The sequence below is a fragment of the Vicia villosa genome, linkage group LG7, assembly GCF_029867415.1.
Source record: "Vicia villosa cultivar HV-30 ecotype Madison, WI linkage group LG7, Vvil1.0, whole genome shotgun sequence".
NCBI classification, from domain to species: domain Eukaryota; kingdom Viridiplantae; phylum Streptophyta; class Magnoliopsida; order Fabales; family Fabaceae; genus Vicia; species Vicia villosa.
Window position 1 is genome coordinate 86339531 of NC_081186.1, and position 72089 is coordinate 86411619.

At 33.9% G+C, this 72089-nt stretch overlaps 7 protein-coding genes across 7 annotated transcripts; 4 read left to right on the forward strand and 3 right to left on the reverse strand.

Moving 5' to 3' along the window:
- Window positions 1–6133: 6133 nt before the first annotated feature.
- On the reverse strand, window positions 6134–7243 carry LOC131619583 (uncharacterized). Its single transcript, XM_058890668.1, has one exon. The coding sequence runs from the start codon at window positions 7241–7243 to the stop codon at window positions 6134–6136; it is 1110 nt and encodes a 369-aa protein (XP_058746651.1).
- A 16502-nt stretch (window positions 7244–23745) lies between these two features.
- LOC131621077 (abscisic acid and environmental stress-inducible protein-like) lies at window positions 23746–24573 on the forward strand. Its single transcript, XM_058892288.1, has 2 exons — window positions 23746–23876; window positions 24049–24573. Exons 1-2 carry the CDS (start codon window positions 23765–23767, stop codon window positions 24366–24368), a joined length of 432 nt encoding a protein of 143 aa, XP_058748271.1. The 5' UTR covers window positions 23746–23764; the 3' UTR covers window positions 24369–24573.
- Window positions 24574–39411: 14838 nt separating this feature from the next.
- Window positions 39412–40297, forward strand: LOC131617697 (abscisic acid and environmental stress-inducible protein-like). The gene is made up of 2 exons (XM_058888961.1): window positions 39412–39567; window positions 39766–40297. Exons 1-2 carry the CDS (start codon window positions 39456–39458, stop codon window positions 40131–40133), a joined length of 480 nt encoding a protein of 159 aa, XP_058744944.1. The 5' UTR covers window positions 39412–39455; the 3' UTR covers window positions 40134–40297.
- A 6695-nt stretch (window positions 40298–46992) lies between these two features.
- LOC131617698 (abscisic acid and environmental stress-inducible protein-like) lies at window positions 46993–49137 on the forward strand. Its single transcript, XM_058888962.1, has 2 exons — window positions 46993–47171; window positions 47345–49137. Exons 1-2 carry the CDS (start codon window positions 47060–47062, stop codon window positions 47656–47658), a joined length of 426 nt encoding a protein of 141 aa, XP_058744945.1. The 5' UTR covers window positions 46993–47059; the 3' UTR covers window positions 47659–49137.
- A 6484-nt stretch (window positions 49138–55621) lies between these two features.
- On the forward strand, window positions 55622–56994 carry LOC131619584 (disease resistance protein RGA5-like). The gene is made up of 4 exons (XM_058890669.1): window positions 55622–55627; window positions 55710–55785; window positions 55873–56234; window positions 56821–56994. The coding sequence occupies exons 1-4, from the start codon at window positions 55622–55624 to the stop codon at window positions 56992–56994; spliced, it is 618 nt and encodes a 205-aa protein (XP_058746652.1).
- Window positions 56995–57441: 447 nt separating this feature from the next.
- Window positions 57442–58614, reverse strand: LOC131619585 (uncharacterized). Its single transcript, XM_058890670.1, has 4 exons — window positions 58374–58614; window positions 58144–58331; window positions 57711–57978; window positions 57442–57614 (listed from the first exon to the last, which is right to left on the reverse strand). Exons 1-4 carry the CDS (start codon window positions 58612–58614, stop codon window positions 57442–57444), a joined length of 870 nt encoding a protein of 289 aa, XP_058746653.1.
- A 308-nt stretch (window positions 58615–58922) lies between these two features.
- Window positions 58923–59987, reverse strand: LOC131619586 (uncharacterized). The gene has a single exon (XM_058890671.1). It carries the CDS (start codon window positions 59985–59987, stop codon window positions 58923–58925), a length of 1065 nt encoding a protein of 354 aa, XP_058746654.1.
- Window positions 59988–72089: the final 12102 nt, after the last annotated feature.

Consider the following 72089-nt stretch of genomic DNA (forward strand, 5'->3'; position numbering starts at 1 on the left):
CTAAGCAAGCAATTAGTAAAGTTTGTATCATAATGCCAAAACATTTTATGAGTGAAAACGAATGGATTTCTTCAAGACAAACATAAACAATGTATTATGATTTTCATTCAGAAATTAACAAGTTTTTACATGCTAGCAATGCTTAAACAAACAATGAAATGTTACAAATGAGAATGCAATAAAGAGCTAAATGAATGCCATTGTTGAGGAGACTTGACTCCGTCTGGACTTATTGATCTCGAATACTTTTTGCAGTTCTTTCCAAACACTTCAAATTACTTCAAAAGAGAACTCCAACGAAGTCACCCATGAGTCGTAAAATTTTGCCTTGCTTTAAGGATTCGAGCAATGCGAGTATTGCAATGCTCAACATAAGAGTACGTCTTGCTTATCCCTCGTGCGGGAGCCCCAAGCATTGTTGCTAGAGTAGTAATCGCCATCATAAATGGAAAGAATCTTATATGGTCATCAAACTCAAGAGAGCTACTTGTGATGAAGAGGACCCAATACTCGAATCTTAACCAATTGAAGTTCCAAAAAACGGGGAAGCACATTGAGAATGAGAAGCATCGTGTAGAACACTCTTGATTACCACATGGAAAAAGAATCTGACGAAGTCACTCCAAAATTGGTAATGCTTTAAGGGATTCGAGCAATGCGAATGATGCAATGCTCAAGATAAGAGTACGTCTTGCTTATCCCTCGATCGGGAGCCCCAAGCAACTTCCTCACATGTACAGGAGATGATTACCTTTTTAGCTTCAATATCCATCATTAGGAGTGAGAGTGGATGATCCTTACACTTCTTGATATCAGGAATTAGGCACAAACCAACAACATCTGAATCAGTGGCGTCACGACTTTTTATGGCTTTCGATCTTTTCTCCAAGAGGTTGAACCTTTTGTCAACTTCAATAATCGGGAATTTGAAGACTTCAGTGAAGTGAATTCTCCTTACCAAGAACAAGAATCTCAACATCATTTCAAACATTCTGATTCATAAGACCTTCTCATGGGTGAGATTAACATTTGCATTTGGCCTATGAGGAATCTGTCTCAATTCTTCTTGTAAAAAAGAAAACACTTGAATAACCTCCATACACTGATTCATGCCAGTCTCCATTTCTGTTCTCATCTCATTTAAAACCCCACAGAGTTGTTCCAATGTCAGCTTTCAAGCGCATAGCGGTGAGAAGTCAACTTCGTCGCTAAAGTCAGAACTTGAGTAGAAAGGGCCTCATAAGCTTATGAGAGAACCATGAAATGCATGATAGTATGAATGCAATGTGTTATTTATGAGAGATCCTAAAGTATTTTCATACACTTTTTATTCTCTTTTGGAATCAAGGCTTTTTTTTTTGTATAGAAAATCTTTTCTTTTCTTTTTGTTTTTCTATTTCCTTTTTCTTTTTCTTCTTTTTTTTTTTTTGAAATAGACTTTAGGATCCCTCATAAATGAAGTGGATAAAGCGATGATGCTATGCAATGCAAAGGCATGGGATCAAGGTCCATATCATCTTAGTAGCCTCTGTGCAATCTCTGAATGACTGATATAAAACCTCCTTGCAGGCCAAATGTCACAGGATCAAAGGTTCGACGCCCTTTTGAATACCAGAAGATCAAGCACCATGAGAACAGACCAGATAAAGGTCCGACCTCAAATATGAAGAGCCAAAGGTATGTAGGAGTCAAGGTTTCCTGTCCCACCCCAATCTCACGGGTATGAAGTCTAGACACGGACAAGTGGTCCCTAATGGTCACTAGGGTCTACAGTTCCCATGGGGTACAAAGTGTTTGAGGCAACAAGCGTGCCAGACACAGTGTTCCATGAAAGAACCTCACCCAGTTGTGGTACCCCATGTCAATCTCAGCCATAGCAAGCGCTACAGGAGTCAACATGAGCATCCACGCTAATCCTATGTGTCACTTGGCCTGGGTAGTGGGCCTTTTACCTCATACAAACCCCCCACCTGCAAAACAGAACAGAAGACCCCAAGGAACACAGAATATAATCCATATGCATGATGTGCAAACAGAAATAAACATGATATGCAGGCAAAGAATAAGCATGCAAACATATATACAAGGTATAGACATAAAACATGTAAACACCCAGTAAATAAACAAACAAACGCAGGCTAGGATCGAATCGCTAAGAATGGACCCGCAATAGGTCTAGCAACATCCCCAGCAGAGTCGCCAGCTGTCGCACGCTCGCGAAAAAATGAACAGAGTCGCCACCAATATATTTATCCCATAAGGGAAAGGAATACCAGGAAACTTAACAAAGGAAGGAACAAGGTCTTGCGACCAGAGAATCAAGGTACGGGAGTCGGTTACGCAAGGGGAAGGTATTAGCACCCCTCGCGCCCATCGTACTCGATGGTATCCACCTATGTTTGTTTCTATCTAAAGGGTGTATCTATGTCTATGTCTACATGCGAATGAATGCAAAAGAAATACGGGGAAAAGAAGGAAATATTTACAAATGTGCTCGTTCAAGCCCCGCGACTTGATGCCTACGTATCCTTTTCAGGAATCAGAGCGCCGTAGTTCGGCTCCATATTTTCTGTTTGTTTTTGTGTTTTTTAGTTGGGCGACGTTAACGCTCGCGCTCTTGCATAAGGGATCGCCTAGGATGTAATGGAGCGGAGATAACAATGCCCTTAAGAAAGGAGAGAAAGAGAGAGAGTTTGAGTGTTTCGAGGAAATCCCTTAAGCAAGGGAAACTCGAGTTACTCTTTGGTTTGTATTTTTTAGAGGTTGGGAACTTACGCCTGAATGGAACCCTTAAGCAAGGGAGCTCCAAGCACTCGAACATCCCTTAAGCAAGAGAAGTTACAAGCTTCCATTCCCTTTTTATTAGTCAAATTATTTATTAGTCATTTTTTATGAGTTTTCTTGGTATTTTTTATGGGAGTTTATTCAAGTATTTTTAAATGGATTAAAGTTGAAAAGAAAAAGAACTAGCCTAAGAAAACTAGCCTAATATGAATGAGGAATTCTACTTATTATTATCAGGGTTTCTACCTAAGGTTAGGATTTAAAAGAAGCATAAAAAAATAAAGCGCTAAGTAGAATATTGAGAATAGCATAAGAACAAGTCAAAATATAGCACAAAAGTGAATTAAGAGTACTATTATTTTTTATTGATTTTATGAAAGAAATGAGTTCAAAAGATTAATGTCAACAATAACTAAAAATCTAACAAAATGTTAAAAAGTTTTATTGATTTTATTGTCTTTTAGAACCTAAAAGGTATAAAAAAACTAAGTGAAAAATCTAAATCTACATGAGAACAGGGAGGTGTTAATCAGAAAACATGGTGTAGATAGGGAAAGGGCGCAGCAGCCCAATGGGATAAGCCCAACGGAGTTTTGTTTACAGCATTTTTCACATGGCGAAAAAAACGAGACAACGGGCCAGGGGGTGCAACTAACAACTATGGCCCAATGGCGTTTTTGGAGTTGCTGAGTTTTGTCTGCCAAAAAGAAGCATGGGCCAGGGGGTGTATGCAAGCAATTCATGGCGTAGCCCAAGCTTATTCAGATTTTATGTTATTTCTATTATTCAATGAATTAAAAAAAATAATAAATAAAAAGAGACAAAAGGGAAATTAGGGTTACCTTGGCCGCGGCGTTCCCAATCCCTTCATCTCAGACTTTCTCGTTCTTGCCTCTCCTTCGTGAAAACGGCGATGGGCGGCGACTTCATCACCTCTTCCGGTCGAGCTCTAACAATCCCCGTCGCACAGTCAACACGTATCCACCGTCTCTCCTCTTCCTCTCTGTGTTTTTAGTTTCCTCCCAAACGTTTTTCCCGTTTCGAATCTCCTAAGACAAGTCTGGTTCGAGATTGACGAAGACGAAGAATGAACGGAGCAATTCGATATCCAGGTAAGGCGTCTTTCTTTTTTCTGATTACAACTTCATCTCTTCTCTTCTCACATTCCTTCGCGTTTCTAAATTCGTTGACGTTTTTGAATCGCAGATGCGCGAAGCTTCTGAAAATGATGCGTGTTATTGATTGAAGGAGATAACGATTGAAGATGCGGAAGCGTGATAGGAAGATGATGTCGTTGCGTATCACGGATGAAGATGTATGGTGATGCGCGGTGTTTATTGACGCAGATTGAAGATGATGATGCACAGGTGTTGCGGATTGAAGCAAGATTGGTGATTGATGATGCTGACCGTGGTGGAGTATGGAGATAGGGAAGATCCACTTCTGGTTTTTGAGGTGAGTTTTCAATTATGTTATGAGTTTGTTACTCCCTTCTCCTCTTCTCATTTTCTTGTTTAATTTCTGTTGATGATGATGATGAGATTGAAGGAGGTGGAAGATGAGTGTGAGAGAGTGATGATGAAGGTGGTGATGAATGGCGTGGAGAAGATGAAGATGGATGAGAGAAGAATGTGAGAGTGATGGTGGAGAATTGTGGTGAAGTGTTGGTGAATGAGCGTAGATGGAGAATGAATGGCGTGGGTGGTTATATAGGCTGAGGGGATGAAATGTGAGCCTTAGGATTAGCTCGGTTCTGTTATGAAATGAACGGTGAGGATTGAACGGTTTTGAAGTTAGTTGAGGGAGTGGAAGTGTTAGTTCTGTTAGTGTTGCTAGGAATAGTTAGTTATGAACTGAATGTTAGTCGGTTAGAGATTGTTAATAGGTTTTCTGTTAAGAATCAGAGGGAACTGCTAGGGATTTATGATGGTTAAAAAAGTTAGTTACCAATTGTTTTGGTGGTTACAAAGTGGTTAGGAAGCAGTTAGGTTGTTATTTAATAGGTGATTTTTGTAACTGTTTTTTTTGGAAGTTAGTTAAGTCTACTAGGTTAGTTATAGGTTGGTTAGAAGTGTAACTAATTCTGTTATGGACAGTTGAGAGTTGGTTAAGTTAGTAGTGAGGTTAGAAGCAATTAGGTATATTTCTGTTGTGTTATGGTCTTATATAGAGAAATTGGTTAGGGATTCTTCTGTTAGTGAACTAGTAGTTAGGCATCAATAGGAAAATTGCCTTTTTTGAAGGGACTCAGTGAGGTTTGGTTGTGCTAAGGGGTTGGTTATATTCGGTTCAGAGCTGATTGTAAAGTGAACTTGTATTGATTGCTGAATGGTTTTGATTTTATGTTGCAAACTGATGCAGAGCTGGTTGAGTAGTTTGATATGATGCTGTGACTGAACTTTGGCTTGAATAATTTTGTGTATGATCAACTGTGCTGAACTGAATGCTTTCACCCTTTTTCCTTTTCTTTATGCAGAATGGATGCATGTTTGTAGCAGGTTTGGCATGTATAGTTTGGACTGTTTGAATGTGCAGCTTCAATATTTGAGTTCTATTGCAGGGAGTTTCATACTGAATTTTGGCTTGAGCTTAGATGGTATTGTATGGAGTTATGTCATCTTCTTTGGCAATGCATGGAGCAACATGAATGTGAAGTGGAAGGAGATGAGATTAGAATAAATGAAGGGAAATAGATCCCTTAGGAAGTCAACAGCTGCTATTTTGTACATTTTCTTATAAATCTTCCATTTCCATGTAATGACCTTGTATTGAGATGGATCCGGTATTGATTTTGAAGTAACATATGGCATGCTTTGACTTTGAATTCTAAAGTACCTTTCCCTCCAAAATATTCATATATTTCTTTCAACTCGCAACTTGAATATACATCATAAGACAAAAGCCTAATACAGTCCATTATGGACTTTGGTCAAAAGCTGAAATTTTGCCACATGTCTTCAAAAATTGAAAGTGACCCGATATTGTCTTCAAATGAATGAATCCACAAATGAATGGCTTGTATTCCAGGTAACCGGATGAGCCAAACCTTGAATTGGAAAATAAACCAGATGAAACTCGAACATTGTGATGATCCACATAATAATCATAGGTACAACCTTGAAAATCCACTAGTTGACACAAGCACAGTGAAATGAACCTCAATCCATGACCAGTTAAAAGCCTCAATAGAAACAAGCATGTACGGGGTATGAACTGCAAACCATGTGAAAAATCAGCTCCCTCTATGACCATGATCCCCTACCATGTTTATTGATTAACGATGCATGTTATGTTAAATGAATTAATGGAAGTATGCAGATGAATGCGATGCTTAAGTCAGTTAAAAAAATTAAGGGTAGGACAAATTTAGGGTATGACAACCTTCATTTAGCCATTTAAGCCTAGACTTTTGAACGAGCATGTTCTCCTTTATTCTTAAATTTAACCAAAATCTCTTGTTTGCCCCTCTCCTTTTCAAATTAGCCTCTCCAAAGAGTTCTTCCGAAGCAAATTCCAACACCTCATCACCCAAATTTAACTCTCTCACACTATCTTCAACTTCCAAATCAAATCTCCCGAACACATTTTTATTCCACCAAACCAACCTATCTTTCAATCTTCTCAACTTTTCTTTAAGGACAAAATCACCCCTACCCTCCACAACCATATCATTCCACTCTTTCTCGACAAAAGGAAGAAAAGAATACAAAGAAAACCATTCGTTGTTAAACTTGAACGGTTTTGGTCCCCAATTAACATCATCCATCACTAACCACACCGGGCTATGATCCGAAATATCTCTCTTACCAATAAGTTGCCCCACCACACCCCACTTGTTTACAATGCTATTTGAAATCAAGAAGCGATCGATTCTACTCATAGCTCTCCCATCACCACTAAACCACGAAAATCTCTTTCCTTTACAAGGAACATCCACCAAACCACTCTCCCCAATAAAGCCTCCAAACAAATCGGAGCCAATGTCACCTTCGTAATTCCTCCTACCCTTTCTTTCACTAGAACTTTTAGTAGCATTGAAATCCCCTCCAATAATCCAATCCCCATCACACAACCTACGTTTCAAATCTAACAAATTTCTCCACAAAACTTTTTTCTTCTCCAAGTTACAAGACGAATAAACGTTTACCACATAATACACCCCTTCCTTCCACACCACTTTGTTCCCCAAAAAACCTTCGCCTCTAAAACTATAAATAACCTCCACCCTATCCGTCCTCCAAAGAGAGATAATTCCTCCCGACAAACCTTCTGAATTAGAAAAAGAAAAGCCAATTTCCGAATTACTCCATAAGCTTTTGACGACAAACTCCTCCGTATTTGATAACTTTGATTCTTGAATAAAAAACATATCCGCATTACCCTTTTTTATTATGTCGGTAATCCTCCTTCTTTTAAGAGCATTACCACACCCACGAACATTTAAGGAGCCTATAATCATTTGATACCGTTTGTGAACGCCGACTCCGATTCCCTTCTCTCAAGAGCCACCGAGGATTCACCAACAACACACTTATTATAACACTGCCTTTTTATATTTGAGACCCCCAGTGCTTCAACCGCACCCTTTAGTCTAACCTCATCGCCAATATCAACTTGTTTCCACTGAGCAGCATTATTTCTACTAATAATAACATTCTCAGCAGAAGAAACACTCTGGGGCAGCTCCATTATATTAGATGTTACACCGTTCACAGCCCCTGGGATTGATTTTACTTCCTCCAGACAAAGAACACCCTTCTTCTTAGAACCCACCGACTTCCTCTTCCTCCCACTCGACTTCAAACTCCTAAACTGCATCCTGCTTAGACCACCCCCAACTCCAACATCTTTTTAAATTTAACTTTCCTATTAACCGCCCCCCTAACAGGACCCGATTCACACACCCCCACCTCTAATTCCTTGCCCACAGAAGAAGAGAAATCCACCGAATCGGAATCAACAACAGATGCCGCCACAATAGAGTCAACCTTCGCCGCTGAAATCGCGTTGTCGAAAACCCCTTCCAACCTATCAACTGCAGTAGGCTCTGCCCCTCCCAAACCCTTGACCATAGCTCCATCGCCACTGAAACTGCCGCCACCTCTTGCATCCTGAACCGCCACTTCTAACACCCTCCCCACCTCACCAACTTTTCTAGACACCACCGCTTCATCGCCCTGACCCCTAACAACCTCCGCCTTACCGAAATCATGATCCTGCCTCGCCGAAGAATCCATACTCTTCTCCGAATCCAACAACAAATCATCAGACCACAAATCCTCTGACCCAACCGATTCAGACGAATCTGAATCCACACACCCAAGAGATGGAGCTCCTGCATGGTGCCCGTGCAACACACGATGTTCCTGAAAGATAACCAAACCAAACCTCTTGCCACCAATTACAGCAACAACATTAACAGGGATAACCTTTGTCAAGCAAACTTTCACCTGGATTCTCGCCATGTCCAAACGACTCCCATTCGCTGTACTGTCATCAACTGAAATAAAATCGCCGAACAACATAGCCAGAGCCTCAAAGAATTCAGAGTTCCATGCTGACAATGGAATTCCAAACACATTCAACCACACCGCTCGGAACGGATCTAGCTCCTCTTCCTTCCACTTATACACCTCTGAAAACCAGTCACACCACCATTTCTCTCCGTCCGCCAAAAACTCCTTCAGAATGCCCTCCTCTTCTTCCTCCAACAAGCACTTAGTTGCTCCCATCGGCGAGACGCGAATGGCAAAGAAACCCGCCCTCTCAATCAGCGTTTGTATCTTGTGAGCAGAACCAGGGCATCTGAGAACACCTACTAATGCTTTAGAAAACCTCAATCTCGTCTCCTCCTTCGGAATGAAATTGATAGTCAAAGCATCCTGATGAAACTCTCGCACCGGATTGTTGGCCACAACATCAGTAAAAGACTTGTAACCCCTGCTGCCATCAAAACTATTCCACGCACCACGACCCCCAAACACTTGCCTACGCACCTCCTTCCCCTCGAGAACCTCCGGCTTCCCCATATCTTTCTTCCCCAAAACAATCGGTTTTCTCTCAAACCTCGGCACATTGGCATGGATTTTCCTCCCTTCGATAATCACATTATCAAGCTTCACCGCTAACAGACGTGCGTCCTGAACCTCCACAAACCTTGCAAAGCCAAATCTCTTCCCAACACTGTTCCTTCTAGGAGAAACGACGACCTCCACGACCTCACCTATACACCCAAACAAGCCACACAGATCCCGCGCTTTGCATCCATTTGGAAACTCCGACACAAAGATCGAACACAACTTTTCTTCTGCTTGAGTCTTCCGCGCCCTAAAAATGTCCCATTGCGGAACCCAATTCCTAAACGCCCGTTTATGAACAAATTGCCACTCCCCACTGCTTGGAAATCGACCACCACTCATGGTGGCTGCGACCGGAAACCCCACACCCAAAAACCCTGACAAAACTCTCTCCCCCCTCTCTCTACTTTCTCTCTCTTTTTTTGAATGATATGGATTTTCTAAATAATATTTATATTACTTTCAAATGGAACATTCATTTCAAAAATATTTCAGACAAAATTTAAATAATTTTTATTTTGATTTTCAAATATACAATTCAAAAAATATATAATATTTAACATATAAAATATAAATAAAACTTATTTTCTATTTTTCACCCATGTTTTAAGTAATACATATTTCATAATGTTTTTAATCAAAATAATATTAGACTAATTTAAATATATTTTTAAAAATTGTTATAGTATTGTAAATAAAATTAAAATTAATAATAAATTTTTTTTATTTTTATAAATGAAATAGGAAATATTTATTTAGTTATTGTTCAGTTGTCTTGCAATATCCTACATCCTTATATAAATATAAGTTTGCACAACAAGTCCAAACTAAATCCCGCACAAAGATGAATCTACTTGCCACTTTCAAGTTGATCATGTCACCTCCATAAGTGGGATAATATCATGAAAATATGTTTTTAATAAATAAATAAAAAAGTTAGGTGTAATGCATCTTTTGATCTTTTAATTTAATTTAAGACTTCATTTTGATTTTTATTTAATAAACGTTGTGTTTTAGTCCTTCAAAAAACTATTCGATCTGTTAGTCAAGTTAGTCTATTATATTAACTTTTAACCTTAAATATCATAGGTGAAATAATATTATTGAGTATCCACCATACACATTATTATTTTTAAATTTTAACCATTTCATCTTTTAAAAAAATATCATACGGTTGGAAATTTATAATTTAATGAATGTAATGACTTATCAACACATAATATTTTTTATATAACTTCATATTCCTCCCTTGTCTCCTTCATCATCACATTCATCAAAATTTATCTAATACCTAAAAAAATTAAAATTAAATTAAGAAAAATTTAACTTATATTTTATCCAATAATTAAATCTCTAATATTTTTAAAAACGCTGCTGGAACACCTACTAAATTTTTCCTATATATTTCAGAAGATATCCTACTTTGGATTTTACCCAATTAAAACCTTTTCAACATTATTCACAAACATCTCCATTATGCGACAAAGTGACAAAGTTGGAAGATACACTTACTTAGTTTACGCCCGGGTGTATGGACAGCCACAAAAACGCTGAAGCTTCCATTAAAAACCTTGAAGTAAAGTTGGGCCAACTAGTCAAACAGTTCTGAAATCTTCCAAGTAACACATTTCGTGCAAATACAAAGAATAATCCAAAGGAAAACAACAATATTGTTGTCAAGGTTGATAAGAATGTTAAATCTAAGCAAGTATGAGCAGAAGATTCTAAAAAAAAGAAGTGCAGGATGAAGCCTTCCAGCAAAATTTGAAGGACCTACCCAAGAAGGAAGCTGACCCTAGAATAGTAGTATTGCATGTCTCTATATGTAACATGGAAATTGGCAATGTACTTGTTGATTTAGGAGCAAGTGACAATATTATGCCACTTTCTGTGGTAGCTAGAATTGGGTATATGCAAGTAAAGCCATATGCAAGAGATCTGGAAATGGTAGATAAAACATGCAGGAAACTGGTGGGAGCAATTAAAGATGTACTGATATTGGTTGATACCTACTCATTTTATGTAGACTTTGTGATACGTGATGTCAAGGAAGACCCAAAAATTAATGTCATCTTGGAAAAACCTTTCATGAAAACTATGAGAATGCTCGTGGATATGGACAAAGAAGAATTCAAGGTCAGATTAAACATTGTGAGATAAATTACAAGCTAATTAGTGTCACGTGACACCAATCACTGTAAAGCTACTGACGTTAAGCAAGCACTTGTTGGAAGACAACCCAATTTTAGTGGCCTCTTAAAATTGGCTCATGAATATCAAATTTTGAGCAAAGTATGGCTAGGTGGCAACATCAAGCGCAAGTGCTTCATAGTGAAGTCAGGGTTAGCATGCTAGTCAAATGGGTAGTGCGAGATATGAGAAAAGACATTCAATGACACAAGGAAGACATGAATGGTTAGAGTGTCACAATAAGATAGGCGCGTTGGACGCAAGAACAATGACCCCAACGAGAGCCTCCGAATTTTACTTATAAATTAAAGTTTTTAGTTCAGTGCAAAAAGAGTTTTGGTGGATCAGAGGAGTACTATAGAATTGGAGTAAGTCCACTCTAGTCTATTACAAGAGGATACAAATGGAAGTCATAAGGCAGAACCGCTGCTTAGGTAATATGGCAGATCCCAGTTTCAAAGTCAACTTCTCTAAAAAGGCTAGTTGTTACGACAACCACGTGTAACCGTAGCTAAAATTTCTATTATTATGGTTATATGTAGTCATTATATTTATGTACTAAATAGGTTATGACATTCTATGTAAATCTACTCATGCTGTAATATTGGTGACTCTTTAATCTTAATACTTATTTTAATTTTGCAACCTAAAACTTATTTTCATGGTGTGACGTGACACCGAGAGGTCCTTTCCATTACTAGATCCAAGATAATCACCTATTGAAGTTGGTTTGTCTAAGAGCTGTAATAAGTTGTTTTGTACTTCTCTGAGATTAAAGTGTTATGTATCTGTTTATGAGTTGCTTATATGAAGTAAATGTGATATCCCAAATGCTTGTTGATAGTTTTTAAAATACTCTGATTTCTCGCATGATATTTTCAGGTAAAATTTGGGGTGTTACAATGACAACCACTTGTAAGTGTAGCTAAAATTCCATTGTAATGGTTTCATGTAGTCATTATATTTATGTACTAAATAGGTTATGTCATTCAATGTAAATCAACTCATGCTCTAATATTGGTGACTCTTTAATCTTAATGTTTATTTTAATTTTGAAATCTACAACCTATTTTCATGGTGTGACCTGACATCGAAAGATGCTTTCCATTTCTAGATCCAAGATAATCACCTACTGAGTACTAATCTTACACATATGTATTGACACAATGTCCACACGTATTGTAGCAGGATCATTGTAGAGTCTCGCTACTTTATGACTATTAAAATTTAATGGTCTATTCGTTAATAGTAATTATATCGTTCTATTGAGAAATACGCTGATCTCACGGCGTGGAGATCGAAATGAGATACGAATAAGGGTAACATGTGGTAGTATTATACGCTAAGTAGAGGAACATATAATTGACCTATAGATTTCCATGAGAGATACGTAATGTTGAAATCTACCCCCAACAAGCATTCTCACTATTAACATCGAAATCTTCAACATGACTCTTTGTCATTTATTTTCCATTATTTACTTTTTCGCTTCACATTAAACATAAAGCCTTTTTCTCACTTAGAATAATATTCACTATTATTTTGTCTTTAAAATTACCTGTGTCTATAGATACGATAATTGCAAATCTTACTTTTGTTGCACATGCAACAATTATGGACATGCAAAGAAACACAACTATTTTAAAATTACATGACTAGTATTCAAATTCATGGGATTGTTTTGAGAGACTGTAAGGATGCAATGATGAGGATGTTAAGATGAATATGTTTGAATAGGGGTGGCCAAAAGGCATGCCCTCCCTATTTAGGTCAGGCCTATAACAACCCGTCAAAATAGGCATGGCGGAGCGGGCTTTGTTGAGGGTCCAGGCCTAAAATCTTGCCATGCCTCGAAAAAAATGATTGCGGGGCAGAGGGGACCTACGGGCATTGTAGCTTTTAAGCCTTAAAATTGAAAAAATTTATGTTAATGTCTGCTAATAACCTGCAATAAAGAAAAAAGTGCGAAACGGGCATATATATTAGAGCGTGAGGGCCTAAAATCTTGGCTCGTCCAAAAAAAAAAGGCAAAATGGGCATACCCGGCGGACTGAGACCGTTTTGTCACTACAAATTTTGAGATGGTGTCATGATAGAAGGAATTCAATATTGGTACTTACGTTGGAAGTGGTTATGGGCAAGTTGGTTATAAGTTTTAGCATTATATCTGCATGAGTTAACTTTTATGAAAAAAAAATCATTTTGGAGGTTTCGATGAAGTTTTATAATTGGTTTGTTCTTTTCAAAACTCAACAGAAATGTAAAAACTAGAAAGTCACATTTTTTCTAAAGAGTTGTTTGTTTACTTTTTCATTTTTTCATTTATCTTTGATAAGTTGCATTTTAATCGTTCTTCGGATTTGATTTTATTATTTATTCTAGTACTTTCATTCCATTTTTGTTCTATTTAAATTTTGTTTCCTTTTTTTCTTTGTGTTTTAAGAGTTTTGAAGGTGCAAATTCATGATCAAGTGGATAGATGTTGAAGTAGAAAAGATACAAGAAGATGTTTGAAAACTATAGAAGAGAGCAGAGGAAGCTGCTCAAAACAAGGGGGCATTATGGTTTGACCGTAATGGCTATTACGACTGTAATTGCTACAACGACCTTTGGATTTTCAATGTCTTGTTGTTTCATTTATGGCCCTTCCACTTTTCAGACGTTTACACTCTGATTTTAACATCTTTAATTGTGAATTATGGCTATTTTATTTGGTTCAAGGATATAAAACACCATATGACCTCAGATTATACTCCTTGACATTTTAATTCTCTACACACTTTAACTTACTGCAATTTTACTTTCATGCATTTTACGTTCTTGCACATAATCTCATAATAGAAAGGTAAATGAGAGTTTACATGTCATAGGCGAAAATCTTAGTCTTAAATCTATTTTTATTATATTAAAATAAATCAAAATTATTTCAAACCAAATTAATAATTGTTTTAGTTAATTATATAATAAAATAGAAAAATTTGGTACTCCAAATAATACTTAACGAAACAAGAGGAATTCTTGCATGGACACGACCATAAATCTATTTCTTAGGCACAACCAATAAGAAGAGAGCAATTTTTTAATTTATTTTTATTTTAATTTTGTTTTTAATTGGATTCATGGGGTAGTTGAGATTATGAAGGAGAGAGAAAACTCTTAATTTATTTTTTAATTAATTAAAAATTTGTAATTGGCTGTGTGTAAAACAATTTCTTATATCCGTGTCTACCTAAAAATTTTCCACGAAATAATGCGTTATTACTTCTCTTGTATGACTAAACGTTTTAGACCAATTAATCTTGTGTATCTTTGCGATATCAGTCACAATTAATTAATTTGTTGCCGAATCTTTTGTTCTCGTATTATTCGTAAAATTATTTTTCGTAAGAGTTGGAGTATCTCTTATTTTTCACTTATTAATTATGATAATCTCTTCAATTATAAAAAAGAAATAATCAAGATATCGGAATAAACAACTTTTAAGACTTAAAAACAGCACCCAACGACTATTAAGCAACACACTTGCAAACTCATCAAAAAGATTTACCTAAACTCTCTAAATAACTAAAAGGATGAGTCTGTCGTTGATTAATGTCATAAATAAAGTTTTCTTTTTGTGTTTAAGTCTTAATCCCATGAATTTTTTAGCAAAAGATCAACAAGAAGATTTGTTTGTTCACCAATAAAAGACATTATTCATTTAAGGTCGCAATTGGTAAAGGAGATATCAACATCTAAATATTTGTGGCCCTCTCTGATTCCACATGTTAGAATTCATATAAGAGTATCTTTTGGTTACATTTATATAAGACTATTTGGCAAAAGAATTAATGAAAAATATATAAATTATCTGACAGCAAATCAATATATAAAGATAATGTATAAGTTAGTTTTTTTACGAGGATATTGCATAACTTAGATGATGGCAAATAAAATCACAAGTAAATATTGCACCGTTTGATAAAATATAAAAAACCACTAATTTTAACATATGAGTTAATAAGCTATAGAACTAATAATCTTGTCGGCAACAATGTTCACAAATCGCAAGTAATTTGTCTAAATCTTTGTTAACTTTAAATGATGATCGCTCCAAAATTGTATCCATAGAAAAAACCAATATACACTAAATGCATACATATCGTTAAATTTGCAAATAATTAGAAAAATTCAAATAAGTGGTTGACTCTCGCTGTCGTAGCTTCCAAATTCAACGTCAATAGTTTTCAAAGATAAATTGAATAGACTCCCTACTAAGTAAAAGCCATTTTAGAAAGTTGAAAAAAAATACCACCACATTTGACCAATCATTATGAGGTAGGGGTGATTGCAAATATGATGTTTTTCACTATGGTCGTGTAGTTGTAATTATATACTAAATGTGCTACATTTCATAACGGTTATTTTAAACAGCCGTTGTGATATTCTCAACGCATAACTTTTCACAAAGTTGTTCTAAACAACTGTTGTGATATACACACTGAGTTTATTATAAATTATGTGAAATGTTTATTTCGTCAATGCTCACTAAACATATAGCCTTTCTATATGAGTAGAAGATTATAATATGACAAATTAAGTTATACTAGAAGAACAAGAATTCTTCATCCCATTATCCGCATTTTTCTCTTAAGTAGTTAGTTTTTGTTGCAATGCTCCTAGTTCTTCAACCTCCTCTTCCTTCACCTCTAGTTCATTTTGCAAAATATTTTTTTATTTGGAAACAAAATTAAAAGTGGAGAAAGAAGGCGGTTGAAGAACTAGAAGCAATAAACTAAGTTCTAACCGTTAAGGAGCGAAATACAGACAAAGTATTGAAAATTTCTTTTCTAGCATTGAACAGTGTAACTTGTTTTTTAATATATCTTTATATACACTATACTCCCTCTGGTCTCATTTATAAGAAAAGATTCCATTTTTAGATACATTGAATAAATAATGTATTTAGACAACATATTGTCCAAATACATTATTTATTCAATGTATCTAAAAAGGGAATCTTTTCTTATAAATGGGACCGGAGGTAGTAACAAATAACGCTTTTCATGACGAAGTTTTAACGTCGTCTATTATTTATATATATATATATATATATATATATATATATATATATATATATATATAAACAATTTGTTACCTCGATTTTTATAAACACCAACGTGATATACTATTCAGGACATGTTTTGAATCCCAGTTAATACACTTTATGTTTTTATTTGTTAATAACTATAAAGTAAATGAACTAATCCTTCGATTTCATTGATAAACCGAGGGATAAAATAATCAGATTTTACTATAAAACACTCGCTGAACAAATTTTATCATATACTATCTTTTTTGTAGCCGTCTCACCGTCAAATGTATCATTTTTTTAGGATGGATTATAAAATTGAAAAAAATTATTATTCTACCTTGAACAAAATATTTTTTTCCAGCTTTTACAATGATGTTGATGTTGTTGTTTAAGGTTTTGAACAACTATGATTTATTTCTAAAAGCTTTTACTGATGGATTGCAAGTGCAGAAAACATATCTTCTATTTTATGATACACACTTGATTAGAAGTTGGATGCATTCCAATCATGCAAATTCTATATGCTAGCGAAAGCAGTGATAATCATAACATCAACAATCAATCTTGGTGAAGACATGTCTGACATTCAAGACATCTTTACCACCTTGTATGAGACCTGGATATGCTGCATTTTTTATATTCTAGGTAAACAATCTTGATATTCTGCAAAGATTTGTTGCATAAAATGTATTGTTGATATTATGGGTAAACAATGTAACCATTTAAAAAAAAACCTGACAAACCGAGGGGTTACAGTAAAATAGTTATTTTTCAAAAATGGTTACATTGTTTACCCAGAATATTAAAAATACATTGTATGCAACAAATTTTGTATGCGACCTGCTCGTGCTGTAATTTTAATATTTTGGATAAACAATCTGATATTCTGCGAATATTTGTTTCATACAATGTTTTTTTAATATTCTGGGTTAACAATTTAACAATTTTTGGAAAAAAAATTATTTTACTCTAACCCCTCGGTTATATATTAAAAATCGAGATGATAGTTAAGTGTTTCTTTCACTATTTTCATTCAACATCCTTAAACAAATATTTGTCGTCCGTATAAAGATTATCAACGCTCAAGAATCCATCATTAATGATCTGTGTAAAACTTAAGGGACGTCCATTATTTAAGTTCTCTTACGATATTGGAAATCTAAATGAAACATAAGGAAACTTGGAAGAGTTCTCTTCGATGGATTGCAAGAGCAAAATATCAACTGGGTTCAAGGCTTGTTCTATTAAATTTTTATATCGAAAATATTTTTGATTATTTATATTAATTATTTTATCCATTTTTTGAACAGAAACAAATTCATGCAAGATGATCCGTAGAGAATATCCTTTAACAAACCCTTATGTTTGTTTTTGAGAAAAGAGATTCCTAGTATTACATGTTGCCCAGAATATCAAGGAATTGAAGATCCAACATATGATCTTCATGGACAATTTTTTTTTAATAAGCAATTGAATATAAGATATCGCACTAGGGGTGCAACCCTTACAACAAAAAAACACTAGTGAGTTTTGTTACAAAGTAAAGGTAATTTATACCAATCATAAAAAGAAATCCTACTATGAGGTTCCCTATTACAACTCCACCTCCAAGAAAAAAACATGATGTTTGATATCACCTCATCAAAACTAAACAAACCGTTGTCAAAAATAATTGTGTTTCTTATCTTCCAAGTACACCAAATTAGAGCTATCCATATAGTGTTTAGGGTAGCTTTAATGTTGATGTTTATCTCCTTTTCTTGAATGCTTCCGAAGCTCTTGAATTCCTCTAAAGAGATCTTAACTTCATCGCCAACCACGTGTAGATTCTTTTCCAAGCTGCCTTAGTAACATGACACTGATAAAAAAGATGTTCCAAGGATTCTGGATGGGTAGAGCAAAAAATACAATCTATGGAAGTGAGATTAGACACACCTCTATTGGCAAGTTGAACTTTTAGCGGAAGTCTATTGATGAAGTATCTCCAAGTGAAAATATTGATCTTTGCCTGAATGGTAATCTTCCAAATAATATCCAACATGTTAATGATGGGAAGAGACCAAGCTAGCTCCTTTGCATTAGACACCAAAATTGAAACACTAGACACCTTAAAGTCTCTGTTAGAGGTGAGGTTCCACCGAAACTCATCCTTTGCCAAATTGTCTGGCACTACACCTTGTAATAGCGCTTTTAAATCCCTTAATTCTTCAACAACAACCGTGCCCATGACGGATGGAAATTGGTTAAAAGCGTTCGGTGTCGGAGAGAGGGAGACATCCGTCCCGAAGATGGATTCCAAGTTCCATATAATTACGCCATTGTTCCAAGAAATGATGTCACTCACCACACAAAGTTTGTTAATTGTACGATCAAACAAATGCGGAAAAGAAACACGGAGCGTTTGATCAATCAACCAACAACTATGCCAAAAAAGAATTTTATAACCGTTCTTGAACTCACAACTAACCCAATCGATGAACCCTTCACCCAAATCCTCCTCTTTGAAATCATTAAGAACAATGTCTCTCCACCATCTAGAGTCATCCCGATTTAGAAGATCCTTGCTAGAGGCAAGGACTTTTATCTTCGGGTTATGATACCTCACAAGTAAAAATCTACTCCATATTGCTTTGTCCTCCTTTAAAATTCTCCACTTCCATTAAAGAAGAAGAGATTTATTCATTTCTCCCACATCTCTAATGCCTAAACCTCCTTTTTCTTTCGCTTTGCAAACGTTCTCCCACTTGACCCAATGAATGCATCTTGATTTCACATTCCCACTCCACAAGAAGTTGCTTAGAAGGCTTCTTATCTCTTGAATTATTAAGTTCGGAGCTTTATAGAAGGAAAGTGTGAAAATAGGGATAGCATTAAGAACGGAACCAATAAGAGTCACTCTCCCTCCTATGGAAATGCTTCTTCCCTTCCACTTGGTTAGCCTTGATTTCAAGTTGTCAATCACTTCTTTCCACACTTTTTTATTGTATGCGCCTTCACCCACCCAAATACCAAGGAATTTAAACGGGAAACAACCTTTTTTGCAAGCTAAGAAGGTTGTTGCCGACTTGAAGTACCAATCTCCTACGTGGGTTCCAAAAATATTGCTTTTGTTAAAGTTGATCTTCAATCCGGAAACCAATTCAAATCCTCTCAACAACACTTTTAGACTCCAAAGGTTGTCATAAGTAGGTTCTCCTAGAATAATAATATCATCCGCAAATTGGAGAATATCCACAAAGTCCTCATCACCATACTTGAACGGTTTAAAGTCTCCCACCGTCACCGAATTCTTGGTTAAAGCGGTTAATCCTTCCATAGCAAGAACAAACAAGAAAGGTGAAATGGGGTCACCTTGACGTAATCCTCTTTGAACCTTGAAATCTTTTGTTGCACTTCCATTAACCAACACGGACATGTAGTTAGTAAAAATGCTATATTCCATCCATTTCATCCATCTTCTACCAAATCCCATATTCTCCAATATCCATCTTAGGTAATTCCAAGAGATAGAATCATAAGCCTTTTCGAAATCTACTTTAAGAAATAAGCACCCTTTCTTCTTCTTTTTAGCCCAATCAAGAATTTCATTGACCATAAGAACCCCACCCATCATGCTTCTTCCCGGAACAAAAGCGGTTTGGTTGGGAGAAACCAATTTATCCACCACACCCCTCATTCTTGCCGCTAACAACTTTGCAATGATCTTATAAATACTCCCCACTAAACAAATGGGCTGATATTCAAACAAGTCTTGTGGGTTCTTCTTTTTAGGAATAAGGGCTAGAAAAGAGGAAGTTATGGATTTGACAAGAGTGCCTTTGTGATAAAAGTCATTGCAATATTTCATAACATCTTCCTTTAGGAGACACCAATATCTTTTGTAAAACTCCAAAGAGAATCCACCCGGCCCCGGAATTTTGCTTCCATCACACGACCAAATTGCTTCCTTCACTTCGTTTTCCTCAAAAGGTTTCTCTAAATCCAAAGATTCTTCCGTAGATAAAGAGTTAAAGTTGACCCCCCTAAGCTCCGGCCTTATTCGAATGTCTTCTTTGAAGAAGTTTTTGAAATGCTTTCCTATAAACTCTTTAACATCATCTACCTCTTCCAATCTACCCCCCGAAGTTTCAATGGAGTAAATATAATTTCTTCTTCTTCTTTCTTTTAAAGAGTTGTGAAAGTAGCGTGTGTTATCATCTCCTTCGGAAAGCCAAAGTTATCTCGACTTTAGTCTAAGGATACCTTCTCTTTTATTCAAGTTGTCCCAAAAGTCCTCCGCCACTTTTATCCTTTTCAAAACCACCTCTTCCGGAGCGTTACCTGCAAAATAAACAAACAAGTTATCTAAAGAATGCAATTCTTTCCCATCTTTGTTGATTTTGAGATCTATCCACCCATAGATGTTCTTGTTCCACCAAGCTAACCAGTTTTTGAGAGTTTTCAACTTTTCCGTCAAACAATAATCACCTCTTCCTTTACACACAATCTTCTTCCATTCCTCCTCCACAAAGACATCGAAATCCTCATGTTTGAACCACATATTATTGAATTTAAAAGGTTTAGGACCCCAATCCTTTCTATTGTCCTTCAACCAAATAGGAGCATGGTCGGAGACCTCCCTCTCGCCAATATATTGACCCTCCACCTTCCAATCTTCAACAAAAAAATTCGATAAAAGAAATCTATCAATCCTACTCATAGTCTTGCCATTACTTTTAATCCAAGTAAACTTGCCTCCTATTGTAGGGAGATCCACCAACTCCATATCCTCTATGAATTCTTTAAAAAACATTATCTCCCTCCTATAGCTATGGGTAGACTTACCAATTCTTTCATCCAAAGAAGTGATAGAGTTAAAATCTCCTCCAATACACCAAGAACCCTTCAAATTTTTGTTTTTGAGCTCACATAATTTAACCCAAGTCCTTTTTCTTGTGATAATATCGCAAGAAGCGTAAACATTGACAATATAAATAAGTTTACCTTCCTTTTCCACACAAAGGCCTAAGAAGCCGTTGCCTCTAAAGCTAAAGTTTAAGGTGAAGAAATCCTTTTTCCACATTGTTAGAATTCCTCCTGACGCCCCAATAGCATCCGAATGCAACCACTCCACAAGATTACCTCCCCACATTTCTTTAACTACACTAGACTCTATTCCATTTAACTTTGTCTCTTGAATAAAACAAACATCTACTTCTCCTTTTTGAATGTGATAGCCGACTCTCTTCCTCTTAGCCCTACTTCCACCTCCTCTCAAGTTTAAGGAAAAAATAATCATGGAGATGCTTGATTATTGGTCCCCTTTGTCATTTCTTCCTCTTCGTGGTCTCTGTGTTCCATTTCCTTTATTTTTGTGATTGGGTCGAATTTGTCGGAAATGTTCTTAATGCCCAACCTAACCATTGAGTTCCACAGCCCTTCCGCCGCCTTGTTCAGCACTCCATTAGCTATTCTTTTGTTACAATTATTGATATCATCACTAGAAATTAAGTCACAGGTTAAAGGTAAACCTCCTGACAAATAATTTGACTTTAGGAAAAGCTTGTTCTTGTTGAGTTGAGGATTGGCTCCCAACAAAATAGGTTCTTTCCCTTCAATAAAACGATTCTCCACTGGATAAATGAAATTTTCCACTTGATCCCCTAGGTCCAAAATCTTTCTAATTTTCTTCCTCTCTTTTTTGCAATTTTTCACCCTTTGACAATGTTCATCAAAGCAAAGAACTTGTTTTCCTTCTTTTTGAAATTTTTAGTCACCTTCTTGATTGGCACTACAAAGTTTTTCGAAGTTTTGGGTTTGTTTTTGTTATATGAAGTCCGCCCCTGCATGCATGCACTATCCTCTTCTAAAACTTTCTGTCCATCACACTCCTCTTGGCCCACTAGCTTGGAAACGTGGCCCACTTCTTCTAATAAGACTTTTTCTTCCTTTTTTGTCGTTTTCCTATCTGCCAATACTTCCATGCCTTTTTCTTTCTCCAAGTTGGTTCCATCTTCTCTCACCGCCAACTCATTAATTCTGGGAATTGTATTAATGAATTGTTTGTTTTTATATTCTTTGTAAATACTGTAACGAGTTTAATTAAAAATAACAACTAATGACCCATCAGTTTTTTTTTTTTATAAACGAGATAAAAAAGACGCTAGTTTTTGTAAATAATAAAAGTTTAGAAATTTTGGTTCGAACCCATACCATAATAAACCTTTACCTCAGTGTTTCAAAAACCGATGTGTTAACTCAATACTTTTCATGACGCCTTTCGTTATCTCAATTCTTTTGCCGAGGTAAAATGAATAACGCGTCCGACCTTAGAAGCGCTTTTTGTAGTAGTGATACCATATTATAATTTTCTAATGCAATTCGAAAAGTTAGATATTTGTTAAGGGGATTGGAAAAGCACTCAAACTAGATAAGATATAATAAACTCATCTTCTAAACAAACCTTAACAACAACGTCCATTAACAACAAACCTTAAACAACATACAAGATACAACAAATATTAAACAACATACAAGATACAACAAAGTACTCTTATTAACAACAACAAAATCATCAACAACATAACATAAACTATATAAAACATACAACTTTTATTACTAACAACAACAACAAATCAACTCATAAAAATTTTCAGAAACATTCATGTCCTAGACGAACTTGAAAAGTAGTCATTTCCTAAGATTTGAAACATAAATTATTATTAAGACGAACCTGGAAGGTAATGATTTTCTTAGATTTGATGCAACAAAAGTATACCTTCAAAGAAGACGAGTTTGTTGAATGACTTTGGGGTTTTCATTTTTCATGTTTGTGAAGAAAGGATATATGATAGAGACGTGTGAGAGATGTTAGGATTTTATTTTGAGAAGGACGTGTGTTGTGTACTGATGGGAGATATAATTTTGCATATTATATATATATATATATATATATATATATATATATATATATATATATATATATATATATATATATATATATATATATATATATATATAACACCTTTCACCATGATTGAAAAAAATGAACCGTTATGAAAAGATAACACCTTACACCTAAGGATGACAAAAAAATTCAAACTCGCAGGTAAAATCTATCACAGATATTGAACGAGTATCTTATCTACTTATAAAATAAATAAATATTTAAATATTCGTATTTTAATGGATATGGACAAATTTAATGATATATGTGTCCACGGATATCCGTATTCGTTAATAAATTATAAAATTAATAAAATATCATAGTAGTTTAAAATCATTTAAGCCTTCTTTAAAGTTCAATTAAACTCTAATCATCCATGCTTAGAGGCTCTAGACAAATCAATCTTTTGAAACTTGGCTACATTTCTTTTTTTTATGGATATAAACAACATTAATTATAAATGTATGGTGATTATTTGGAATGCAGCTCCACGAGGCAGCACGACATATCTAGTGTTGACTAGAAGTACTATGATTTCAAAACTGTCTCTTTCAGCTAATAGCAAGTAGACAAGATTGAATTAATACATATTAGCTCCATCCCAACTACCAAGTAAAACTTCCGTATTGATTCTTCCTTCCTTCCATTATAAATAGACCACACTTTCTTACTATTATTTTCATCCTTCACTAACAAATATCACATTTGAATACAATGGATTCCAAAAATGCAATCCTCATCCTTGGCCTTTTGGCCATGTTTCTTTTTATTTCTTCAGAAGTGTCAGCTAGGGACTTATCCGAGACTTCAACTAATACCAAAGATGGTAAATTATGTCTTTTATTTTAGTCTCCAAAATAGGAGTTAATGATTTTATTTAACTAATTAAAAGTAGTAGGGATCATTTTTAATGTTAAAGATTTCTTTCTTAATTTTGAAAACAAATAGATATCTAAAATTAATTTAATAATTATACTCACACAATATTGTATATGCAGAGGTTGTTGAAAAGTCAGATGAATTAAATGATGCCAAATATTACGGTGGAGGTTACAACCATGGCGGCGGCGGTTACAATGGTGGCGGAGGAGGCTACAACCACGGTGGTGGTGGTGGAGGAGGTTACAACCATGGTGGTGGTGGATACAATGGTGGTGGAGGAGGATACAACCATGGTGGTGGTGGATACAATGGTGGCGGAGGAGGATACAACCATGGAGGTGGTGGTTACAATGGTGGCGGAGGAGGATACAACCATGGCGGTGGTGGTGGTGGTTATGGAGGTGGACATGGTGGTAGTTCCGACAATGGTAACTGATTATATAATCATGCATGGACGTAGTAATAAAAGAGGTATAGAGAATCATGAATCTTTTGAGGTTATGTATTATCTATCTTCTCACTATATAGTATAGATAAGTCACTATGTTAATGTGAAGATGAGTTTGATTTCGAGCCAAAGTGCTGAATGTGTAATCAATCATGTGTAATAATAAATCAAATATCATCCTTGTTAGTGCTTACTATTATCGCCACCTTCTAAGTTTATATATCCATTTTGCAAATTTTAAACTAAATTCAATTAATATTTAGATTACTTTCAAATAGAACATTCATTTCACAAATATTTCAGACAAAATTTACCTAATTTATATTTTGATTTTCAAATATACAATTCAAAAAATAAATAATATTTAATTTATAAAATTTAAATAAAACTTATTTTGTATTTTTCACCCATGTTTTAAGTAATGTATATTTCATAATGTTTTTAAGCAAAATAATATTAAACTAATTTAAATATATTTTTAAAATTTTGTTAATGTTTTGTAAATAAAATTAAAACTAATTATTAATTTTTTTATTTTTATAAATGTAATAGGAAATATTTATTAAATTATTGTTTACTTGTCTTGTAATATCCTACATCCTTATATAAAGAGAATATCTCAATTCATCCTTTGATACTCTTAGCCATCCGGCGAAATTGCAATTATGCCACATGTTTCCGTAGATACACATTCAAAAGCACCTTTTAATTTAAAGTTTTGATTTTTTTCCGTAAATACATTATCTACGGAAGCGTTAAAAACCATAGTGAACATTGGAAAAATTCAAAATATTTGAGTTCAGTGAATCTTCCGTAGATGTATCAATAGAACGTGTTAAAAATATAATGTTTTGTAAATGTACCTGCGAAACCTTCTCATATATTATAAATCAGTGTTATTTCACTCCAAAACACCAATATTTTTAACAAAAATATCAAATTATAGTACATCAAAGTACTGCAATTTAAAGGCAGTGAAATATGTACAACAAAAAAGTACATCGTATAAATCATCTAAATATCGTCAAATACATAATCAAAATAGACTGCAAAAATGTAATCAAAATACAAACATCAATAAAACCATAGGCATCACTACTGTGTGTGCCGGACAACATCCTCCTCCTCCTCCCTGCCTCTGGCCCCGCCTCTGGGTCCACCACGTCTTTTGGTAACTACTCGGCCTCTTCTGTCAAGTGCCTCACAGGTCCTGACATCAGGGCGGTCCCAACTTTCTAGAGGTCCAGGGCAAAAAAAATGGTCCCTTAATAAAAAACTGACTTTTACTCACCTCTAAAACGAAAATAAATTTCGTAGACAAGATCTAAATATGAAATTTTAGTTGTTTCTAACAACAAAAAGAATTTCAATGCAGATAAGAGTTTCTAACAAAAATTTGATAGTAAATGAATTAATTGTATGATGAACTTTTAAATATTTAATTATAACATATAAATAATCTCTAAAATTTATACTAAAATAAATTGAAATAAAATTATAAGAATTATAAATTAAAATTTCTACTAATATAAATTTAACATGATAATATTGTTTACCGAAAATTCATTTAGAAGCATTTCTTTTTTCTTTAAATTAAATATCCCATTTGCCTGTAGACGGTACAAAAATAGCACATTTGTCTGGTTATCTCTGAGCGGGATGTAGGCACTAGCATGCGGCATGGCCTTGGTGTAAATCTAAAGGACCCTTAGGTAGTCCACAGGCTCCTCGTATCTTACCCTTTTAAGTATAAATTACTTACACCGACAATATTTATGTCATATTATCTCAAAGTTATGAGAGTTCGTCTAGATACAATAATGAATTTTTTTAAACTGTCAACGAAAATAAACTGATATTAACACAATTTGAAAGTGTAAATCATACTATTAATTATATGTGATATTTCCTTTTTGAAACATATTGCCCAAACAAAAAATAATTTAAAAGATGTATTAGAATTACTACTAGAAAATTCACTTTTAGTGACCGAATTAGAGACAGAAAAAATTTAAAAATCGGTCCCTAAAATGTTTAGCGACCGATTTAGCGACCATTACTTTTTGGTTGAAAAAGTGCTAGTCGTTAAGCTTTTGCGACGAATTTAGTGACTGAAATATAGATACTGTATTTGTGACCGGATTTAGAAAATGATTTTAATGTTCTTTTTCATAAAATAAAATTAATAATTATGTTACCTAGAAATCGAACTTGTGACCTCCGTGTATTTTAATAAGAACTTGTCACAACACCACTTAACATCTATTGTTATATTTTATATTTAAACATATATACATATAGCTTTATATAAATATATTATATGTTAAAACAATAAAAACTATGAAAATTTTAGTGAAAATTAAAAATTGAAAGAATATTAAAATCTTTAAAAAAATTGGAAAGGAACTAGTAACATAATAAAGAGGATTAAAAATAGAAAAAGAAAATAAAAAATATTAGTGACCGAAATTTCAGTCTCTAATTTTTATATTAAATTAAATTGTATATAAAACTATTTTTCGTGACCGATGTAGTGGCCTCTTAAAATTGGCTCATGAATATCAAATTTTGAGTAAAGTAAGGCTAGGTGGCAACATCAAGCGCAAGTACTTCAAGGTGAAATCAGGGTTAGCACGCTAGTCATAGGGGGTAGTGCGCGACATGAGAAAAGGCATTCACTGACACAAGGAAGACATGAATGGTCAGAGTGTCACAATAAGATAGGCGCGTTGGACGCAAGAACAATGCGCCCAGCGAGAGCCTCCGAATTTTACCTATAAATTAAGGTTTTTAGTTCAGTGCAAAAAGAGTTTTGGTGGATCAGAGGAGTATAGAATTGGAGTGGGTCCACTCTAGTCTATAACAAGAGGATATGAATGGAAGTCTTAAGGCAGAACCGCTGATTAGGTAATATGGCAGATCCCAATTTCGAAGTCAACTTCTCTAAAAAGGCCAGTTGTTACGACAACCACGTGTAAGCGTAGCTAAAATTTCTATTGTTATGGTTATATGTAGTCATTATATTTATGTACTAAATAGGTTATGACATTCTATGTAAATCTACTCATGCTGAAATATTGACGACTCTTTAATCTTAATACTTATTTTAATTTTGCAACCTAAAACCTATTTTCATGGTGTGACCTGACACCGAGAGGTGCTTTCCATTACTAAATCAAAGATAATCACCTATTGAGTACTAAGCCTACACATATGTATAAACTCAATGTCCACATGTATTGTAGCATGATCAGTGTAGAGTATATCTACTATATGACTATTAAGATTTAATTCTCTATTGGTTAATATAAACATATATCGTTCTATTGAGTAATACACTGATCTCACGGCGTGGAGATCGAAAGGAGATATGAATAAAGGTAACATGTGGTAGTATTATACGTTCAGTAGAGGAACATATTATTGACCTATGGGTGTGCATGATAGATACATAACGATGACATCTACCCCCAACAAATATTCTTACTGTTAACATCGAAATCTCCAACATTACTCTTTGTCATTTATTTTCCGTTATTTACTTTTTTGTTTCACATTAAACATAAAACCTTTTTCTTACTTAGAATAAGATATCACTATTATTTTGTCTTTAAAATTACATGTCTCTATGGATATGATAATTGTAAAACTTACTTTTCTTGCACATGCAACAATTATGGACATGCAAAGAAAAACAACTATTTTAAAATTACATGACTAGTATTCAAATTCATGGGATTTTTTTGAAAGACTGTGAGGATGCTATGATGAGGATGTTGAGATGAATATGTGGGAATAGGGGTGGCAAACGGGCATGCCCTCCCCGTTTAGGCCAGCCCAGCAACAGACTGCATAAAATAGGCAGGGCGGAGCAGGCTTTGTTGAGGGTGCAGGCCTAAAACCTTGCAAAAAAAAATGATTATGGGGCATAGGGGGCCTACGGGCATTATAAATTTTAAGCCTTAAAATTACAAAAATTCATGTTAATGCCTGCACTCGTAAAAGACTGCATTAAAGAGGACATGGAGAAACAGGCATATTAGAACATGAGGGCCTAAAATTTTGGCTCGCCCCACAAAAAATGAGGGAAAATGGACATGCCCGACGGGCTAGGCCCATTTTGTCACTACTATGTGTGAGATGGTGTCATGATAGAAGGAATTCAATATTGGTACTTACGTTGGTGTTGCACCCCAATTTTTGACCACTGAGATCCCATTTGCTAACAAAAATACAAAAAAACTACTGTTTGTTGCTTGTGTCCTAAGGCAGGAGACTGATCAAGGAGAAGTTGAGCATATTAGGGTTTTGAGGCCCACAAAGAAATTCATCATTCCTCTATGATTAAAAAGGTTCTCCAATCAAAATCAAAGCCCAAATATGGTTCAATACAAGATCAATCACCTTCAAGTTCATCAGAAGCTCCAATTAGGGTTTTTGACCTAATTCCACTAGAGGGTTGACTTTTAATCAGGAGATGGTTCCAAGACTCAAAATATGATTCAAGGGAATCCAAATCAACATTATAGTCCATTCACATCATTCATTTGAAGAGGAGAGCTTGATTCATTTGAAAATCACAAGACAGTCATTCATCTGGAAAAAGTCAACTGTGCAAGTCAACCTTTAACTTTTGAGAAAAATAGTCAACCATGGACTTTTAAGGATCCAAATCATCATCATATGGATATTGAAGACATTTGACCAAAGAAAATTCAAAGAATTCATCAAGAATCAAAAAGTCAACAAAAAGTCAAACTAGGGTTTTTAAGTGTATTTTAACCTAGTTCATGGATCTCAAAATTTCACCTGCACAACTCAAAAAACTTCCAACATGAAAGTTTTAGGATCTCCTCAAATAAAAATCATTTTGTCAGCATCACCTTTAGGCAAAAAGTGATTATTTATAAGTGATTTTGAGCAAACAAGGTTTATGTTCAAAAAACTTAGAAAATTTTCCAAGTGTTTTACCTAGTTTTTCCTCCACTTTATGGCCATTTTTCTCAATGATCCAAGAAGAGTTTGAGGAAACTTTCAACTACTCATTTGAATTATGTAGCAAGGGCTTTCCAAAGAGATAAGTAGCATGAAATTCCATGGTTCCATACATGAGATATGATTTTGTCAATATGGCACCATGAACACTTGAAATGAAGGAATTTTATGAAGAAAGTGAAGAACAAAGACCAAAAATCTTGCAAATCTGAAAGAATCTCTCAAGTACAACCATTTTAACTCTTTCAAATGGACAAACTCAGAAGATTACACATGCTTTTGAGCTATGGACCAAGTGTTCTAAGCATTGTCCAAGTTTCATGCCATTTTTGGAACTAAAGTTCACACTTCCATTCTTGTAAAGAGGCTTTATGCACAAAGTCCACTCTCCTTGAGCCTCTCCCATGTCTCCTCTACAAAAAATCAATACAAATCCAACAATCAAGCCTCTAAGATCATATCAAGCATGCTTAAAGTATTGTACAAACCATGGGAACCATAACTTCTTCATTTCTTCACAAACAAGCAAGATGGTACACAAGTCACATGTGAACTTAAAACTCTGAACTTTTGCCATCCACAAACCCTAATTCTTGCCTATAAATAGAGGGCATCACTCCCTTGATCACTCACACCAGAATTCTCCAAGTCAGTACCTCACTTGAGATTCTCTTTTCTTACCTCTTGCATTTTCATAGTGATTTTGAGTTCCACAAGTTCTGGATGTCAAACAAGAGTTTGAACAACTTCTAAATACCATTTAAAAGCTGTCCATACCTTCCTTAACCTCTCTAAGGGTCCACAACCAAAAATCACCATTTTTGGTCCATTTTCAAAGCTTTTAAGCACATAACTTGACCAAACTCAAACCAAACACTTTCAAACTCAAATAACCATTCAAATAGCTTCTATATCACATATAGAAACTATCCATAACACCCAAACACCTACCAAAGGCCTTGAACCAGAAATCACCATTTCAAAACTCCATTAAAGGATCTTTGAACTCAAACTTGCCAAAACAAAATCTACTCGTGCATTTTTCAAGCCTTTTGTGTTTGTTAGCTTCTAAACATCATATAGAGGCTAACCAAACATCTGTTTTGCATCTGGAACACCATTTTCATAGCACACTAACCATAACTTTTTCTCTTTCAAGTGGAAATCGAATTTTGAGTTGCAGTTACTTTCAAGACTTTTTGAGCATCCTAAAAGCTTCCCTGAGGTTTGTAGAAGCTGTTTGGATCATTGAGGCATTCCCAGGTCCCTTGAATAGCTCCCCACGAAGCCATTTTTAGAGGTAGGGACCTTGAATTCGTGCATACTTGTTCAAGTATCATTTTGATTAAAATTTGTTCCTATTCTGTTTAGAATTATGTAGGCATTGAAAGCCCTAAGGTTTTAGGGCTTGATCATGTGTTTACATCATTTAATTTAAAATTTGAATTTTAGGGTTCTTCACTTTAATCTAGAAATTCACATGTTAGAGCATGAGTAAATAATTTTTGATGGCATGGTTGAATTCGTGTTGTTTTTCTGACCAATTGAGAGTCTTATTTTGTCAAAAATGATGAAGAATTAGAGAAGTTAGAAATTCATCCATGGTGGTTGTTGTTGTTTGTGTTCTGAGGAAGAAGATGAAGGCCTTGGCGCCATTCATCATCTTTTAAATTGTTTAAAATAAAAACAATTGGGGTTGATTCAGTAACGACTACATTGTTACAGCTCACTTGGTTACCACTCTCCCCCCTAAAGCGCTCATGACCCCTTAGGTCTGGGGTTCGAATCCCCCTCGCCCCAGACCTTTTGGATTTTATTTTTTATGTTGTACATTCACTTGTTTTAATATATTTTGAACTGTTTGTACTCCTTAGTCAATACATGCGCGCTGGTCCAGTGGTGTATGTTTTGAGTGGTGAGCCTGAGGTCTTGAGTTCAAACCTTGTTGAAGACAAAAGTCTTATTTTTTTATCACTTGTTCATTTAGGTTTTATATAACTTTGAAAAATCACCAAAAATAGGAAAATTAATATTTTTAATCCCTTCTTTTTTTGTGTCATTTAATTAGTGTATTTTAATACCATGTTATAAAATCCCCAAAAAAAATTATTTTATCATCATTTAAAAATTAATCAAAAACAAGTCTTTTTAATATTGAAAAATCAACAAAAATATGTTTCTTTTTGAATATTTCTCTAAAGTAAGTTAGTATATTTTTGTCAATACTTGTTTAGGTTTAGGTTAGAATGTCATTAGCTTTCTTATGTACCCTTAGGCCATTTCTCTTAAAGAAATTGGTATTTAACAATTAAAATTAATTAGGCTTAGGTATGTGATTAAAACCCTAATTTAAAAACCTTAGGTTTAAAACCCTAACCAAAAAATTTGCAACATGTTGATCATTGTCTATCCATGTTTATCTTTGTACATACTTGTTGATTTTAATCCATGTCTCGTACTTAATTGTTAATCTTTGTCTTGTACATACTTGTTGATTTTATATCCATGTGATTTGTACTTGCTATTATCTTTGTTTATCTAACCCCGTGCTTGATCATCATATTAATCATTCATCATTTATACATGATTTAAATCCAAGGGCTTAGATACATCCCTCTCTTGCTTGTTAACACTCACTTGTTTATTTTTGTACATACATGAGGTATTTTTTGTTAATTGTTTAAGCTTGATGTTTTATCCAAAGGATGGGAATGATATTGACTAAATCGTCAAGGTACTTAAATTCTTTTCCAATATCTTTTATTTTTATGTAAAGTATTGTTAAAGCTTTTCACTTGTTTATGGTTTAGTATTGTTAAAGCTTAGCCAAATCCTATTGTTTTGAAACCTTGATATTAAGAATAGAATTATTCCCAGTGAAACTATTTTTGATCCATTGATCTTATTTTTTAAACCTTGGTGTTAAGAGATGAATTATTCCCGATGAAACTTCTCTTAACCCATTGATCTTGTATTTTAAAGCTTGATCCTTCTTTGATTTGTTTTAAATTTTGTTAAGTATTTTAAAGCTTAACCTTTTAAAACCTATTAGGTATCTTAAAGCCTAATTCCTTTTTCAAATTTGTTAAGTATTTTAAAGCTTAACCTTTTAAAACTTATTAGGTATTTTAAAGCCTAATCCCTATTTTATTTGTTAAGTATTTTAAAGCTTAACCCTTTAAACTTATTAGGTATTTTAAAGCCTAATCTTCTTTTAAACTTGTTAAGTATTTTAAAGCTTAACCCTCTTTTAAAAACTTGTGAGTATTTTAAAGCTCACACCCAAAAAGATTTTGGCCACTTTGGCCCCTTTTTTTTTCCTTTTAAAAAAAAAAAGAGGAACTACAAAAGCTCTGACTTCCCTATTGCACTTAAGGGGTATGTAGGCCTAAGATGCGATATCTTATCGAGCTCACTTTCAAAAAAATCTCTTCCCATCCCCACCCTCTTTTTAAACAAGTTTTTCAGATAGGATTTTTCACAAAAAAAGGTTATTTATAAACAAAAGATAATAGCACAAAAATAAAGAGGTTCTCATGGAGTACCATGGATATGAGGGGTGCTTAAAACCTTCCCCTTGTATAACAAACCTTCCGTAGCCAGAACTCTGATAAGTTTATTAGTTTCGATTTTAAAAACTTCTGTGGGTTTTATTCGCTCTTTCACTCATTTCTTTTGGTAACAATAAAGCGTTGTGGCGACTCTGTTTAAAATGAGCTAAGTCTTTCCATGACTCTAGTCTCACCAAATTTACTGCTACAGTTGGAAGTGGTTACAGAGCACCTTCGCAACTTTAAAGTCTATTATAAGTTTTAGCATTATATTTGCATAGGTTAACTTTTATGAAAACCAACCGAATCTTTTATTTTGAAGGTTTGGATTTATAAATTTTGATTCAATTTCTTCATGAAGTTTTATAATTGGTTTGTTGTTTCCAAAACCTAACTGAAGTGTATAAATTAGAAAGTCACATTTTTTCTAAAGAGTTGATTGTTTACTTTTTCATTTTTTTATGTATCTTTGATAAGTTGCATTTTAATCGTTCTTAGAAATTCATTTTATTGTTTATTCTAGTACTTTCGTTCCATCTTTGTTCTATTTAAATTTTGTTTCTTTGTTTTCTTTGTGTTTTAGGAGTTTTGAAGGTGCAAATTCATGATAAGTGTATAGATGTTGAAGTAGAAAAGATACAAGAAGTTGTTTGAAAACTGGAGAAGAAAGCAGAGGAAGTTGCACAAAACAAGGGGGCATTATGGTATGACCGTAATGGCTATAATTGCCACAACGACCTTTGGATTTTCAATGTCTTGTTGTTTCATTTCTGGCCCTTCCACTCCCTTCTACTTTTCAGCCATTTACACTTTGGTTTTAAGCATCTCTAATTGCGAATTATGGCTATTTTATTTGGTTCAGGGATATAAAACACCATATGACTTCAGATTATACACTCTCTAACATTTTAATTCACTACACACTTTAACTTACTACTACCTCCGTTCTTTTATATAAGAGACAATTTATTTTTCTAGATTCAATGAATAATTAATGTATATAGTCAATATACATATCAGATACATTGATTATTCAATGAACCTAAAAAGACGAATTGTCTCTTATATAAAGGAACTTAGGTAGTACAATTTTACTTTCAAACATTTTACATTCTTGAACATAATCTCGTAAAAGAAAGGTAATTAAATGAGAGTGTACATGAGTGAGTCATAGGCGAAAATCATAATCTTTAATATATTTTTATTAAATTAAAATAAATCAAAATTACTTCAAAACCAAATTCAATGAACCTAAAAAGTAAATGTGACACTTATTTTGGGACGGAGGGAGTATATTATTACTACTCTTGTAAAACGAAACGTTTAAGACCAATTAATCTTCTTGTATATCTTTGCTATGTCATTTGGAATTAACTAATTTATTGCCGAATCTTTTGTTCTCTTATTATAAGCAAAAATTCTCTTTTTAAGTTCATTGAATAATGAATGTATCTAGTCTACATAAAAGACAAGATACATTCATTATTCAATAAACCTAAAAAAAAGAATCGTTGCTTATAAATAAGGCCGGAGGGAGTATTTCATAAGAGTTGGAGTATCTCTTATTTTTCACTTTCAATTAAAAAAAAAACATAAAGATATCGGGATAAACAAACATAAAAGACTTTAAAGACTTAAAAACAGCACCCAACGACTACTAAGCAACACACTTGCAAACTCATCAAAAAGATTTACCTAAACTCTCTAAATAACTAAAAGGATGAGTCTGTCGTTGATTAATGTCATAAATAAAGTTTTCTTTTTGTGGTTAAGTCATAATCATGAAGTTAACTTCATATATCTTTTTTAGCAAAAGATCAACAAGAAGATTTGTTTGTTCACCAATAATAGAATTATTCATTTAAGGTCGCAATTGGTAAAGGAGATATCAACATCTAAATATTTGTTGCCCTCTCTGATTCCACATGTTTGAATTCTATTACCAATAGTTTCTTACAATTATTGAAGGAGTTGTTTTAGGCGGTGTTGAAACTTTCATATAAGACTATATTTTGGTTACATTTGTATAAGATTATTTGGTAAAAGATTGATTGAAAAACATATAAATTAGTTGACAGCAAATCAATTTATAAAAATAATGTATAAGTTAGTTTTTTTACGAGAATATTGCATAACTTAGATATGGCAAATAAAATCACTAGTAAATATTGCACCATTTAATAAAATATAAAACAACACTAATTTAAACATACGCAGCGCCGGCCTAGAGGCCTAAAACAAATTTTAAAATTAGACCTTTAAAATGTATTTTTAAATAATAATTTTGTGGTTGCTAAGAGTAGAACTTAAGACAAAAAAAAATAGACCTAAATTTTAGCAACTCAAGTACAATTATGTATATAACTAATACATCATTATATAATTTTATAACTAAATAATAAATGGATGCTTTTTTTAAGCCTAAATTTTTAAGGCCTAAGGCCCTAACCTTAGTAGCTTGACCCTTGGGCCGGCCCTGAACATATGAGTTGATAAGCTATAGAACTAATAATCTCGTCGGCAACAATATTCACAAATTGCAAGTAATTTGTCTAAATCTTTGTTAACATTAAATGCTGATCGCTACAAATTTGTATCCATAGAAAAAACCAAGAAACACTAAATCCATACATATTATTAAATTTGCGAAAAATAGAAAAATTCAAATAAGTGGATGACTATCATCATCATGGGCTTGCAATTTCAACATCAGTAGTTTTTAAGATATTGAATACACAAAATAATTTCAAGTATTACGTAAAAGTCATTTATAACGGTTGAAAAACGTTATTATTACGCTTGACCAACCGTTGTTGTAGAATAGGGGTGATTGTAAATATAATGTATTGTACCGCGGTCGTGTGACTAATTATAATTAAAAAATGTGTTATCTTTCATAACAGTTGTTTTGAACAACCGTTGTGATATTCTCAACGCATAATATTTAACAACAGTTGACCGTTATGATATATACACTGAGTTTATTATAAATTATGTTGAATGCTTATTTCGTCAATATTTACTAAACATATAACCTTTCAATTTGATCTAGAAAATTATAATACGACAACTTAAATTATATTAGAAGAACAAGTTACACCGTTCAATGCTTGACAAGAATTATTCAACTCATTATCCGCATTTTGTTCTTTAAAGTTTGATTTTGTTTCAATACTCCTAGTTCTTCAACATCCTCTTCCTTTACCTATAGTTTATTTTGAAAAACTAGAAGTAGAGAAATGGGAGGTTGAAGAATTAGAAGCATTAAACCAAATTCTAACCGTTAAAGAGCAAAATACAAACAATAGATAGAAAAATTCTTGTCTAGTATTGAACGATATGACTTGTTTTCTAATAAAACTTTATATATATATATATATATATATATATATATATATATATATATATATATATATATATATATATATATATATATATATATATATATATATATATATATATATATATATATATCATTATTATAATTTTCTAATGCAATTCGAAAAGTTATATATTCGATAAGGAGTTCAAAAAACACTCAAACCACATAAGATATAATAAACTCATGTTCTAAACAAACATTAACAACAACATTCATCAACAACAAACCTTAAACGACATACAAGATACAACAAACAACTTTTAATAACAACAATAAATCACCAACAACATAACATAAACTACATACAACATACAACTTTTATTATTAACAACAACAACATATTAACTCATAAAATGTTTCAGCAATGTACATGTCTCAAACGAACTTGAAAAGTAGGCATTTTTTAAGATTTGAAACATAAATTATTATGAAGACGAACATGAAATATAGAGATTTTCTAATATTTGATGCCATAAATATAAACTTTCGAAGAAGATGAGTTTGTTGATTGACTTTGGGATTTCCATTTTGCGTGTTTGTGAAGAAAGGTTGTCGAAATGTTAATGGAGATAATGATATATGAGAGAGACGAGTGAGAGATGTTAGGATTTTATTTTGAGAATGAAAACTGTTATGTACTGAAGCGAGAGATAATTTTGTTTGTATATAAAAATGCAACACCTTTCACCACAGTTGATAAAAAGAACCATGGTAAAAAAAATAGACTGTTACACCACGGTTGATTATATGAAAAAATAGAAAATTGTTGGCGTTAAGATTCGAACCCTAGCATTTCAGATATATTTCACCATGGCTTTTGACTACGACCATAGTAAAATTTATTTTATTAAATATAAAAAAAAGTCATCTAAAAAAAAGTTATTACCACATTTATCAAATTGACCGTTGTAAATATATTGTTAGAAAAGGGATGTGTTGATGTGCATAAGGTATATCCTTATGCACGGTGCATAAGGTATATCATTGACCGTTGTAAATATATTGTTAGAAAAGGGATGTGTTGATGTGCATAAGGTATATCCTTATGCACGGTGCATAAATACTTAAATATTGTTTATATTACTCAAAGTATTATATTTATTACTCAAAATAATATACATATTACTCAAAATAGTATAAATATTACTCAGAACAATGAATATATTACTCAAAATAGTTAAAATTCGATATTATTCAGAATGGTGTAAATATTACTCAGAATAGTGTACTCATTACTCACAATTAATAATTACTCATAATTAATAGATGTGTACAAATAATGCATATATTATTCATGGATTATGATATTATTACTCGTTTCTAACTAAAATGTTACTCGGAACAATTTAAATATTACTCGTACGAGACTTATGCACCATGCATAAGGATATACTTTGACCCATTAGAAAATATCTATTTTATAATAGTAATTGTCTTTTGAAAAAATATAGTAATTTTTTATTACCAATAAAAGTTAAGAAAATATGCTCCTTAGTTTTCAAATAAATATCTTTTTAAAGATTACGCGTCGATTAAAATCTAATATGTTTATTAAATTAAACTTATAAGTTATTGCTATGAACTTAATCAACACATACTTAGATATGGTACTAGTAAGCATTGTATTCACGACGAAATATCAAATAATAGCTCGAAAAAAACATCTATTTGGTGGCGTGACATTAGAGCTGTTTGTAGAAGTAAAAGAAATGATCAATATTGGTTTTTAGATGTTGTGTCTCGTAATGCTGGTGGATTAGTTGAGTGGCGCAGCGGCAGTGAGGATTTCTCTGTCAAAGACGCTTATAACATATTGTATGCAACGCTGAGAGGGGTTAATAGATTGGGGGAGTTCAAGGTTCATGCTATCCATAATGTGTGGAGGGCAAAGGTTCCTGAGAATATCAAGTGATTTGGATGGCGTTTTATTCTTAATAGCATTCCTACTAGAGATGAGTTACGGCAAAGAGGTGTTCTCCATGGATCGGATCAGGTGGTGTGTCCTTTATGTAACATTGATACTGAATCTAAAGAACATCTGTTTTTTCTTTGTGTTGAATCCGGCAAGGTTTGGAAGGTGGTTCTAGGATGGCTGCTAGGAGAAGACATGGATATTGGAATCGGAAACCTGGAGCTTGACGTCTTAGAGCGTATTGCTGATTGTTTGGAGGTGTGTGTTTGTGCGCCTTTTGTCGATTTTTTCTGGTTGCTCGTTTCTTGGAATATTTGGAGAGCTAGAAATGAATTGATTTTTTCCAATAAGGCGTGGGATGTGTCGGGGTGGTGAATTGTATTAAATCAATGGGGTGGGACTGGTTTTCTTTTATTGCTAACAAAGGACTTGAGTGCGATCGGGGCATTTGGTTGGCTAACCCGTCTAGCTTGGTGGACTTTTAGTTGTTCCGTCCTTTTTGTATTGGGATATTTTTTGTCTTTCTTTTGTATTGGGTAGGCACCCCTTGTGCTATTTAATACAAAGTTGTTTATAAAAAAAAAACACATACTTCAAAAATGACTAACTAAACATAGTAATAAATCTTTCTCAAAATCTACTTTAAACATTAATCACTCACGTTTAGAACTCTAGCCAAATCAATTTTTGAAGCTGAAGTTTTTTTTTAATAACCAAATTATAAAAAAAAATACAAAACAAACTAGTATTTCAAAAACATTAATCATCTAACATGTTTGGTAACTGAAAAAATTTTAAAAATTTTAAAACTAGTATTACAAAACAAACTAGTATTTCAAAACAAACTAGTATTACAAAACAAACTAGTATTTTAAATACATAATTTTTTTGAAATATTAAATTGTTTTGTATTTTTTTTTTAAATTTGGTTATTATGAATGAAGTGTATGCATTTTTTAATTATTTAAAGTATATTATAAATGAGTTGTAGATTATTTGGAATGCAGCTCCACGAGGCAGCACGAGATATCTAGTGTTGACTAGTAGTACTATGATTTCAAAAGTGTCACTTTCAACTAATAGCAACTAGACAAGATTGAATTAATACATATTAGCTCCATCCCAACTACCAAGTAAAACTTCCGTATTGATTCTTCCTTCCTTCCATTATAAATAGACCACACTTTCTTACTATTATTTTCATCCTTCACTAACAAATATCACATTTGAATACAATGGATTCCAAAAATGCAATCCTCATCCTTGGCCTTTTGGCCATGTTTCTTTTTATTTCTTCAGAAGTGTCAGCTAGGGACTTATCCGAGACTTCAACTAATACCAAAGATGGTAAATTATGTCTTTTATTTATTTATTTTAGTCTCCAAAATATGAGTACATATGCTATTTTATTAAAACTTATTAAAAGTAGCAGGGATCATTTATAATGTTAAAGATTTCTTTCTTATTTATGAAAACAAGTAGATATCTACAACGATAATTTAAAACTAATTTAATAATTAAGTTCACACAATATTGTATATGCAGAGGTTGTTGAAAAGTCAGATGAATTAAATGATGCTAAATATTACGGTGGAGGCTACAACCATGGTGGAGGCGGCGGTTACAACGGTGGTGGAGGAGGCTACAACCATGGTGGAGGCGGCGGTTACAATGGTGGTGGAGGAGGCTACAACCACGGTGGTGGTGGAGGATACAATGGTGGCGGAGGAGGATACAACCATGGTGGTGGTGGTGGTGGATACAATGGTGGCGGAGGAGGATACAACCATGGAGGTGGTGGTTACAACGGTGGTGGAGGAGGATACAACCATGGAGGTGGTGGTGGTTACAATGGTGGTGGTGGTTATCGTGGTGGAGGTGGACATGGTGGTAGTTCCGACAATGGTAACTGATTGTATCATCATGCATGCATGTATTAAGTGTAATAAATAATGTTGAGTGTTCAACAAAAGAGTAAAGATAAATCACTATGTATATGTGAAGATGAGTTTGAAATCGAGTCAAAGTGGTGTATGTCTTTTCATGTGTACTTAATCAAATATCATCCTTGTTAGTACTTGTCCTCATTTGATATTTATATTTTCATACTACTGATTTGTCTAATAAAATTCGTCAATGAATTGACAGAATAATTAAATGTTAATTAACATAAGGTGAGAGACTAAGAGAAATGGCTTCATGCATATAGATTTTAGTAATGAAAAGCATTGTATAAATCATAAAGATAAAAGGTAAAAGGTGTAACCTTTTTACAACTCATATTCCATAATCCACATGCACAAACAATATAATTTTAATAATATTGCAACTCTTTTCTTTCAACATTGCACCCATTGACATATTATTTCATTATTGCATGGCAAGGAAAAAATTTAACTAAAATAAAAAAATGTATTAGTGATAAAAACATTATTCACTAACCATAAATATTACTTGCTAGATATTTTCATCACAGTTTTTTCCATTCAATTTTTGCAAATGTTTTACCTCAAAATATCTTCAGAAAACTCTCCCTTAAGAGGGAATGAGAAAGTGCTGTCGATTTTACTTCTCTCTGAATGGCTTGATACACGAGTTGCCTAAAAACAATTATCAAGAGTGACATGATTATTGATGACAATTTGAAAATGTATTAAACGTGTCAAAGTAATAAAAAAGATAAGTTTGCATCCATATAAATTGTTTTATTTTAACAATGCAATCGAAAAGTATTATAATTGTTTAAATTAAGGGTTTTTCATAAAGTTTGTTTTTTTTTTTAAACAAGGATTATATACAAGGGAGAACTAAGGGTTCTCCAACCTTTTTACACAAGGAATCGGACAAAGCCGATCAAAAAGAAATTACAAACCAATTCGGTCTACGATAAATAACCCAACGTGTCTTTGCGAAAATCGTAAAAACAACAGCTGGAGTAAGTAATTTCCCCACAAAAAGACCACCTTCAAACCAACATTTTTATAAAGTTTGGTTTTAAATAGAAAAGAAATTAAAAATATGAAAGTTATTAGAATTTACAATGACCAAGCCTTTCTCAAATCCTTTATTCGTCATTGTTTAGTAATTGCGTCTATTCACTTAAATTGGTCCTCTAGTATTATAATGAATTAACAAATTAGTTATTCTCAATTTTTTGGTGTATAACCCTCTTTTTAAATAACAACCCACCTAATCCCTTAGGTGAATTCGAAATCAAAACAGGTTTCATCGCACGTTAATTCCTTTATCACAATATTATAATTCTCTATTCTTAAAATAATTACTAGTTTTGAACAGTTAAATTATTTCAGATTTCAAAAGTTAGAGTCATCTCAAAAGGCCTAATTTTAAAAAAATTAATTAGCTACTCATAATTGGTCTTCAATGGAGTGAAACTTTCAATCCCCACTCCTTGAACTCTTACAATCGTCAACTGCTCTCTAAAATCATATATCAATTCTCTTAAACCTTCTCTTATTTCTCTTTAAATAGAAGTTGATATTGGACTTTTAGAATTGAGAGATAAAATCCAATGCAAAAATCAACATTGTAACAGTGTTAGTTTTTTACTTGCTATTTTTCGTCCATTTATTTTTCATTTGCAAAATGTCTCATCTCAATCAGAATAACGAAACTCTAGATATGATCAAATTAGTTGACTGACGTCATGCTGTAAATTATACTGAAAAACGCCCTTTTCTTAATAATTTCTCAACTTTTTCATTTGTTTGCTTTGTTCCCCACTAATTCACTTTTTTCCAATTTCTTCATAAGACTTAAACATAATTAACCGAAAACTTATAAAAACAACTGCAAAGGCTTGATAAAATTATATAACAATAGAGTGTCATCAATCATCATATATTCTCATACTTCATAAACATCATAACCACTATGACTATTGAACAAAACCATCAATACTACCGAGCAATAACTTTATTAATCTTTATCGAGATCATCAAACACAACTAAACACCATCTTTCACTTTATATACTCAGATTTTACATATGTTTTTCATAACTTTATTAAATTTTCATTTAGCTCCTTTAAAACTGCAAAGGAATCTTACAAAACAAATTAATTTTTTACCTTTAGTACCAAAACTTTTTTTTGGGTCTTGTGCGTTAGTGATTTAAGAGGTCTAGAGTAATTTCTCTTGGACCATATTAAATTATTTAACTTGGCATAATAATATGGCTCCAAATGGTCAAATTTATTATAAAAATTGCGCTTAAAAGTCAGGCGATTGGATTTCTTCCTTTCATGGCACATATTTCCAAATGATCTATTAGGTTTATAACCTAAGCCATTGTATGATGCTCTTTGATTAGTCCAAATTAGATATATCTTATCTTTAACCTTAGTTAATTTTTCTAAGGTTTCATGCAAGCTTATTACTTCAATTTTAAGAGATTCTCATGTTTCACATTTTTCTAATTTTAAAGATTCATTTCTTATGCTAGTGATTTCTCCACCTTGCATTTATTGCTATTTTGTAAAAATTAAATATACTCTTTTAAATTGGCAATGCTATTTTTTTGTATTTATCATTATCTTTACTAGGCTTAAAACTTAGCTTAAGCATTTGTTCATAAGATATATAAGTTATCTCAGTGTTATCATCTTCTCTTGAAGTTTTGAAGCACACATGATCTTCTTTGACATTTTTTATTTTCAGAAAATACTTCATGGGAATCTTTTAAAATATTGTTGTGGATGTTGTAAAAGAGATCTCTACAAGAGTTTATTGAGTTTGTATCATCTTCATGTGATGAATCTCTAAAAGTTCTTTATGAACTTTTAAAATTTCTATTTGATAAAGCTTCTTTATCTTTTTCTACCAGAACAATCTTTTCAAATCATCTCTAAACCAAACAAAGATTTTAACAAACAATCTCATAAGCCAAATAAGAGATTTTACAACAAGGTAAACTCATGAACCAATGGAGATTTTAACAAACAACAAATCAAACAACAACTTTGCACAACGGATATTCCACAAGAGATAGAAAATATTTGGAAGAAATTACGATGTTACCCCTACACCAAATTACACAATAAAATTCTCACTGATACTTTTCACTCATAAAACACTAAGATATTTTCAGTGAAATGAAGTAAATGAGAAGAAAAAGAGTAGAGAATGATAAAGTATGTCAAAACAAGTTTTACGCTGCAGTATGAAAGTAAAATGAGACCTCTATTAATTTGTGAGAAATCTCACAAAAAGAAAAACTATTCAGGAGCTTTTTAATGCCCATAATCAATTAGGTGTTAGGTCTAATTGATTATTTGCTTCATAAAAATGGCAACACTAACTCGCAAAAAGAAAACCTACAATGACTCGTGTCCTAATCGATTATGAGTGTACTTAATCGAGTAGGGAGTTGTAAACCTTACTTTAATCGAATGACCAAGAGTCTTAATCAATTATGAAAAGTATATAAGCCTCCTAAATATTTAGGAACACCCTTTATCAATTCCGCAAAAAATTTAATGGTTCCTCTAAGGACTTAAAGGAGTTTTATCAACTATAGAGGTTAAAAACACTTTTAGGTGAATGTTTTCATTGCCTTAATAGTTCAAGATCTACTCTAATATCTTTTACAAAACTATAATTACTCAGATACATACTAAGAGAGCTTTTTACATTTCATCTCTTTCATTAACTCTGAACTTTCAAGATCCATTGCTTGATACATAAATGATTTAGCATTTTATCTAGGACTTGACTTCTTCTATTCTTAAGAGACTTGATAATGTTTTTTGATAGACATTATCATTAGAGAGATTGCTTGTCTGATATCACCAGAGATTCAAAGAACGCCGATTGACATTGAGTGTTGTCTTTAAGATATTGACTTTGACATCTTGATCACTCAAACATAACAATTTGATTAAAACTTCAGATGAAGACTTCCTCTCTTAGTGTTGTCATAGTCAATACCATATAGGTCAGTTGATTATTGCATACATTATACCTACTAGAACATAGATCCACAAGTGTTGCCTCTATTATGCTGAACTTTAATTGTAGGTTGTTTGTTAGGGAACATGTCGATGACATTGACATTATATTTCTAATGTAGCTGCTATTAATGAAACATGTTTATGAATTGATGACGATATGTAAGATGTGGTTCCTTTCTCTAGACCTGTGAGTAGTCATAATCTCAAGGTGGTAATTCATGAACCAAAGGCTCTGAAGGAGATTATTCCTATGTCCACTTCCAGGAATATTGTTTGTGAATAAATTATTATGATGTTTAATCCTCAAATTTCTAGAGCTTCCTCACCTTAACATGTTGTTCCTGATTTTGAAAAAGATGATGCACATGTGTATCAGACTAAAGGTATGTCTAGTAGTGAAAAAAATGATGGTGATGGTGATGGCGACATGGATGAAACTATCTCTAGTAGTGACTCTATTACTGAGTCTCTGTGATTTTCTTTGAAGTTTTGTTGATTTTTTATTGATATTCTGGATTGATTTGGTTTGGCTTGATTTTCTTTGTTGGTAGTGACTATACTATCTTAGAGAAAGTTTCATATTTCAAAGAGATAGAGTACTTGGTTCGTAATTGTGACTTATGTCACGCCACAAATAATTGATTCTTGTAAACACTTTAGAAAGTGTTTGAGTAAAAGTGAGGGGATCTCAAATTTAAAGGGAGTCTGAGGTAAAACTCATAGAAAATATCACGAAAATGGAATTGAACTAGGAGAATTCATATGAGATCGTCATTATAAATTAACTACTTGGATTTATTTATTAATTTTTTTGAACTACAACCTGTTGGAATACTTTGTATTTAAATATTATTTAATTAATTATATTCAGATAATTATTAGGTGGACATATATATATATATATTTTAATTATACTAACTTTTTATCAAATTAAGAGCCTTTATTAATTAAGTAGTCAAACAAATTTAAAATGCTAATTATATTTTTATTTAGTAAATAATTAATTAATCAATTGGATATGAACTCAAATATTAGTGGATGTTAGGATGATTCAATTTAGAACAGTGAGAGTTCTAATTGGTCACCACTCTATAAATAGACTATGATTTTCAATATACTGTACACAAGCAAATAATTTCTTATCTCTAATTTGAAGAATATTTAAGACATTAAAAATATCAGTTGAGGAAGAATCATATAGACTTCCGTACTTTATTAGACATGTATATTCGATTGACCGTTACTGATATAATTCTAACTCAACCCCCTAAAGAGAAAAACTTGCATGGATACGAACATAAATCATGAGTGTTAGGAACAACCAATAAGAAAAGAGAAAAATTTAAATTTATTTAAAATTTAATTTCTTTTTTAATTGGATTCATGGGGTGGTTTTGATTGAGTAGGAGAGAGAAACAAATATTTTTTATTTTTTAATTAATAAAAAATTGTGATTGCTTGTTTGTATAGCCACCTGTTATGTTTGTGCTCATGCAAGTATTTTTCCCCTCTAAAACATAATTATCGTTGCCAAAACTGATTTACAAATTTTTTATTCATTATTTATTATTTGTTTTAAATGGTAAATTGTTTAATTTAGATTATCTTATCTCTCATATTGTTACAACAACAACATTATGTGGAAATCATGTTTCCCACCCGACAGAATTTCAAAATAGATTCAACTACAGCTAAGCAACTAAAAGGATGAGTCTGCACATCGATTAATATCATAAATAAATTTTTTATCATTGTATTTAAGTCATAACGATGTTGTTAACTTAATATATTTTTTAGCAAAAGTTCAACAAGAGATTTGTCTGTTCACCTATAAAATCTTATGAAGACATTATTCATGCTAATGTCGCAGTTGGCAAAGGCAATATCAACATCAAATATTTGTGGCTTTCTCTAGTTCCACATGTCTGAAATATATTACCACAAATTCCTTACCGTTATTGAAGGAATTGTTTTAGTGAATTTCATATAAGCCTATTTTCTGGTTACATTCATATAAGACTATTCGGTAAATTAACAATGCTACCTTTGTTATGAGTGGATGATAGTTCTTGAATTGTTATATATTTGTATTCATAGAAAAAACCGAGAAACACTAAATGGATACATATTGTTGAATTTGTAAAAATAGAAAAATTCAAATAAGTGGATGGCTATCATTATCGTTGCTGCAATTTCAACATCAGTAGTTTTTTAGATAAATTGAAGATGATACACAGAATAAATTGTTTTTCGAAATATTATAGTAATTTTCTTAATGTCAATGAAAATTAGGAAAATATGATCTGTTTTAATATAAATTTGTTTTAAAAGATTTTCATGCAGATTAAAATGTATAATAAAGTGGTTATCAGGGTTTTAAAAAACTGTCCGCGACAGTGAAAACGGTCGCAACAAAACAGTTTTAGAAAATACCGAAACCGATACCGTTATCACCGTTTTTTATCTTGAAGAATAAATTGTAGTTAATTCACACCGCGGCGACTATAATATACTTGTGCCGACCGAAATCGCAAAAACCTTTACGCAACCGGACGTGATCGTGACTGTTTTCTAAAACCATGGTTGTTATATTACGAATGATGTGTAGATTATTTGGAATGCAGGTCCACGAGGCAGCACGAGATATCAAGTGTTGACTAGAAGTACTATGATTTCAAAAGTGTCACTTTCAACTAATGGCAAGTAGACAAAATCGAATTAATACATATTAGCCTCATCTCAACTACCAAGTAAAGGTTCCGTGTTGATTTCTACTACTTTCCAATATATATAGACTACACTTTCTTACTATTTTTCTCATCCTTCACTACCAAATATCACATTTCAATCGATCTTGAGTTGAGTACAATGGATTCCAAATTCGCATTCCTCATCCTTGGCCTATTGGCCATGGTTCTTGTTATTTCCTCACAAGTGTCAGCTAAGGACTTAACCGAGACTTCAACTAATACCAAAGATGGTAAATTATGTTTATCTATTTTAGTCTCCATAATATTTTATAACGACTATGATATGGTTCTTCTTATAATGTTAAAGATTTCTTTCTCATTTATGAAAACAAATAAATATCTATAAGTAACCATAATGTAAAATTAATTTAATAATTAAACTTACACAATATTGTATATGCAGAGGTTGTTGAAAAATCAGATGAATTAAATGATGCCAAATACTCTGGTGGAAGCTCAAGCTACAACCATCATATCGGCGGCGGTTACAATGGTGGTGGAGGAGGCTACAACCATGGTGGCGGCGGCGGTTACAATGGTGGCGAAGGAGGCTACAGCCATGGTGATGGTGGCGGTTACAATGGTGGTGGAGGAGGCTACAACCATGGTGGTGGTGGAGGAGGATACAACCACGGTGGTGACGGAGGAGGTTACAATGGTGGTGGTGGTTATCATGGTGGAGGTGGACATGGTGGTAGTTCCGACAATGGTAACTGATCATTATAGCATCATGCATGCACATGTTAAGTGTAATAAATAATAGAGTGAAGACCCATTTTGGTCCCTCACAAATATTACACAATATTACACGAGTCAAATTAGTCCTTCACAATAAAATAGACTCAATTTAATCCCTTATAAAATTTAACCGGATCATATAAGTCCTTCTGTTAATATTTTTTTCAAACCGGTTTTTTCCTAGTTTTAAACCGTGACTGGATTGTCACGTTGGATTTTATTTTATTTTCATTTTTTAAATTTTTATTTTTAATTTCATTTTTAAACAATTATAAATTAATAATATAAAAAAACCAAAATTATTTCTTATAAAGAGTTGAACTCAGACCCATGTGGTTAATCTTAAACAATTCTAAATTTAAAATAAAAAATACAAAATTTGTATCAATATGGTCTCGAACCTAAGTCTCCTCAAATTAAATAACAGTCAATTTAATAAAATAGAAATTGATTTGTCTATTTGTAAATGATAGTCACTTTACTAACAATAGAAATTGATTTGTCTACTTGTTATTGATAGTCACTTTACTAACCGTAGAAATTGATTTGTCTAGTTGTAAATAATAATCACTTTATTAACAATAGAAATTGATTTATCTAGTTGTAAATCATAGTCACTTTACTAATAATAGAAATTGATTTGTCTTGTTGTAAATAATAGTCACTTTACTAACAATAGAAATTGATTTTTCTAGTTGTAAATGATAGTCACTTTATTAACGATAGAAATTGATTTGTCTAGTTGTAAAGTGAAAATCATTTAACTTGAAGGGACTTGGATTTGAGATCTCATGGATAAAAATTTATGTATAAAATTTGTTAATATTAGTAGAAATCATGAAAATTACTTATTTAAAAATTACTTTATAAGAAATAATTTTGACTTTTTTGATATTATTCATTGATAACTGTTTAAAATGAAATTAATAAAAATTAATTTAGTATTTAAAAAATACAAAATAAAAAAATCCAACGTGTCAGTCCTGTCACGGTTTAAAAGTATGAAAAGAACCGGTTTAGAAGTAGGAAAAAACGATTTGAGAAAAATATTAGCAGAAGGACTAATATGATCCGGTTAAATTTCGTAAGGGATTAAGTTGGGTCAATTTTTTTGTGAGGGACTAGTTTGACTCGTGTAATATTTGTGAGGGACCAAAATGGGTCTTCACTCTAAATAATATTGAGTGATCAACAAAAGAGTAAAGATAAATCACTATGTATATGTGAAGATGAGTTTGATTTCAAGTTAAATCATGTGTAATAAATCAAACATCATCCTTGTTAGTACTAGTAGTACTTTGCCTCCTTTTAAATTTATATATCCATTATGCTGACTTGTCTAAGTAAATTCGTCCATTAATTTAATTAAGAGAACAAGTAAATGTTAACATAAGGTGAGGCTAAGAGAAAATCATGTAAACAAACATAATCAAGAAAATGAGCTTCACTCTTTAGAGTGCATATTCTTTATAACATGGAGATAGCCTGGACAGAAATACATGTCACCATTTCATAAACAGATCCAAAAACAATCAAAGGTTAAAAGTGGTACATTGAACTGATTTTTACATATTAATAAATTCTCATTTTTGAACTGATTTTAAGGCAAATTCAGACGAAATTCAAATAATATTTAGATTACTCGCAAATGGAACATTCATTTCACAAACATCTCAAACCGATACAGACAAAATTTAAATAATTTATATTTTGATTTTCAAACCTTCTATTCAAAAATTAAATAAATTTTGATTTAAAAAAATAACTGATTTTGTATTTTGTTCACTTATGTTTTAGGTAACAAATATTTAATTATATTTTTAAATAAATTAATCATAAACTAACTTAATTGTTATTCTTTTATTAAGAATTAATTATTATTGTCAATAAAATAAAAATTATCAATTTTTTTCATAAATAAAATATTAAATATTTATTTAATTATTGTTCAACATATGTCCAATAATATCTAGGAGTTGTAAAACAGGTCCACCACGTCAAACATGACCGTTTTGTCAGCACTTTTTTTGAGATTTGGCCAAAATTTCAAGCCTGCATTTTTAATGTGTTTGTCCTGTCATGTCCCTTTTTTTGGCTTTTGTGGCCATGGGCATTAACAAAAATATTTGCATGTTTAGGCTCAAAAAGTATAGTGTGTGTGGACTGCCCCACCCTCACTTTTTGTAGGGCGTCTCAAGGTCTAAGAATCACTCCCTTAACCATGTTTACTCTGTTCTGCCTCGTCCCATTTTTTACGGGCTATTGCCGAGCGGATCTAAACGGGACGGACATATCTTTTTGCCACTTCTAATATCTCATATTCTTATAGAAATATAGGTCACACAATAAATCCAAACTACGTCCAATACAAGAAGCATAAAGTTCAACTCAATCAATCAATGGCTTAGGGTCCCGCACTAGGGGAGAAACGTTTCTCTTCTTGGTTTTTGAAGTTAGACGAGTGGCCAAATTGGTTTGCCTCCTCTTTTAGTTAAGTGGTACGGGATGGTATGTTGACTAGGTTGTGGCATGATGCTTGGTTAGGGACGATTTTGTTGTTGCTACACTATGAGAGGCTTTTTCTTGCTTCTGAGCAAAAGTTTCATGTGGTGTGTGCTAAGGGTTTATGTATGGAGGGTGTTTGAGTTTGATGTTTTAGTTGGAGGCATCCTCTCTTTGTTTGGGAGGAAAAACTACTGGAGGAGATATCTATAAGGCTTATAGGGGTGGTTAGGAAGGGTGGGTTATATGTCTGGGTTTGGAACCCAAAATCGTGTTGGGAGATACTCTATAAAATCACCTTACCAACGTCTTTTTACTTTGTCTAGGGGTGGTGAAAGTTGTTCGATCAGAGTGATTCAAGGGTTGAGTAGGGTCGGGAAGGGTGTAGCTCTCCCTAAAGCGAATATGTTCTTTTGGAATTTTCTCCAAAATATGTTGTCGAGTAGGCACATCTTTGTAGATGGCTTGTTCCGCTCTATGTTAGTAAGATTGAGTGTGCTATCTATTTCAGGTCTTTAGAGCACCCACATTGGTGGATGCTACACAAAGTTCAATAAATTTGTGTCAGGAAAATCAAAATTTTTACTGTGCTATCGTTGCAATATTTTCAATGGGTGTTTTGTATGGCACCGTAGTAAAACAAGTCAGCTACATAATTTTGAAACAATACATATAATAAATAATATTAATAGTAAATTATTTATATTGTAATTCAACAGTAACATTTGAAATAAAATGTATAACAGCTCTTTTATAACGGTAACTTTCCCTTCTATATATACTTTTTTTTAACTTACATACTTCAAAATTTATTTCAAAAATTTTATCTACACTTTGTTTTTTGCAATGAAACCCAACCACCATAATTTTTGGTTCAACTTTATACAAAATGGTGGCGATCCTCCTTGTATCCCAAATCTACAAAACACCTCATACATTGAAAATGCATCTCATAATCCAAATCCACAAAATAACTCATACTTTAGAAATTATTCATATCATACATCACATTATCCATATCATTATCAACAATTTTCATCTCAGACAACTAATCCCAGTATGCCTCGTGAAGTTGATATTGGTACTAGTGGTATGCAATCAAGTGATCAAGATTCTGAAATACCACAATTTTGCACTCAAGATGGTTTAAAAATTATCAACCTTGATGAAGATGTTAGAACCACATTGGTTGGAATATGCCGAAAACAAGATTTCAACCAAAGGAGGACGGGTTCCTCATTTAGTCATGGCTCAACATTTCAAAGGGTCCAATTGTTGGGGTTGAACAAAAAGGTGACAGTTTTTAGAAGAGAATTGGTGAAGCTTATAATAAACATCGAGACAGTTTTTATATATGTTGTTTCCTTTTTATTACATTTTGATATAGTTGAATTAATTTGCTTAAATTATATATTCATATATTAATGTAATATATAAATTTGGAATATATTGTAAGTTTAGTGGAACCTATTTTAGAATTTTAGATGAGTATGGATGTGAATATTCTTAGAGTCAGCATACCGCTAGTTCATTATTTGTGATGCCTCGTCCAATATTTTATATTAGGTGCTTAGGTGGGTGTGTAGACTATCGCCTCTTCTAAAGTTGGTTCTAGAGTTATTTGATTTATACCTAGGTATTGGTCAGGGTAAACAAGAGGTCTCTTGTCTGATTTCTATTTGACATTTGATGGCTTGGACTATCTGGAAGATGCAAAATAAATCTTATCTTTTCTCGAGAAAGGTTTTTAGTGAATCTTTGGATGAGCTCGATTTTTTATTGTCTTAGAAGTGGGTTCATTTGGTTTATTTAGGAACTGGTCTTTCTTTGGTAGATTGGGTGCAAAACCCATTGTTATTCTTAGGTTTATATATGTGAGTTGGATGGCCATCTGCTCTTCTCCCGAGGATTGGAATCCTCACTTGCCTTCACTCAATTGTCTCTCTTGGAAGGTTTTTCGGCTTCTTAGTTCTATGGGTTTTCTTTGTTTGGCTCGCTTGCGTTGGGGTTGTTTTTTCAATGGTTTTAGTTTCCTTTTCCTTGGGTGTACCGTTGGTATTCTTTTTCTATATTGTGGTTGACTTCCTGAAAAATGTGGTTATGGTACATATAGTTGGGTCTTGTTTCTTAAATTTGCTTTAATGTTGTCATAAGTTTTAAGGCATGTAGTGGATGATAGAACAAGAAATCACAATTAAATAAATTATTTAATATTGGTATAATTTATATTATTATCACTGTTAAGATTCTTATATAATTTTTATAATTAGTTGTTATCCATTATTAACACTATTATGTATTTTTATGGGGAGATTTAGAGATGTGAATTAAATCAAATAGATAATATTTTTATGGGTCATGGTGACGAGTTCCCCAGGGGCACTGGTTAAACATTTCTAATAAAAAAATATTACTAATCAATGCATTGAATACACACAATATTCTTCAAAAAAGTTAATTATTTATGTTTTCAATGCATTAAATACATATATTTTTGGTAAAAATTTATCTTTTTACTTAATTAAACAATGCTCAACTTACCTTTTTAATCTCTTAACCAGTGCCTCGTAGGCACTCGTTAGCATTACCCTATTTTTATTTCTTATTTTACATCGGTTTTCATAGTTTTGTTAGGGTTATCGCTTTAGTAATTTAACATTAGTGTTCTCATTATTGAACATCAACACCTCCTTAGACATACCAATTCCATTCCACCTTCGATCTCTATTTCATGAACATCGCTCATATCACACCCTCATTTTCATCTTTTTCATGGAAAATTCATCCATGTTATTCCACAAACACTCATGTTACAACACCATCACCAACTATGTATTTAAATTATGGGTATACAACACCCAAGGTTGTCGGACTCGCGAGTCTCCTCAAACTCGTAAAGGATCAGCTTACTTGACTCACATACTTGTGCGAGTTTGTGGAAAAAAAGACTTTCAAAAACTTGTAAGTGACCCATATATATTTATAAACCTATAAATGTCACATATATAACACAAGTATATATAATAGAACATCAATTAACGTCAAAATTTAAATTCCATACTCCATAAAAAAAATTTAACAAAAAAATTAATAAAATAAACAGAATAGCAAAGTATGTTGTTAAATACTTAGTACTTATTTCTTCTTAATTGGCTACTACATAAAGTAAAAAAAAAAACATAAAATAAATATGCTAATGGCTTCAAATATCCAAAGCTCCAGTGGAATCACCACCACCAATACCATCACCATCATCTTCATCGATATCTAGAGTATCATCATCAAACTCTTCCTCAGATGAAACACCTTCTTCATCATTAACCAAAGTTGGATTGCTTGAAGTTCCACTTTCACCTAATTCAACATTTCCACCACCCCAATTTTGCATAACATTAGTAACAACAAGACTAGCTTCCACAATATTGTAACACTAACATCATCTTGCTCAACATTAACTTCAGTTTACACATTTATTCATTAGGATCTTTGATTATCCATTTATCATCTGAGTAAATATCTTCAAATGAAAGAACAGCACTCTTTGTTTTTGCTTTTCTACTTTTCAACTTCGAATTCTACATGACATAAACCAATTTGTACTTTTTTGTATGCAACATATTTCTTCTCTTTGTATGATCCTACAAAGAAAATAATAATTCAACTCAATGTTTCTAAAAAAAATAAAAATCAAGTCTATAAATAAACAAATAATAATTCAATCATCATTTCAAAGGAACTCCAATTCTCTTCACAACCGAAGTAGTTGCAAGTTAAACTTAGAAGACGGATTGCAAACTTCTTTTATTATGGAGTCATATCTCCATAGAAATCCCACCATTTTAGAAGGTAACATATTATTCTTAGCGTTATTTGCAGCTTCACAACCAAACCCGCTTCTATCAAAATGAAAGTCAGTCATTTGCTGAATAATTTTGTTGTGCATAACATTATCATTTACCATCATATTTAAACAATTGAACAACTCATTTTTATCTTCATCATCATCAACTCAAAAATTATCTTCATAGTGGAATTGATGATTAATATAATATGTTATGGCATAAAAAAGCCTACGGAGTTGGTTATCCTAACATTCATCAATGATTTTCAAAATAGGTGCATAGATACAAATACCAAACATCATATGATAGAAATAACAAAAAATTAATTAAAACATTGAAGAAATTAAAATTAAAAAGGTTTACATTTTCTTAACATTGTTAAAAATTGTTTTTTATCTTCTCTTTGGATGAATCTATCTCCACGTATAAGAAATTCATAGAGGGCTTTTAAAAAAAATCAGAAAAACATATAGACTCGTAAACTCGCCATAGACTTGCGAGTCTATACGAGTTTCTGCGAGTCTATCAAAAAACGATTATATGCATGATTTTAATTGTTTTTTCTTTCTATGAGAAGGGATCAAATTACCATGAAACAAGTGTGTGTGTGTGTGTATATATATATATATATATATATATATATATATATATATATATATATATATATATATATATATATATATATATATATATATAGGAGCATATCAAGTGAGAGCATTTTTAAATGAGAGATGAGGCTATTAATTTCTCTCTCTTAATGAGGCTATTAAATGATAGATTCATCAAGAGAGATAATGTTAATACATTAATGAGGCTATTAATTTCTCTCTCTTGATAAATTCAATGATTAATATTTCTTCCTTTCATCCCTCATTTAAAAATGCTCTCACTTATATATATATATATATATATATATATATATATATATATATATATATATATATATATATATATATATATATATATATATATATATATATATATATATATATATATATATATATATATATATATATATATATATATATATATATGTATTACTAAAAAGTCTATATTTGGGGTAAAATTACATGATCTTTCTAAAAAGTTTGAAAACAGTGGAATTGTAAGATTTGAATTAAAGAAATATTGATTGTTTTACTTAATACTCCACTTAGGATGTCATCAAGGACTAGATAGATTTTTCCTAGTCGTATTGTAAAGGTGTCATGATTCAACGTAGGAGTGCGCGCGATAAAAATCTCCCTATTTATCCATGAGAATTATGTTTTTATTAGCAATTACCCGGAATAGGACAGAAAAGGAAAACAGTTTATTTCCTATTTCCTACCAAACACAATAATTTATAACACCTAATTTCCCACCATAAGTGTAAAACGGAAAAAAGAGAAAAAAAGAAAATTAAAGTTAGAAATTTCAAAATCAATCATTTGTCGTGCATACGCGCAAATATGAGTTTACCTCAGTCAACAAAATAATACAAACAATCATTCAATAGTTCATTTATATTGGTATATATATCTAAGAGTTCAATGACTATGAATTGCACCTTAACCACAAATTAGCATAAAAACAATTTGAAAATAGGTGGTACTAATATGAAGGTGAGAAATAAATGCATGATTTAATTATAAGCTCTTTATTTTATTTTTTGGTAAATAATAATAAGCTCTTTATTTACCACAGAAAATAGTTATCCAGATGCATATGGGAAATGATAAATGCAGAAGCAAAGCTATGAAAATAGCTGCAGCTTTTCAAGGTACATGCAATAACCTTCACTTCCATTAATTAATTTCACTTGTACCTTTATATTATATTTTACATTGTTATGTATGATCCTATATAGGTGTGGTTTCAGTGTCATTAGAAGGAGAAAACAGAGATCAAGTAGTAGTAACTGGAGATCAAATAGATTGTGTTTGTTTGGCTAAAAAGTTGAGAAAGAAATTTTGTTATGTTAATCTTCTAAGTGTTGAAGATGAAAAGACTTCCACTACTAGTAATGAGGGTGGTGAAGCTGGTGAAGAACAAAAAGATGTTGAAATAAGTACCACATCATTGGAAAAGTTATCTTGTTGTGAGCAAAGCTATCATCCACCTTGTACCCCTTATTACATAGTTTATGATCCATATCCTATTAGTTGCTATTGGAATAGGTTAGATCAACTAACAGGAGTCTATGATCTTGTTTACGTGGATCCGGGTCAGGTCGCACCTTTTTTTAAATAGAAAATGTCTAAGTTTTTTTATAAACTTATTTAACTATAAAAGTTAGGTCATAGACAATAAAAAAAGTCTTTTAAGCTTATCAAAATAGACTGTTGAATAAACATAGATAAAACTATTATTATTACATTGTATTTTGTACGTTGAATTAAAATACGAAAATAAAGCTTTGTATTTTGAAGAACTTGTAAAAGTAAATTAAAAAATCTTATGAACAATGTTATAAGTTGTTGTCATTAGTTGTTTTAATAAGTCTCAAACAAATAGTATCTCAAAACTTATGATAATAGGTAAACTTTGATGAGCTAATGAAAACAAACATTAACCTCATTGATCTTTTACTTTGTTAGTCTATTTTATATTAGTTTTTTTTTAATAGGCAAATAAACATATTGAACGAAGACGAAGCATAAGAGGTGCTCCTCCCGATACAAAAGATCACTCCCCGCTACTCGAAACAAGTAAGCGGAGAAATGTGTCAAACATGGAAATTACAGTTTTTTGCTATCTTGCCGCTAGAACATAACCACTTCCAAGAGCTAAACATAATTTCCGACATACAATCTAGGAAGCTAAATTTTCCATCCTTGAAAATTATCGCGTTGCGGATCAACCAAATATGCCAACACGTAGCAAGCCAAATAACTCCAATAATCTTCCTTTTAGCTGTGGAGTGCACCTTATCGGAGATGAAAGGGAAAGTGATGAAATCCACCAACGAGAAATCCGTAATGCAACCTAACTAATCGAACACCTTCAACCAAATCGGTTTCACCGCAAGACAACCACCTAAAAGGTGAGCTAAACGCTCCTCTTCCTCCGAACAAAAGACACAATTAATCTCGGAAATATCCAAGATTCCCTTCTTGTAAAGATGATCTTTGGTTGCTAATCTATCATGGATGAGTCTCTAACCAAAGAAAAGAGATTTTGATGGAGCTTGAATCTTCCAAATAAAAGTTGCATCTTTTACTACACAAGTAAAAATAGGAGGGCCAGACAACTTAGAAAAGAACCTGTGATAACAAGAAGACACTGAAAAAACCTCCTCCACATTCAGCTTCCACCGAAACACATCCTCACTGCCAGCATACGGATTGACACGGTCCAAAATAGTCAGGAACTGCTGATGTCTTTGGCCCGAGCAACTGCGGCTGCTATTGGAATTCTGCAGCACACAGTCCAAACGCTACTGCCAGCCGCCTCCGGGTGTCGATTCGCCAGCCTCCTCTACAGTCATACCGTCCTCCTTAGCCTGCGTGAACAGGTCAGGAAACAACTCCATTAAAGGCTTCTCGTCCGCCCAGCAACCATACCAGAAAGGTATGTTTCTGCCATTGCCAACAACGCACGACACCGCACCTGAAAAATTGTGATTCAAAAGTAATTCATAATTGTCAGATTTTAAAAGATCCCGCCACCAAATTGAATCCTTATTCTCCACTACGGACTTATCACCTATTAACACTTTCCTCCTCACGTTGTTGTATCTAGATTCTAGGATACGCCTCCAAACAACCTCTTCATCCGATAAAATTCTCCATTTCCACTTACTTAATAACGCCGCGTTCATAACCTCCACATTCTTAACACCAAGCCCTCCTTCTTCACGAGATTTACAAACCGAATCCCAACGAACCCAACAAATGGATCTTTTGATATCACACCCGCCCCATAAGAATTTCCTTTGAATCGAGGTAATCTCATTTAAGACCTTCGATGGAGCCTAATAGAAAGAGAGAGAATAAATAGGTATAGAATTCAACACGGAGTTTATCAAACAAACTCTTCCCACTAAATTTAAATGAGCTCCTTTCCAAACGGCCAATCTATGCTTCAAAGCCGTAATCAAATCTCGCCACATGGAAGTTTTCCTCGGGCTATCACCCACCTTGACTCCAAGGAATTTAAACAGAAGTTTATCTACTTTGCACGAAAGAAAAGAAGAAGCCGCCTCAAGGTACCAATTCCCCACGTTGATTTCGTAGATGTTGCTCTTTTTAAAGTTGATCCTCAATCCCGACATAACCTTGAAACCCCTTAACACCGCTTTCATACTCCACAAATTAAAAGTATCACCTTCCCCAATTATTAATGTGTCATCCGCAAATTATAACATACTAATCTCCTCTTCTTCATTAATTTTGAAAGCGTGAAAATCTCCATTAATGATAGCCTTCCTCATCAATGTCGATAAAACATCAGTAACCAAAACGAACAAAAAAGGAGATAAAGGATCTCCTTGACGCAACCCCTTCTCCACTTTAAACTCCTTTGTGGTGCTTCCGTTAATGAGAACGGACATGTCGCTAGAGAAAATAGTACTTTCCATCCATCTTAACCACTTTTCCCCGAACTCCATTTTTCTCAAAACATACTTCAAAAAAGGCCAATTTACCCTATCATAAGCTTTTTAGAAGTCCACCTTTAAAACCACACAACTTCTTTTGTCTCTTTTGGCTAGGTCCAAAATCTCATTCACAACTAAAACTCCATCCGCTATATTTCTACCCAGAACGAAAGTCGTTTGGTTATAAGAGACCAACTTCCCCACCACATTCCTCATCCTTTTTGCCAAAATCTTTGCTATTATCTTATACAAACAACCCATCAAGCATATAGGCCTAAAATCGTATAAGGATTGCGGGTTTTTAACTTTAGGAATTAAATCTAAAAACGACGATGTGCAACCCTTAGTGAGTCTACAATTAGAGCAAAAATCGCGAACGAATCTAACCACATCTTCCTTGAGAGTATCCCAACAAACTTGGAAAAATTCGAGAGTGTATCCATCCAGACCCGGGCTTTTGTTGCCATCGCAATCCCAAACCGCCTCTTTTTTTCTTCTTCCGTAGGCTCCCTTTCCAACCACTCTCTATCTTCATTCCTTAAAGATTTAAGGTTCAAACCCTCCGGGACCGGCCTAGCACAATCTTCTTCTTTGAAAAAGTTCTCAAAATGTCTTTTTACCTCCTCTTTGACTTCGACCACCCCTTCCACCATACCATTCGCTCCCTCCAACAAAGAAATAGCATTCCTCTTATACCTCTTCTTGAGACTATTGTGGAAAAAGCTAGAATTCTTATCCCCTTCCTTCAACCATAATTGTCTCGATTTAAGCCTTAGCATACTCTCTTTCAAAATTAAGGTTTTCCTCACTTCGTCAAAAGCCTCCCTTCTCGCTTCTACTAACCCGTCAATGCTGCCCCCGAAATTTTCTGCTAATAAATTGTCCATCTCATTAATGCCATCCACCTCTTCATCCACCTTTAAATCAATCCAACCAAAAATCTCCCGGTTCCACTTCCTTAAGATGAGTTTCAATCTTTTAAGCTTTTCAAGCCACACGAAATCTCCCCTACCATGAACCTTCAACTTCGGCCATTCCGCTTGAATGAAACTTTTGAACTTCTCATGTTTAAACCAAGAATTATTGAATTTAAACGGCTTTGGCCCCCAGTTTAGATTACCGGAAAATAATTGAATGGGCACATGATCCGAGATATCCCTTTTGCCTATACGTTGATCAATCACCCCCCACATATCCATCAAATTTCTAGAAACCAAAAATCTATCTAATCTACTCATTGCTTTACCATTTGCTTTGAACCAAGTAAACTTGCCTCCCACACAAGGAATATCTACCACCCCCATTCTCCCGATAAACTCCTGGAAATCCTCCATACCTCTTTTGCCATAGAACTCGCCTGCCCCTAATCTTTCTCCTCCGCTCATGATTTCGTTGAAATTGAAATTCTGGACTCAGACACGCAATGTCCTACAGGATGTCACGACATCACTATCTGAATATTTTTCCAACAGATGAACAAAGTACAAACAGAAAAGTAAATAACACAAGAAAATTGTTAACCCAGTTCGGTTCTAACAAACCTACATCTGGGGGCTACCAAGCCAGGGAGGAAGTCCACTATAAGCAATATTAATTCAAGGTAATACAACTCAATATTACGCCTTTCACTTAATATCTACCCAATGCAACTTCAATCTAAATCATTAGATCAGAGAACCTACTCACTCCCCCTCAATCACAGCAGTGATGAACACTTACAAACAAATAATAACAGACGAAGACACTCTTCAAGGACACAACTTGATCTTGCTTAAAAGCTTTGATCAAGAACAATAGTACTCTTGCTTAGAAGCTTCGAGTACCTCTTACAACTCAAAACAAACACACCTAGACCAAGACAATCATCATGATGATTGTTTGGCTTACAAGAAATCTAGTACACAGACAACACAACAGACCTTTTAGACGGCAACCCTAATTTTTTCTCACGCTTGCAGCAGCTTCTTCACTTGATATATATAATCTTGCATCAGCTGGGCCTTGGATCCAATACCAGTTTTAAACCTGATTAAAACCGTTTCCGATAGGGCAGAGATCCATCACAAAACATTGTTCTGAAACAAGACAATATCCAAAGTTTCCAAAAGAGGCGCGCAAAAACATAACTGATCAAGAACCAAACACGAACATAACACAGTAGCTTCGGATGTCTTGACATCGGTCTCGACATTAAGAAAAAGCCTGCACAAAAGAAACTACAAGAAAACTTAAAAGCAATGCATGTCAAAACAACAGGTTTGACATGATACAGATACTATTTGTTTTACCAAAAATACAGCCAATCAAAAACATCTACAAACTCCCCCTTTGGCGAATTTTTGGCTAAAACAACAATAGATGATATCAGAGTACTCGCAGCAGCCAAAATGAACAAGGATCCAACAAACAGCCCACAACATCATCATCACCATAGTACACCCAAGGAACCAAACAGAACAGCATCCATACCAAACAGTATCAACAACCATATCATCATTTCTCCCCCTTTCTAGCCACAAAAGGAGCCAAACAACAAGTGAAGAATCATCCTTCTCACTCATCTCCACATTATTGGAGCTACTACCAACAGTATCCTCACTCTCCTCAGCCAATACTACCAACAGTATGATCATTACCTCCATCAGCAGAGTATACTTGACAGTCAAGGTAGTAGTAGTGCTGATCCCACAACCAATTAATTGCTATAATCCTTCACAGAGACAAATGCCTAGTTTGCTTCTTAGGTTTTCAAATTGATTTGCATCCAAGGCTTTTGTGAAAATATCAGCTAGTTGAAGGTTTGTAGCAACATGTTCCAAGACAATTGTTTTATTCTCAACAAGATCTCTAATGTAATGGTGTCTAATATCAATGTGCTTGGTCCTGCTATGCTGAATAGGATTCTTCGAGATGTTAATGGCACTTAAGTTGTCACAATATAGTGTCATGACATCTTGTGTGACATTGTATTCTGATAACATCTGTTTCATCCAAACAAGCTGAGAGCAACTACTTCCAGCTGCAATGTATTCTGCCTCTGCAGTGGACAGAGACACACAATTTTGTTTCTTGCTGAACCATGAAATAAGATTATTACCCAAGAAGAAACATCCTCCTGAAGTGCTTTTTCTGTCATCAGCACTTCCTGCCCAGTCTGCATCACAATACCCAGTGAGAATGGGTTCACACCCATGAGAGTAGAGCATTCCATATTCACAAGTACCATTCACATATTTCAGAATCCTCTTGACTTGATTGATATGGCTGGTTTTGGGTTCTGCTTGATACCTGGCACATACTCCAACAGCGAAGGCAATATCAGGTCTACTGGCTGTAAGATACAGCAGACTTCCTATCATGCTTCTGTACAGACTTTGATCAACACTAGTTCCCTTTTCATCTTTGGTCAGCTTCAAGTGGGTAGGTGCTGGTGTCCTTTTGTGAGAAGCACTTTCCATTCCAAACTTTTTGACAATGTTTCTAGCATACTTGCTCTGAGAGAGAAAGATTGAGTCTTCCATCTGTTTGACTTGCAGCCCAAGAAAATAGGTTAATTCACCAACTAGACTCATTTCAAATTCAGATTGCATCTGATCAACAAAATGTCTAGTCATCTTGTCTGACATTCCACCAAATACAATATCATCCACATAGATTTGGGCTATCAGAATCTTCCCTCCTTCATCTTTGACAAAAAGAGTTTTATCTATCCCTCCTTTCCTGTATCCATTACTAGTAAGAAACTCAGTTAGTCTCTCATACCAAGCTCGAGGGGCTTGTTTCAAACCATAAAGAGCTTTTCTTAGTTTGTAGACATGATCAGGATGATTTGGATCAGCAAAACCTTTAGGTTGCTCTACATAGACTTCCTCATTTAAGTACCCATTCAAGAAAGCACTCTTTACATCCATCTGGTATAGTTTGAATTTCAGAATACATGCAATTCCCAACATTAGCCTAATTGACTCAAGTCTGGCAACAGGGGCAAAGGTTTCATCAAAGTCAATTCCTTCAACTTGGGTGTATCCTTGAGCAACTAGCCTTGCTTTGTTTCTGATAACAGTTCCCAGTTCATCTGACTTGTTTTTGTAAACCCATTTAGTTCCAATGACATTAGTACCTTTAGGTCTTGGTACCAGCTCCCAAACTTCATTCCTTTCAAACTGGCCTAGTTCTTCCTGCATGGCATTAATCCAGAACTCATCTGTTAATGCTTCCTTGACATTTTTAGGTTCAATCTTTGATACAAAACAAGAGTTTGTGACAACTTCTCTTGACCTTGTAATAACTCCACTGTTGAGATCCCCTATAATAAGTTCTTTAGGATGATCTTTCTGAAGTCTTATAGAAGGAATCTTGTTAGGGGGTTCAGTCTCAGCTTCTGTGATATTGGGATTGTCATCATCTTCTCTTGTGGAACCTTCTGCTGTAAGATCCCAGAATGTTCCGACATCTCCTGTGACATCTGCTTGATTGTGAATATCATCAACCACAACATTTATGGATTCCATTATTGTTTTGGTTCTTGAGTTGAAAACTCTGTAGGCTCTGCTGTTTGTAGAGTAGCCCAGAAAGATTCCTTCATCACTCTTGGGATCCATCTTCCTCCGGTGATCTCTATCAGCAAGAATATAACACTTACTACCAAACACATGGAAGTATTTGACAGTAGGTTTTCTTCCCTTCCAGATCTCATATAGGGTGGTAGAGGTTCCTTTTCTTAAGGTAACTCTGTTATGGACATAACAAGCAGTGTTCATGGCTTCAGCCCAGAAGTAGATAGGGAGATTCTTAGCATGGATCATAGCTCTAGCTGATTCTTGAATAGTTCTATTCTTTCTTTCAACAACCCCATTTTGCTGTGGAGTAATAGGGGAAGAGAACTCATGATGTATTCCTTCAGAGGAGCAGAATTCAGCAAACTTTTGATTCTCAAATTCCTTTCCATGATCACTTCTGATTCTCACAACGCTATTATCTTTTTCTCTTTGAATTCTTTGACATAGGTCCTTGAAAACATCAAACACATCTGACTTTTCTCTGATGAAGTTTACCCAAGTGAACCTGGAGTAGTCATCCACAACCACATAAGCATATTTCTTTCCTCCAAGACTTTCTATTTGCATTGGTCCCATCAAGTCCATATGTAACAGTTCAAGAACTCTGGAAGTAGTCAAATATGTAACTTTTGGATGTGACATCCTGGTTTGTTTTCCTGCCTGACACTCACCACATATTTTTCCTTCATCAATTTGTAGCTTAGGAATTCCTCTTACAGCTTCCAGAGAGATGAGTCTCTTCATACCTCTTAGATGAAGGTGACCAAGTTTTTGATGCCACTGCTTTGCTTCTTCTTCTTTAGAACAAACAGTAGAGTAGCTAGATTCATGAGACACCCACAAGTAGCAGTTATCTTTGGATCTGACACCTCTCATTACTACTTCCTTTTCTTTATTAGTAACCACACACTCATCTTTGGTGAAGTTGACTTGGTATCCTTGGTCACATAGTTGACTGATGCTTATGAGATTAGCTGTCAGGCCCTTGACCAACAAAACACCTTCTAAACTTGGCACTCCCGAACAGTCTAATTTTCCAACTCCTTTGATTTCTCCTTTAGCTCCATCACCAAAGGTTACATAGCTAGTGGAATGACTCTTGATATCAACGAGCAGGTTCTTGAGTCCAGTCATGTGCCTGGAGCATCCACTATCAAAATACCAGTCTTCTTTGGCTGAAACTCTAAGAGATGTATGAGCTATTAAAGCCTTACTCTTAGGTTCCCAATGTTGCTTCTGGATGGGCATGATCTGCTTGGGTTTGTAAGTAGGAGCTTGATCTGGATATCCATATAGTCTGAAGCAGAATGGCTTAATGTGTCCAAATCTTCCACAGTAGTGACATCTCCATCTTTGAAACTTTCTCCTCATTTCACCTTTCTCGTGATGTTGAGTCACATGTTGTGACATTGGCTTCGACATCTCAGATTCAGGTTTAGTTCTGCTACTATCTCGGACATATTTCTTTGCACTAACAAATCCTATGCCAGACATATCTCTTGAACTCTTTCCAACCTGCAAGATCTCCTCCAGCATATCCGTGCCATTGTTCAACATTTTTACTGATTTCGACATCTGATCAAGTCTGGATTGTAACAGAACAGCTTCATCATTTAGTTCAGTTATAGTTTCACTAAGTTCTTTGTTATCAGCCTCCAACTGAGCTATGTAGTTCTTCTGATCTTCACCTTGTTGACACACTTCAGCACATTTGATACACAGTTTTCTATAGGAACATGCCAGTTCTTCAACGGTTAGCTTGTCTTTCCTGAACTCTTCATCAGAGTTGCAAATTCCAGTGAGGGCTGTGACATGTTTAGCTGATTCTTCTTCAAAATCACTCTCAGAATCTTCATCAGACCAGGAGACTGACAATCCTTTCTTCTGTTTCTTTAGGAAGGTAGGGCATTCAGCTCTAATATGTCCATACCCTTCACATCCATGACATTGGATCCCTTTGTTGTGATTGTACTTTTCTTCTGGTTTAGCTCCTCTACCAGAATCAGAAGATCCACTGATGTCAGATGGGAAGTTCTTGACATTTGGTCTTGACCTCTGATGCATCCTTCTCATAATTTTGTTGAATTGTTTACCAAGCATAGCTATGGATTCAGATACATTCTCCTCTCTACTTTCCTTTACTTCTTCACTGGAGTTGGACACAAAAGCTATGCTTTTGTTTTTCTTATCAGAATTTTCATTGATTCCCATCTCAAAGGTTTGAAGGGATCCAATTAACTCTTCTACCTTCATTTGGCTGATGTCCTGTGCCTCTTCTATAGCTGTGACTTTCATATCAAATCTCTTAGGTAGGGATCTAAGGATTTTCCTCACCAACTTTTCATCAGACATTTTTTCTCCCAAAGCTCCTGAGGTATTAGCAATATCGAGTAAATTCATATAAAAATCCTTAATGCTTTCATCGTCCCTCATCCTTAGATTTTCAAATTTTGTAGTTAGCAGTTGAAGCCTTGACATCTTCACTTTGGAGGTGCCCTCATGAGTAGTCTTGAGGATATCCCAGACATCTTTGGCTAGTTCACAGTGATGAACCAGTCTGAATATATTTTTGTCTATCCCATTGAATAGGGCATTTAGGGCTTTTGAGTTGCCAAGTGCCAATGCCTCTTCATCTTTGTCCCAATCTTCCTCTGGTTTAAGAGTTTTGTTGCCATCTTTATCAGTATTAACAGGATGTTCCCATCCTTTGTTCACAGCTCTCCAAGCTTTGCTGTTCACGGATTTCAGAAAAGCCACCATGAGGGGTTTCCAATAATCATAATTAGAGCCATCCAGAATGGGTGGTCTCATTATGAATCCACCACCTTCTTTGTCCATCGAACCAGAAAATACTTTCCCTAGATCTCACCCAGTAAAAACAGGCAGGGTGCCTGCTCTGATACCAATTGAAATTCTGGACTCAGACACGCAATGTCCTACAGGATGTCACGACATCACTATCTGAATATTTTTCCAACAGATGAACAAAGTACAAACAGAAAAGTAAATAACACAAGAAAATTGTTAACCCAGTTCGGTTCTAACAAACCTACATCTGGGGGCTACCAAGCCAGGGAGGAAGTCCACTATAAGCAATATTAATTCAAGGTAATACAACTCAATATTACGCCTTTCACTTAATATCTACCCAATGCAACTTCAATCTAAATCATTAGATCAGAGAACCTACTCACTCCCCCTCAATCACAGCAGTGATGAACACTTACAAACAAATAATAACAGACGAAGACACTCTTCAAGGACACAACTTGATCTTGCTTAAAAGCTTTGATCAAGAACAATAGTACTCTTGCTTAGAAGCTTCGAGTACCTCTTACAACTCAAAACAAACACACCTAGACCAAGACAATCATCATGATGATTGTTTGGCTTACAAGAAATCTAGTACACAGACAACACAACAGACCTTTTAGACGGCAACCCTAATTTTTTCTCACGCTTGCAGCAGCTTCTTCACTTGATATATATAATCTTGCATCAGCTGGGCCTTGGATCCAATACCAGTTTTAAACCTGATTAAAACCGTTTCCGATAGGGCAGAGATCCATCACAAAACATTGTTCTGAAACAAGACAATATCCAAAGTTTCCAAAAGAGGCGCGCAAAAACATAACTGATCAAGAACCAAACACGAACATAACACAGTAGCTTCGGATGTCTTGACATCGGTCTCGACATTAAGAAAAAGCCTGCACAAAAGAAACTACAAGAAAACTTAAAAGCAATGCATGTCAAAACAACAGGTTTGACATGATACAGATACTATTTGTTTTACCAAAAATACAGCCAATCAAAAACATCTACAGAAATCACCACCAAGACACCACTCCTCAGATTTATTCCTCTCCTTCCTTTCTAAAAAAGACCTCCAAAGCGCTCTCCTTGTCGAAACGTTACAAGAAGCATAGATGTTCACTAAATTAACAACCTTGTCATTCCAGCAAATATTTATTCCTACGAAACCTCCTCCTTTGAAACTGTAATTAGGCTGAAGTGTACCTTTTTCCACAGAATGACCATACCTCCAGAAGCTCCAATCGAGTCGCTAGCAGTCCATTCCGTATCCTTACCTCCCCAGAAAAAATTGGCTAAATCGTCGTTGAAGCAATGCAGTTTGGTTTCCTGTAAAAAGCAAACTTCCACCTTGCTAGAATTTATAACAAAGCTCACTCTCCTTCTTTTTGAAGCAGCTCCCCCCCCCCCCCCCCCCCCCCCCGCCCTCTGATGTTGAATGATAACAAATTCATTGAAACATCTTGTAAGCCGCCCTCTGTCCTAACACCACCTCTTTTTCTCTGTTCTCCAACATGTTAACTTTGTTGATTCCCTCTGTATCCTTCCCACCATTTGACACTCCCAATTTAACTATAGAATTCCACAACTTTCTTCCCACATCCGATTTCACAGGCTCCCTCAATCTATTATTGCAGCGAATAATCTCAGAATCAGTTTGAGATAAGGATGAGAAGAACGTACCGTTGGAAATGTCATCGTCCCCTTTTTCAGAAATCGAACCCGTTGGGAGGTCTGATAGAGAACCTCTAGGATTCCTGGGAGCGGTGCAAGCAAAATATGAAGAACTTATTTCCACCTTCTTGCCCAGGTCCTTCACGTTTCTTTTTTTTTCTTATTTTAGGTTTGATTCTTTCAGAGTCAATTTTCGTTTGATGGGCTTCCCTACAGGCCACATCAAAGGACAAAGGACCTTTATTGTGTTCCATAACCTCCATCGGCCCAGTAATATTTTCAGCCCAATTATCAATAGAAGTGGTCCCCACAACAAAGCCGTTGACCGAAGGGTTTGATGGAGACCCCACTTCCTTGCTTCCTTCGCTTTCCTCGAGACTCTGGAAATTATAATTACGTGCATTTAATGCATGGGGAGAACTACACACGTAATTAGACTCTGGGCCTATTCCCAATTCTGCTGCATCCTTTTGTTTTCCATCTCCAAACAACTCTCCTTAACAATAGGATGGATCTGCTCTGCTATTGTGTCAGCCCCTGAAATCGCTCTCCCCCCGCTTTTCGTTGTTTCAGCCAAAAATTTCTGTTGATACCGAGGGATCTCGAAAACCTCATCAGGCTCCTCATCTTCTCCCTCCTCTGAGAACTCCTCCGATGTTGTTAACTCCATTTCTGTGTCCAGCTTCTCCTTCCCAACTTTTTGCTCTTCTCCTTCCAAGAAATTAGAAGAATCTTCCCTAAGAAAGATTCTGAAAGCTACACCATATATAACAACCGTTACAGCTTCACTAATCAATTCTTGCTTTTTAGTTTTGATCAAAATTCTGGCCTCGTTCATCCTTACCAGGTTTGTTGTGTGGATATCACTTTTAACAAAATCTCTCATGGTGTTAGCTAACAGCTTGAATAGCTTGAAACCTCAAGCATGACACGGGATTCCTGCTATTTTAAGCCAAACCAATCTGTCCTTATCCACATCAATAGGTTCCCACGGTTTGATACAACTGAACCAGTTCTCCCACCATTTTCTTCTCTCTTCGATAAAGACTTCTACCTCCCCTAGAATCAGATCTTCAAGCAAACAAAGGTTTGGTCCCAATAAAGTAACTCTTATAGAAAAGATACCTTCTTCAATGAATAGCTTCTTAATCTCTGTAGCGACGCCTGAATCCTCCAGAGTTCCCGTGAAAACCCTCCCATACCTGATTTGATCTTCATCCTCCGTGTACATAGACAAACTAGAAGCCTTGGACTGTTCTCCCTTCTCAAGCAGCTTTGACTTCTTGTTCGATAAAACATCCGCAAAGGATCTCCTGTCGATCCTTCCTTTATCAAGCATTCCGTTGTGCTCAGCTCTTCTATTGACGCCATTAGTATCTTTTCTCCTTGCTACTTCCTCTACATTCTTGCCCTGGAATTATTTGGGAGACCTTTGGAACCTTGGACAGTTGGCAAACAATTTCCTTCCATCCAGGATGACGTTATCCAACTTCATAGCCAAGAAGTTTTCGTCTTCTACATTGGCGAAGCAAGCAAATCCATATCTCCGTCCTCTCCTATCCCTCCTAGACGGAATAACCAACTCCACTATATCCCCCAACTCCTTCAACTCAAAGAGTAAATCTCTGGCCCTCCAGTTTTCACCAAACTCGGTAATGAAGAAGTTTGATACGGCCACTCCCTTCACCCTTGAGCCTTCCTTACGTCCCATGGCCTGTAAACTCTGTTCTCCTGCTTCTTATACGTCACCTTTTTCCACTTCCCATCTACTGCCTCATGCCGATGCATGGCTAAGGAAGAGAGAAGGTGGAGTTTTCTTCTTGTCAATATTAATCGGAGCCTCAAAAGTTTTTCTATTAGTTGAATTGATTATGCACAAATGTTTAAATGAAGCATACTTTTAAGTAGGTTAGTAAGTCAATCAAGCTTTCGAAAATAATAGATTCAGACCTTAAAATAAGTCTATGATAGGTTATAGGTTAGCCCTAGGCTTTGAATTTTTTAGTAAATCAGATTCGAGTTTGGCAATGTCTAACTCGGCCCAATTTATTCTCACCCTAATTGCTCAATCCTTAGAAAATATAGTATTATTATATGATAAGCATTTTAGTTAATGTTCAAATTATAATTATTTGTGTTTTTTATTTAAATTGTTGTATTCTAAATAACTCTAATATTTAAAATAACAAAAAAGGTTTTAAAGAGACTCGTTTTTAGTTTTAGAAAGTAGCATCTTTTTTAAGTTGTTTTTAAATTAAAAGTTAATAAGATTTTACCTCGGTTGGAACTCTCAATCGAGAGGAAAATTGACACTCGTTATGAGTTCGACTTCAGTGCTAGTAAATTTATGTTTTATCTATAATAAAAGTGGTGCCTTCATTTTTTTTAATTTTTTAATTACAAACTAATTACATTTCCTTTCAGTTGGATTTCCAACCAAGAAAAAAAGCGACACTAGTTATAAGTTCGATTTTCAGAACTAGCACTTGTATATATTTTTTTAATAGGAAAAGTGACCTTGTTTTCTTATATATAAAAAACAGCCTCCTTAGTTGGGAGGATCAACTGGGGGGAAAGCTAATCAATAAAATAAAATTGTGTCATACTTTTATTTTTTTTTATTTTAAATGAATATAAATAGGATTTCCATCCAAGGGGAAAAGTAGCGTTCTTTTGCCTTCTTCAGAACATAGCTAGTTTGTTTCATCAGTTTTTCCTTAATGAATATCATAATAAAATTCATCATCTCCTCAAAATACCATCTCTATTAACCAATGAAGCATCATTTCCTCACTAAACCAAACTTAATAACACTATTTCTTCACTTAAACAAACTTGATAACACTGTTTCTTCCATAAATAAGGTTATGACCTCTATCATATCTTCTCCAACTGGTAAGAAGTAAGGAAAGGACGTAGAAAACTCGAAGAAGGGAACTCGAAAGAAAATCGCAAGAAGGAAACACAAAATGAAAGTAGGAAGGAAACAACGGGACCTCCATAATTTCTTTGAGTTCTTCGTCATGTTTTAGGCACGTAAAACATCTTCACCATGCATGTAATAATAATGTTGTTGAGATATTTTAGGTTTAGTGTTGTTGTTGTTGTTCAGAGTCTAAACCCTAAAGGCTTAATGTTGTTGTTGTTGTTGAGATTGAGATTAAAGTTTTTATGTTGTTATAGTTGATATTGAGATTGAAGGTTTTATGTAGTTGTTTTTGTTGAGATAAGTAAAGGTTTAGTGTTGTTATTGTTATTGAGATTGAAGGTTTTATGTTGTTGTTATTGTTGACATAAGTAAAAGGTTTAATGTTGTTGTTGTTATTGAGATTGAAGATTTTATGTTGTTGTTGTTGAGGTTGAAGGTTTAATGCTCTTGTGATATTGAAAGTTAAATGTTGTTGTGAGATTGAAGGTTTTAATGTTGTTGTTGTTGTGTTAACTTATCAAAGTCTTAACATCTCTCTTAAAGATATAGAGAATTTTAAGTTGAATCTTAATTGTTAAAATGAGTCGTTTATAATGTAACTTAGCAATGTTTGTCTAATTTAATATATGTGTAGGTTTATTACAATGTGGCTTAGCAATGATTTGATTTTACAATAAGACTTAGCAAAGTTTTCATTCAAAATGCATGATTTGTGTAAGATTTTTAATTTCTTTTCTGAAAGTAGTTATGGGGCATAATTGGATGAAAGTTAATAGATTAAGTGCGGAGTATAAGAATGGAGTAGTTGATTTTATTCAATTTGCTGAAAGAAACTTCCTAAAAATAATAGAATCCATTATTGTCCTTTTTTGTGGGAATACGACAAAATTTGAAAAGGAAGTAATTTTAAAGCATCTATGTGGTGATGGAATTAGTCAACAATATACAACATGGACATGGCATGGTGAAGTGAAAAAAACTCAATTGTGTCAAATAGAGATGAAGTTGGTGTGGATATGGATGATCAACTAGAAGATATGATATGTGATGTTAGAGAAGATTCTTTTAGGAAAGTCCATGTGTATGATAATTTATGTAGTGACGAGGAAGAGCCGCAATATCCAGGGTGCATAAATTTTACATGAATGTCGGTGGTGTCAAGACTATTTAATCTAAAGGAAAAAAGTGGATGGACGGATAAATATTTTACATAATTGCTTGAATTGTTGAAAAATATGCTTCAAGATCATGCCGTTGAACTGTAATTATGAGGTCAAGAAGATATTATGTTCGATGGGTTTGGAATGTATCAAAATACATGCATATTATAATGATTGCATATTATACATGAAGGATGATGGTGATGTTGATGAATGGTATAAGCAGAAAGTGTCTTCTTGCCAAGGTGAAGTAGTATCTACTAAGAAGTCTAAGGTTTAAGATATTATTGCAAATGTAAATGACTCAAAGAATATTATATAGCTTCCAGATGAAAGAAAATGTGATTGAAA

What these genes read in the sequence shown, in the direction of transcription:
- LOC131617697 (XM_058888961.1), top strand. Translation starts at nt 39,456, where the DNA reads ATGGATTCCAAAAATGCAATCCTCATCCTTGGCCTTTTGGCCATGTTT. An exon ending in TTCAACTAATACCAAAGATG is followed by an intron (nt 39,568 to 39,765) that starts GTAAATTATGTC and finishes TTGTATATGCAG; the next exon opens with AGGTTGTTGAAAAGTCAGAT.
- LOC131619583 (XM_058890668.1), bottom strand. Translation starts at nt 7,243, where the DNA reads ATGATTATAGGCTCCTTAAATGTTCGTGGGTGTGGTAATGCTCTTAAA.
- LOC131619585 (XM_058890670.1), bottom strand. Translation starts at nt 58,614, where the DNA reads ATGGAGTTCGGGGAAAAGTGGTTAAGATGGATGGAAAGTACTATTTTC. An exon ending in TAATGAAGAAGAGGAGATTA is followed by an intron (nt 58,332 to 58,373) that starts GTATGTTATAAT and finishes TAATTGGGGAAG; the next exon opens with GTGATACTTTTAATTTGTGG. An exon ending in GAGGAGGAAAGTGTTAATAG is followed by an intron (nt 57,615 to 57,710) that starts GTGATAAGTCCG and finishes ACAATTTTTCAG; the next exon opens with GTGCGGTGTCGTGCGTTGTT.
- LOC131617698 (XM_058888962.1), top strand. Translation starts at nt 47,060, where the DNA reads ATGGATTCCAAATTCGCATTCCTCATCCTTGGCCTATTGGCCATGGTT. An exon ending in TTCAACTAATACCAAAGATG is followed by an intron (nt 47,172 to 47,344) that starts GTAAATTATGTT and finishes TTGTATATGCAG; the next exon opens with AGGTTGTTGAAAAATCAGAT.
- LOC131619584 (XM_058890669.1), top strand. An exon ending in AATAGCTGCAGCTTTTCAAG is followed by an intron (nt 55,786 to 55,872) that starts GTACATGCAATA and finishes GATCCTATATAG; the next exon opens with GTGTGGTTTCAGTGTCATTA. An exon ending in TTTACGTGGATCCGGGTCAG is followed by an intron (nt 56,235 to 56,820) that starts GTCGCACCTTTT and finishes CATACAATCTAG; the next exon opens with GAAGCTAAATTTTCCATCCT.
- LOC131619586 (XM_058890671.1), bottom strand. Translation starts at nt 59,987, where the DNA reads ATGAGCGGAGGAGAAAGATTAGGGGCAGGCGAGTTCTATGGCAAAAGA.
- LOC131621077 (XM_058892288.1), top strand. Translation starts at nt 23,765, where the DNA reads ATGGATTCCAAAAATGCAATCCTCATCCTTGGCCTTTTGGCCATGTTT. An exon ending in TTCAACTAATACCAAAGATG is followed by an intron (nt 23,877 to 24,048) that starts GTAAATTATGTC and finishes TTGTATATGCAG; the next exon opens with AGGTTGTTGAAAAGTCAGAT.